Source organism: Procambarus clarkii, chromosome 74, assembly GCF_040958095.1.
Source record: "Procambarus clarkii isolate CNS0578487 chromosome 74, FALCON_Pclarkii_2.0, whole genome shotgun sequence".
Lineage (NCBI taxonomy): Eukaryota > Metazoa > Arthropoda > Malacostraca > Decapoda > Cambaridae > Procambarus > Procambarus clarkii.
Window position 1 is genome coordinate 24,919,152 of NC_091223.1, and position 72,089 is coordinate 24,991,240.

The following is a 72,089-nucleotide window of genomic DNA, read 5'->3' on the forward strand; positions in this document are numbered from 1 at the left end:
GAGCACACACACACAGGTCCTCTCAGCCTAGTGGACAGCGCTCTGGGGTCTGAGTCCTAAGGGACCGGGTTCGATTTCTGGTCGAGGCAGAAACAAAGGGTAGAATTTCTATCACTTGATACTGCTGTTCACCTAGTAATAAACAGGTGACTGAGAACTAGACAGCTGCTACGGGTTGCATGAGGTGTATGTGTGTATTTTCCTAATCAAGTTCAAGTTCAAGTATGTTTATTGAGACAAGAAAAAAATACATCTCAAAGAGATAGAGTAGCATTTACCTAATTGTGCTTGCAGGGGTTGAACTCTGCTCTTTCGGCCCGCCTCTCAACTGTCAATCAACTAATGTACAGGTTCCTGAGCCTACTGGGCTCTATCATATCTACACTTGAAACTGTGTATGGAGTCAGCCTCCACCACATCACTTCCTAATGCATTCCATTTGTCAACCACTCTGACACTAACCCATTTGTACTTTTTCTAAATAAAGAAGAAACAGTTTTTTGTTCAAAATGCGCGTAAAAATATTTACGCGTCAATAGGTTTGTCCATTTTATCAGTACGATTTCCTATTAAATTTTCTACAAATCTTGATGACTTCAGTCAACTGTAACATTTAAAGAAACAAAGGTTGTGTGAGATCAGGTAAACTTTCAACCAAGCCAAGAGTGAGTTACTCCTCCAGATAATGTCAACGGTTCCTTCTCTCAGTCATTATTAATGACACGACGGATATGAAAATACTATAAGCAAGCTGTGGAAAATATTGACAGCATAATATTTTGACAATATAAGTTTACCAAGTGAGTTCACCAATAGTAAACTCACGACCACTAGGCGCCGCTTCAAGGCGGCATCATAACACTAGGTATTCCAAATGATACCTGATCAACCAGGCTGTGATTCACTCGTCAGGTTGCGAGTAGCCGCGTCCAACTGGCCGGTTGACCAGTCTAGCAACGAGGAGGCCTGGTCGAGGACCGGGCCGCTGGGACGCTAAGCCCCGGAAGCACCTCAAGGTAACCTCAAGGTAAAGTAGAGCCGCACAGAAAACGGGGGTCACAACGACCAAAATAACAACACATTTGATTTTATCTCATTAGTATAGATTAATACTTATAAATTACGCTTTAGCAGTGTTAATGTGTACATCAGAATAAATGAATATTTTTACAATTTAACAATTAAAATAATTTATGCAACGACTCAAACTTCTCTAAGGAGAAGGTTAGAGACGTCATCATCTCTACACAGCCACTGTGGTGGAAGTGTCTCCAGGCCTTGGCTCCACATTTATGAACCCCCATAAGGTTTCTCTGGTCGTATGGCCAATAGGTTCTGTTGTAAGGACGTGTATATCTGCACAGTTTAAGAAATGTCTAACAGTTCAAATAGACATGATTAATGAATCAACAAACTCAAGTGAAATTAAAGATTCAAGCATTAACAGGTAACAACGTCGCATGTTTCTCCCGGTTGATGAAGTGAAAATATTGTGACGAGCTCTGCACGCAGTTGACAGAGTCGACTAGAAGTTGACTTGGTCACTCGGTCTCAAATATATTATCCTCGGACGGTTTGTGGCTGTTTATCATTTATGGCGCCAAATTACATTAATATGCCGCTAACCATTCATCCCACTGGAGCACTGGTTGTGGCGTGGCTTAACCCCCGACCCGACGTATATGATGAACTTAGTATCGTATAATTGAATGTACTATAAAATCCTGATGAGCATTATTTTAATATTCTTTAATTCAGTTTGTCACCTAAAATCTGTATGGTACAAGACAAGACGTTTATAGTACCTCCGCACTGCTCGTGGCTGGTAAATATTACGCGACAATCACGGAAGCTTCGCTGCATATTATAGAACTTTAAATCATCATACGGACGTGGAACTCTCCGACAGTATGGTGTAAGCAGCGTCTCCATTCCTGCATTATAGCATCACTTAACTGCAGAGTTTGACTCGATAACGTACATTTCACCTCGGTATTTCCGCTACGGTGGAATCTTTTATTTATTCATTTATTATTGTTCAGTATAATTATCAGATAATAATCTATGAATAATTAATGTAAACTCGATGCCTACAAATGCTCTAGTCCTTCAAAATAACCTCAAATTACAAGTACATATTGGGACAATAATTATGAGTAAGAGAATTTATATAAGGGTTTGGAGTTTGGATAAGAGAGTTGATAGGCTACAAATTCCACAGGAGTAATGCTTTGTTCATTTTTAGCAGTGTTGATCCAGCTATTATCGCAACACCATTGTAACACAATTATCACAACATTAATAGTATTAAACCTCAGAATATCACCACGAGAATTAAGAAACACCAGACTGACCGCCATGGTGACTGTCCTGGGACTGACAGTCATCAGTCACACCAGACTGACCGCCATGGTGACTGTCCTGGGACTGACATTCATCAGTCACACCAGACTGACCGCCATGGTGACTGTCCTGGGACTGACATTCATCAGTCACACCAGACTGACCGCCATGGTGACTGTCCTGGGACTGACATTCATCAGTCACACCAGACTGACCGCCATGGTGACTGTCCTGGGACTGACATTCATCAGTCTCACCAGACTGACCGCCATGGTGACTGTCCTGGGACTGACAGCCATCAGTCTCACCAGACTGACCGCCATGGTGACTGTCCTGGGACTGACAGCCATCAGTCTCACCAGACTGACCGCCATGGTGACTGTCCTGGGACTGACATTCATCAGTCACACCAGACTGACCGCCATGGTGACTGTCCTGGGACTGACATTCATCAGTCTCACCAGACTGACCGCCATGGTGACTGTCCTGGGACTGACATTCATCAGTCACACCAGACTGACCGCCATGGTGACTGTCCTGGGACTGACATTCATCAGTCACACCAGACTGACCGCCATGGTGACTGTCCTGGGACTGACATTCATCAGTCACACCAGACTGACGCCTGGCGTCATCTACACAACGGGTTTACAACATGTTTCGGTCAACCTGAAGAAAGAACACGAACTTGGAATAAACAGATATGTTAAATGCAAATCTGCATATTCTAATTAAGGAGAAAATTAGCCCCCAGCCTGCTGCTGTGTTTGCTGCCTCTCCATCAGTCTACATTATTGCCGCTCTTTGTTACAGAATTATCCGAATTTGTCCCTTTGGCTAAAATAACATAACATAACACAACCTTTTCCTAGAGTTATGTGTCTCTAAGACAAAAATGAACGTTACTTTACACTTAGAAGTTTATAACAAAATTACTTGTTTGCCGCTAATACAGGTACCTGACAGACCAAACAAATTAACATGTGGTCATCAGGGGTATACCTGATGCTCTGTGCTGCTGCTCCCTTCACCAGACCTGTCAACAATGACCTCCTGGTCAATCCTCCACCAGAACTTACTCCTCCGGCCAGCTTACTTCTGGTTAGCTAGGCAGCTTGACACCGCTTGCTGGACGTATTTAAGCCGGCAAGTACGCCTCCACACTTCAACAAGCGCGGCCGGAAAAATTAGACTAAGTCGAAGGGGGGAAACCTGAACTGTTTCAGCACCCAATGGCAGTCTCCACTGCAAGCAGGAAGACACAAGCCGTCGGGGAATCAGCACATTAGAAACCACCATGGACTCAATGGTTTCAACTCCAACAGCATAATAGACAATAACAACAATCTTAAGATTATGCGATGAGTATACACTTTATATATTATATATAATTATTCAAGATTATACGAAGTGTTAACAAGGATTAAAAAACAAAGCACAAACACTTAGAGCAGTGTTTTTCCGGGACAATATTGATATTGTTTTACTTAAAGAAACACTTACCATGACAGAAATAAGCATCAATACCCCAGGATATCAAGGTTACCACTGCCCAATTGCACAAGGTGGTACCAGAAGCATTTCAATACTAGTAATAAATCATGTCAATGCCTCGACAATCACAGACCTGCCTAACTGTATTAAGGACGTCGAAAGTTTGGGAGTTAATCACACTATGAGGAACGCAATGCTGTCCATCTTCAATGTATACAGGAGTTATAGAGAACACGACATGGATCTCTCAACAATCTTTGAAATAGCAGTCACTAACCAACTATCATCTCTGGCGACTTCAACGTTTATAGTGAATTAATACTTGATTCACCAAGAACCGACGCCAACGGAAGACATATTGAACACCTTTTGAATGAAGTGCCTGAAATCAGTCATCTTAACTCGACGTAACCAACCCACATTGGTGAGGGAGGGGGAAGGAGTTGAAGTTGGACCTCACGTTTGTCTCCACCAGTATATATGAGTTGTGTCATTGGTCAGTTGACTATGTACTGACCAGTGACCACTGTGCTACAAGACCAGTTATTACTATAGCACAACCTCCCAGACCTACAGCTCCCGAGCCCGGATGGGATTTTATCAAAGCAGATTAGATAAAATTTCAGAAATCTCTTGAAATTTGGCACCAAAACTACACTTCTCCTGACAACACTGCAGAGATGGAAAAATATTTAGTTCGTGCAATACATAGCGCAGCAAATCACTCCATCCCTAAGAAGAAAACAATTACTCAACATCATAAAAAAACATTGTTATGACTGTGATAGGACCAAAGAACTACATAACAGACTATATTGTACACGAAAGAATTTTAGAAAAAAAACAGAACCCAAGCTAATCAGGAACTTGTTAGAGCTGTTCGAGATCATGTGCATGACGACACAGCAAAAATCAGAGAAGGAAAATGGCTCGAGAAGTGGGCCAAGCTAAATTAGCATACATCTTTGAGAGAAATCTGGAGGCAGATCAACAGGGCCATTTGAAAATCGCCTCCTGCTTCGCCTCATCATGTTCATCCAGAGCAAGACGCAGAAAGGTTAGCAAATCTATTTGCTTCAAAATCCAGTTCCACTCAATTTCCTCAAGCAACTCTGACTCACCAACAAAGACTTCAAGCAGCAAAATGAAAAAAAATAGACGATGCTTTAGCCTTAGCTGACGAACTAGACCAACCTTCGAACCTAAAAAAAAACCTCAAGAAACTACAAAGACATTACAAAGATTCAAGAGCTACAAAGACAACTAAAAACACAGCTCCAGGTGAGGACAAAATCACTTATAACTTGCTGGCCAAGCTAAGACAAAAGGGTGAAAAACCTTTTTGAATCTCACCAACAGAGTATCGGTGACAAGAACTCGACCACTCTCTTGCAATTATAGTTCCCATTCCAAAACCCAAAGCCCGAGGAAATCCAAGACCCATCTTATTAAGAAGCTGTCTGGACAAAACTGCGGAGAGAATGGCTCTTAATTGAATTGAATGAAAAGCCAATCCACTGCATCAATATATGTTTGCTTACAGAAAAGGTGTTGGAACCACAGAATGCCTTACCTCTCTCCTAGATCAAATAAATGACAAACCTGGAATCCTTATTTTTCTGGACATAGAAAAAGTCCTCAAGCTAACCAATACTCCAGCTACACTGTGCTGCCTTGTGGATAAGGAAACCAAAGGACACGCTCTTGCCTTTGTCAAAGGAAGCCTGCTTAACCGAGAAGCTAAAGTCAAATTCCAAGGAAAAGCATACTTCTCAAAGACGCTGGAAAATGGGATTCCGCAGGGAGGAATACTAAGCCCCTTCATCTTCAAAAATTCATGAAGCTAAAGTTACCAAAGACAAACTGCTTAACTATGCAGATGACTTTGAGGTCATTATCAATAGTAAAGGCGCCAGGAACCATGCACAAAAATGGCTAGACATCATCAGCAGACGACCGGAAATCATAGCAGTGAAAATAAAGAGCAATAAAACCAAAAGCTATGGTCGTTAAAATGAGAACTCAAGACATCAGACTAGCAAAAACAAGGACAAGAAATTGAGTGAGTTACCTCCTTTCAATACCTTCGAGTCATAATAGACAGCCAGTTGAAATTCACTAAAGAAATTGAACATCTTCGGCAACGTTGAAAAGCCAGAAACTCAGCTTTGCGCTCTCTGACAAGTCTTAGAGAGGGTGCATCTCTACCAGTACTCAAAATGTACTACGTTCAAGCAGTTAGGTCACTCATCGACTATGCTGCCCCTGCTCTTACATTCCTCAGTGATAACCAATGGGAGAAACTGGAAGTGACTCAAAATGATGCCCTCAGAACAATGCTGGGAGCACCTATATGGACGCGTCGAGATAATCTAAGAATGGAAACTAACTTACCAGCCTTAGAAAACAGGATCAAACAAAGGATAGCCGCCATAACAACAAAACTTGTTGGAACCACCGCCAGACTGTCAGTGAAAGATAGCATACTGAGATCGCTTCACAGAAACCTTATATATAGAACAAGTGCATGGACGGATAATCTGGTCAAGATTCTAGAGAACGTGGACGTGAACCATTAGAAACAAAGGAGAAAATAGCCCATATCAACACTTTCGGCAGCCTCCTCCATGGGAAGAATCGAATCTAAAGATAATCATTGAAGGGTTATCCGGTTAAGAAATCAGCATGTGACTCACAGAGACTTAAAGTAAGCATTGAACAACAAATGGAAACCATCTCAAGACCTACAACGACTCACATCTTCACAGATGGATCAGTTGATCAAGAAAGAGGTTCTGCTGGGGCAGCAGTTTACACTACCAACCATGAAGCTTACTGGAACATGAATAATGGGTGCTCAACATTGCAAACAGAATTATATACCCTGAAAGTGAACATAAATTATGCAATTGAGCATAATTTACGTGATGTCATAATTTATACAGACTCTAAATCTTCGCTCCAGGCATTGTTATCCAGCCAGCAGAAAGATAATATTCAATTCTTCATAGAAATCCAACATTTAGGAAAACAAGCACACAATTTAGGGCTGTTATTCACCCAAAATTGTATTCCAATTCACATTGGCATAGATGGTAATGAAAAGGCAGACTCACTAGCAAAAACTGCCACTACTGTACCTATTGTACAGGTTAAATTACTTCCAAGTTTTTCACAGATTAAGGAGCAAATCAAAAAGAAAATACTCCCAACAATCAAAAGTCGCGACAGAGCCAAAGTAGCGGAAGGAAGATCCACTGCGATGTGGAACGAACAAGCCACTGGGTACTACTCTTTCAAGCCTGGTAAAAAGATATCCAGAGACATTGCAGTAGCCATACACAAACTCAGACTTGGTTACAAGTGCTGCTGGGAGATAATAAACCCAATACTTAAAGAGTAATAGCTGTGGAACAGAAGTAGAAGCGCCATTAATGCCTTACATACTGGAATGTGAAGCAACTGAAGCCCTGTGCATCAATCTCAACATTGATCCAACAGGATCAGCTGCATTAGATGTAAAATCCAAAGCAACTACAATGGTTAGAAAATCAGTTGAAGAATTAAATACACTAGTGTGGACTGTGCATCTATATCCGCTACCAAGATAAAGTTATTAAAACAAGAGTAAAACCAGTGTGCTAAAACAGAAGCGGAAAAATAACAGGGAAAAAGGAGGAAACCCCACCTCCACTTAAAACTCTGACCCAAATATCACAGTAACAAGGTTATCACAAATAACTGACCTCTTTTACGGGCTCATTATAGCCCGAGCTATATAGACATTTTGTTCTGTGTAGCTAAATCTAGAACAGCCACAACACCAGCCTCCACACACCCAGGACACCGGACTGTACCCCTGGAACTGTTCCCTCAAGGCCCACCTTCACCAGTACAACTACGATTCCTGGGATTTAACGCTTGGCGATCCGCCAGTCCCCTGATATACCCAGCATACACTAGTGACCAGAGACATTGTGTCCCAGCTGACGGTGTCCCCCGGACGGTCCTCCTCCGGACTTTTTTATCCAAGATTTCTTAAGTTCTGATTAATTACCAGACATCATAATATGGTAACAAATGGAAACAGAAGGAAATTGTTACGTACCTTAAAGATTGGTGGAGTTGTGTCACGTGATGAGCTGTTTATGTTGACTTACCTGAAAAAGGCAAGAAAACTATTTATATGATTTTTTTAACGTTTTTATACTTAAATATTTTCATATACCATATGAATGATAATTCTTTAATCCACATATATATAAGCAATGTAGGTAACGATAATGCTTGACCGTCGGTGTTACTTACCTTAGCTTGGAGGACGAGGGGGCTGGAGTACTCGTCATGAAGGACGAGGGGGGCTTCATGACGAGTACTCCAGCCCCCCTCGTCCTTCATGACGAGTACTCCAGCCCCCCTCGTCCTTCATGACGAGTACTCCAGCCCCCTTCGTCCTTCATGACGAGTACTCCAGCCCCCTTCGTCCTTCATGACGAATACTCCAGCCCCCTCGTCCTTCATAACGAGTACTCCAGCCCCCTCGTCCTTCATGACGAGTACTCCAGCCCCCCTCGTCCTTCATGACGAGTACTCCAGCCCCCTCGTCCTTCATGACGAGTACTCCAGCCCCCCTCGTCCTTCATGACGAGTACTCCAGCCCCCTCGTCCTTCATGACGAGTGCTCCAGCCCCCCTCGTCCTTCATGACGAGTACTTCAGCCCCCCTCGTCCTTCATGACGAGTACTGCAGCCCCCTCGTCCTTCATGACGAGTACTGCAGCCCCCCTCGTCCTTCATGACGAGTACTCCAGCCCCCCTCGTCCTTCATGACGAGTACATCAGCCCCTCGTCCTTCATGACGAGTACTCCAGCCCCTTCGTCCTTCATGACGAGTACTCCAGCCCCTTCGTCCTTCATGACGAGTACATCAGCCCCTCGTCCTTCATGACGAGTACTCCAGCCCCTTCGTCCTTCATGACGAGTACTCCAGCCCCTTCGTCCTTCATGACGAGTACATCAGCCCCTCGTCCTTCATGACGAGTACTCCAGCCCCTTCGTCCTTCATGACGAGTACATCAGCCCCTCGTCCTTCATGACGAGTACTCCAGCCCCCCTCGTCCTTCATGACGAGTACTGCAGCCCCCTCGTCCTTCATGACCAATACTCCAGCCCCCTCGTCCTTCATGACGAGTACTCCAGCCCCCTCGTCCTTCATGACGAGTACTCCAGCCCCCTCGTCCTTCATGACGAGTACTCCAGCCCCCCTCGTCCTTCATGACGAGTACTCCAGCCCCCCTCGTCCTTCATGACGAGTACTCCAGCCCCCTCGTCCTTCATGACGAGTACTCCAGCCCCCTCGTCCTTCATGACGAGTACTCCAGCCCCCCTCGTCCTTCATGACGAGTACTCCAGCCCCCTCGTCCTTCATGACGAGTACTCCAGCCCCCCTCGTCCTTCATGACGAGTACTCCAGCCCCCCTCGTCCTTCATGACGAGTACTCCAGCCCCCTCGTCCTTCATGACGAGTACTGCAGCCCCCTCGTCCTTCATGACGAATACTCCAGCCCCCTCGTCCTTCATGACGAGTACTCCAGCCCCCCTCGTCCTTCATGACGAGTACTCCAGCCCCCTCGTCCTTCATGACGAGTACTCCAGCCCCCTCGTCCTTCATGACGAGTACTCCAGCCCCCTCGTCCTTCATGACGAGTACTCCAGCCCCCCTCGTCCTTCATGACGAGTACTCCAGCCCCCCTCGTCCTTCATGACGAGTACTCCAGCCCCCCTCGTCCTTCATGACGAGTACTCCAGCCCCCTCCTCCTTCATGACGAGTACTTCAGCCTCCTCGTCCTTCATGACGAGTACTCCATGACGAGTACTCCAGCCCCCTCGTCCTTTATGACGAGTACTCCAGCCCCCTCGTCCTTCATGCCGAGTACTCCAGCCCCCTCGTCCTTCATGACGAGTACTTCAGCCCCCTCGTCCTTCATGACGAGTACTCCAGCCCCCTCGTCCTTCATGACGAGTACTTCAGCCCCCTCGTCCTTCATGACGAGTACTCCAGCCCCCCTCGTCCTTCATGACGAGTACATCAGCCCCCTCGTCCTTCATGACAAGTACTCCAGCCCCCTCGTCCTTCATGCCGAGTACTCCAGCCCCCTCGTCCTTCATGACGAGTACTTCAGCCCCTCGTCCTTCATGACGAGTACTCCATGACAAGTACTCCAGCCCCCTCGTCCTTCATGACGAGTACTTCAGCCCCCTCGTCCTTCATGACGAGTACTCCAGCCCCCTCGTCCTTCATGACGAGTACTTCAGTCCCCTCGTCCTTCATGACGAGTACCCCATGACGAGTACTCCAGCCCCCTCATCCTTCATGACGAATACTCCATGACGAGTACTCCAGTTCCCTCGCCCTTCATGACGAGTACTTCAGCCCCCTCGTCCTTCATGACGAGTACTCCATGACGAGTACTCCAGCCCCCTCGTCCTTCATGACGAGTACTCCATGACGAGTATTCCAGCCCCCTCGTCCTTCATGACGAGTACTTCAGCCCCCTCGTCCTTCATGACGACTACTCCAGCCCCCTCGTCCTTCATGACGAGTACTCCATGACGAGTACTCCAGCCCCCTCGTCCTTCATGACGAGTACTCCATGACGAGTACTCCAGCCCCTTCGTCCTTCATGACGAGTACATCAGCCCCCTCGTCCTTCATGACGAGTACTCCAGCCCCCTCGTCCTTCATGACGAGTACACCAGCCCCCCTCGTCCTTCATGACGAGTACTCCAGCCCCCCTCGTCCTTCATGACGAGTACATCAGCCCCTTCGTCCTTCATGACGAGTACTCCAGCCCCCTCGTCCTTCATGACGAGTACTCCAGCCCCCTCGTCCTTCATGACGAGTACTCCATGACGAGTACTCCAGCCCCTTCGTCCTTCATGACGAGTACATCAGCCCCTCGTCCTTCATGACGAGTACTCCAGCCCCCCTCGTCCTTCATGACGAGTACTACAGCCCCCCTCGTCCTTCATGACGAGTACTCCAGCCCCCTCGTCCTTCATGACGAGTACTCCATGACGAGTACTCCAGCCCCTTCGTCCTTCATGACGAGTACATCAGCCCCTCGTCCTTCATGACGAGTACTACAGCCCCCTCGTCCTTCATGACGAGTACTACAGCCCCCTCGTCCTTCATGACGAGTACATCAGCCCCCTCGTCCTTCATGACGAGTACTCCAGCCCCCTCGTCCTTCATGACCAGTACTCCAGCCCCCCTCGTCCTTCATGACGAGTACTCCATCCCCCTCGTCCTTCATGACGAGTACTCCAGCCCCCTCGTCCTTCATGACGAGTACTACAGCCCCCTCGTCCTTCATGACGAGTACATCAGCCCCCTCGTCCTTCATGACGAGTACTCCAGCCCCCTCGTCCTTCATGACGAGTACTCCAGCCCTCCTCGTCCTTCATGACGAGTACATCAGCCTCCCTCGTCTTTCATGACGAGTACTCCAGCCCCCCTCGTCCTTCATGACGAGTACTTCAGCCCCCTCGTCCTTCATGACGAGTACTCCAGCCCCCTCGTCCTCCAAGCTAAGGTAAGTAACACCGACGGTCAAGCATTATCGTTACCTACATTGCTTATATATATGTGGATTAAAGTATTATCATTCATATGGTATATGAAAATATTTAAGTATAAAAACGTTAAAAAATCATATAAATAATTTTCTTGCCTTTTTCACGTAAGTCAACTGTTACGAACCTGGATCCAGCGTCCGAGCACGGAGCAGTAACGACCACGCCATCTGTGGGTCAGCTCCCGAAACCCCCGCCAAACGGACGACGACACCTGGTGAGGACGGCGAATACCGGCCACAAGGGCCAGTTTCCAGTCCTGTTCAGCGCTCAACACAGCCGCAGCTGACCTCTGGTGAGGTGGTGCTCAGACACCAGCGCCATCTATGGAGTGGATAGGTGGGCGTTTGTGTCTGAGCCTGTAAGTGAGGTGCCTTAGTGTGTCCGAGTTATTGATGACGTGTCTGCTTACAGAGTCGACCTGGGACTGCTGTGATGGGAGATGAGTCAGTCTACCTGAGGCAGCCAGTCTCCATACCTTGTACTTTGCTGCAGCTGTTGTGAAGTCGTCCCCCCGGAAGAACACTGTAGTGTGTTAGCCTGCCAGTGGAGTGGCAGTGAAAGGATTACCCGGGACCGACTGTTGGAGACGATCATCTACTGGGGTATCGAGGACAGGAGAGTGATTTGTGGTGTCACACGAGGCTCCTGTCCAGGGCGTTCCCCTTATATCGTTCGTGGAGTGGCCTGACCAGCGTTGTGGGTCCGGAACCTGCCAGCAGACCGGCTGGATTTGTGGTTGGTGGCCTCCACGGCGGTGCCCCCAGTGGACTTGTGTTTTGGCTGACCTGTGGCCAGGGTAGGCTCGACGTCCCAGAAGAATTCGTTGTGAGGCCATGAAGAAGCACCGAGGAGTCAGCACCAAGATCGAGGATCCATAGTCTTCAGCAGAAGACTACAGTGTCAATCCCCTTGTATAGTGTTAATACCCCTCCCCCTGTGTACTCTTTTTATATCTTATTTATATTGGGTGACGGTGAATTACAATCTTAAGTTCTTAGCTTTCTTTCCCTTCCCCCTTTAAGTTACTTGCGTCACGGATCACATCCCTTGATAGCCACTACTGGCTTGGGAACGGATATATATCTGCCTCTAACAACATCAGAGTGAGAACCCCGTTGCGTCCCGAGAGGGCCGTAACATCAACATAAACAGCTCATCACGTGACACAACTCCACCAATCTTTAAGGTACGTAACAATTTCCTTCTGTTTCCATTTGTTACCATATTATGATGTCTGGTAATTAATCACATCTTTATAAAACACGAATGACAAAGTCACTTCATAGACAAAAGCAGGAGCTGTGACGTGGAGGAGGACCGTCCGGGGGACAACGTCAGCAGGGACACAGTGTCTCTGGTCACTTGTGTAAGCCGGGTTTGTCTGGGGACAGGCCAGGAATCGTAGCTGTAGGGGGAAAAGGATCCCCTGAGTGAACGATTCCCGGTCTGCTGTCCTGTGTACTGGGTGTGTGGAGGCGCAATTGTGGGCTGAAACACGTCCAGCAAGTGGTGTCACGCTGCCTAGCGAACCAGAAGTGAGCTGGCAGGTCAGTTCTTTTGGAGGACAGACCAGGTCATTGTTGACAGGTCTGGTGAAGGGAGCACATGAATTAGCGGCAAACAAGTCACTTTGCTATACACTTCTAAGTGTAGAGTAAGCCGCTGTTAACATGTTCCCAGAGACACATAATAAGGCACAATGGACACATTCAGACAATTCTGTAACACCAAATGGGCGGCAGTTATGTACACTGGTGGAGATGGGGCAAACAGCAAAGTAATTTGGGGTTACAGTATCAGCGAGGGTCGAACATATGGCAAGCGTCACACTTTTGATTTGATTGTTGCTGCCGGAAGCGGCTAGTTTATAGTGCACCCCATACCCATCCTGTGAGCGGTAACGCAAAAAGCATTACAGAGGGCACAAAAAGTCTTTAGTAGACCTCATCTTAGATTATTACATAAACAATTTCATCTAAGCTTCACACCTTATAGTTACAATGTCAGCTAGTTACAGAGAAAGTGCTATTTCAAGAGCTATACATGTACAGTAAATCATTATACATTAATGGTAGGTCTTATCGCTAATACATAATAGTTTGACCAGGAGTTCTCGTCTAATGACACTTTTAAGGGACCTATTTGATAACTCAAGATGCCGTTCAATACTGTCTTTATTTACTACAGCCTTAGCAAGGGCGTCAACTTTGTTATGTTCCTGCATACCAATGTGAGAAGGAATCCACAACATTTTTATATTTACCCTCTTGCTAAGTATTCTTATATATCTACGTCTAGCTTCTGAGACAAGCACGTTATTACTTGATTGCAAACTGTTTATTGCTCGTAGTGAGGAAAGGGAGTCGGAAATAATTAAGCTGTCTACTTCAGTGTTGTCAATAATTTCGAGTGCTACCAGTATTGCTACCAACTCGGCTTGCATTGTGGACGCCCAGTTACTAATTCGGATATTTCTTTGAATTGTGCTGCCATCAGGCTGATGAGCAATAACAGCACTTCCTGCCCTCCCTGTAGCTGTATTGAGTGATCCGTCAGTGTATATGGTCTGTGCTATATTGTTTTCAGATTGTATATTGTGAATGTGTTCTATGGTGCTTAATTTAGCAGCAAGCTGAGCATGAGGGTTGTTTGTGATTAGTTTCTTGGTGGGGTATGCAGGGGTCAGGATGTCAAAAGGTACTATCTGCCAGGGTGGAAGGAAGTGCTGTACTCTTTCATCTGTATATACATCGTGCAGTCCCATCATTTTAATACGAGTGAGTGGCTGTTTTTTGAATCCCTTTAGACTCGCTGGTTCCATTTCGTATGTGTTCTAACAGTTCAACAGACACAAAGTTGTTTTTGTTGTCATGCAGAAGCTTTAGTCCCATCATAAGACTAATTTCAAATATTCTGTCTCGAATGCTAAGTATATTTAATTCTTTCCGCATGTTGAGAAGTTTAGTAGTTATAGGACAGCCAAATATAATTCTGAGTGCTTCATTTTGCATTTTTTCCAGTCTATCAATACGTTTGCCATTTTGCAGAACCAAAGCTGGGGCATGATAGTCTATCAGAGACCTTATTTATGCTTAATACATCATTTTTGTTATTCTAATATTAACACCGTACTTAGGGCTGTACCCCACTACAGTTCTGAGAGCCCTGAGTCTGTCTCTACACTGTTGATGTAACTTATTGACTGCAGTTGAGGTACAAGGGACAGAGACACCAAGGTATTTGGAAGAAGAGACATAGTCTATTGGTATGTTATCTATCTTAAGTTTTCGTGGTCCACTTTTGAGATTGCCAATTTGTCTGTTAAATACCTTAGTTTTAGCAGCGTTGATTACAAGACCAAGGCTCTCACAAGCTGTATGTATGCAATTTAAGACTGTTTGCATTTCGCGGTGGGTTTTAGTATGCACAAGGATGTCATCTGCATAGCTGATAGTGATGTTTGCCGGACTAGTTGGGATTGATTTTAGTAAGGCATTAATTAGAACATTAAACAAGGTAGGACTGAGTACTCCCCCTTGTGCGGTGCCTAGTTGCATTAATTTAGTTTCACTCCTGTAGCCTTGGAACAGTGCAGAGGACTTCCGGTTGGTAAGATAGCCCCGTATCCATTGTAATAAATGTCCCCCTATATCCATTCTCGCTAATTCATACATAATCACTTCCCTATTAGCAATATCAAAGGCATTTTTTAAATCAAGAAATGTTGTGTACTTGTGCCTTTTATCTCCATGAACAGTAAGAAAGGTTGTGATACAGTTGTGTACACTTTACCATGTGTGAAACCATTGATATCAGGTGACATGTGCTCTTTAACTCTATACAATAATCTATTAAGCACCATTATCTCAAAGGTTTTGCACATGCAACTGGTCAGTGAGATGGGACGGAAAGCATCAGGTTGACCAGGCTATGGTATAGGTACCGTAAGACTGGTGGTCCATGATACAGGCAACTGCCCAGTGACATAGCTGGCATTAAACAATTCTAATAATGGGTTACCGGGTACACGATGTAGGAGTCTTAGAATATCATAGGTGATACCGTCCTCACCAGGAGCAGTGCTACTGCCCCTGGAGACGGTTGCATCCAATTCATAATCTGAATATGGAACATCACATTCATCATGTTGCTTGCTCAACATGATATCTATGAGAGCATTTCTGTCTGTGGACCTCGCCTGCAATTTCTCCCTAGTGCTAGCTGGTAACATTCCAAAGCGGGAAACCTGAGCCCATTTTGCAATCAACTGATTGGCTTTCTGTAGCGGGTTTGGGTGTGAAACTTGTCTACTATTTTTACCAATAATTTTGTTTATGCCTTTCCAGGCTTTGCCCAGGGGAGTATGCAGGTTAAGTCCACTAACAAAACCCTCCCATTCAGTTTGTCTCAGTTCAGTCATTCTCTCCCTTGCCGCTGCAAGCGCGGCCTGAAACAGTTTTAGCATTTGAGGAGTTCTAAGGCTCTTATATGCTTTACCCGTCTGTCAAGCAATTGATTTAAGCTCTTTCAGTTTAGCATCATCATAGTACTGGTTGTGTCTGACCTGCTTACCGGTACGTCTGTTTGGTGTGACTCACTATTGTTGATGGCCTCATAGGTATTATTTATGAGGTCATCATAAAACTGTTGTACAGTCTCAGGCTCATAATTGTTATACCAATGTTCTATGCTGTCTATAAAGATTTTTTCTTGTTCTTTCCTTACTGTTAGCCTGCGTCTACGCTGCTTAGTGCCAGATAGGTCAACATTAGCCACGTGTATGTTACCTGTTATGGCTAAATGGTCAGACATTAAGTCATCCATAATATCAGTCTCATGAGTTGTGTATGACAGGTTAAAGCCAATGCACCTATCTAGGACTCCTCCATATATTTGCGTTGGTTGATTCTTACTGATAATTTGAACATCATCCTATGCATCGAGAAGTGCCAACAATCTTCTCCCGTTGGTGTTTGTAAGTTGATCCCCTAATTGTTTGTGTTTAGCATTTAAATCCCCAATTAAGATTGTAGGGTCACTTTGTGCAAAACTAGGTAGGTCAGTATACTGGAGGAAGCCAGTAGGTGCATAGGCATTCAAAACATTAAGTGTAGAGTTACCAACGTGTACCCGGATACCAGGATACTGAAACCCCTCTCGTTGTTGGGCGGGAAGTGGCTCGTGTGGCAGGGATTTTTTAATATACATGAGACACGTATTCTTTGATCTGCACACTGTGAGGCATATTGTGGTGAGTATCTGAGAGTAACGGCAGTGACGAGACCAGAGGTGACTGGTGCTGCTGATGGGTGTAGTGACTGTCACTGCTGGTGAGTGTAGTGACTGTCACTGCTGGTGGGTGTAGTGACTGTCACTGTTGGTGGGTGTAGTGACTGTCACTGCTGGTGAGTGTAGTGACTGTCACTGCTGGTGGGTGTAGTGACTGTCACTGCTGGTGGGTGTAGTGACTGTCACTGCTGGTGGGTGTAGTGACTGTCACTGCTGGTGGGTGTAGTGACTGTCACTGCTGGTGGGTGTAGTGACTGTCACTGCTGGTGGGTGTAGTGACTGGTGAGGGTGTAGGCGACATGTATACGTCAGTGACCAATGGGGAAGCGCTTGATAAAGACTGGGCCTCGTTTCAGAGTTCCTTAAGGAACCTCAACCAGTAGGACTGGCAGGTAGCGTGGATTTGACTGTAGGTAAAACATGGTAGGAGAAGCTGCATATATTAAGCTTTTAGACAGCATCGTGAGAAAGTAGTCCTGCGGGTAGAAGGATATGTTCAATTACAAACTTTAAGGTTAGTACACGAGAGGGCAGATAAAGCTATCGAGATACAGCATATAATTTAAAATCAGAAGATTCTAAGATAGTTGATGGTAGATTAATGTTTAAATGAAGACTCATGAGAGCCTAAGGTAAGGGTTGGGAATGCTGGGCACGCGTGCCAAATGTGGCACGCCAGTTACATCTGGTCGGCACTCTAAACGTTAAGAAAATAAATAAGTAACAAACTTTTTCGCTGAGTTGTATATATAGCTTAATATAATGCAATATTATCAGTAGAGCGATACAAAAGCAGTAAACAAACACTGATAACGATTACTCATAACATGCAATAAGAAAATGAAGCATCTAATTTACAAAGCATCACCGAAATATACTGACGTACATTATCATTATATATATATACATACATACATATATATATGTCGTACCTATTAGCCAGAACGCACTTCTCAGCCTACTATGCAAGGCCCGATTTGCCTAATAAGCCAAGTTTTCATGAATTGTTTTTCGACTACCTAACCTACCTAACCTAACCTAACTTTTTCAGCTACCTAACCTAACCTAACCTATAAAGATAGGTTAGGTTGGTTAGGTAGGGTTGGTTAGGTTCGGTTATATATCTACGTTAATTTTAACTCCAATAAAAAAAAATTGACCTCATACATAATGAAATGGGTAGCTTTAGCATTTCATACGAAAAAAATTAGAGAAAATATATTAATTCAGGAAAACTTGGCTTATTAGGCAAATCGGGCCTTGCATAGTAGGCTGAGAAGTGCATTCTGGCTACTAGGTACGACATATATATATATATATATATATATATATATATATATATATATATATATATATATATATATATATATATATATATATATATATATAAATATATAAATATATATATATATATATATATATATATAAATATATAAATATATAAATATATATATATATATATATATATATATATATATATATATATATATATATATATATATATATATATATATATATATATATATATATATATATATATTGTGACGGAGTTCCCCCCCTTATAATTCTCCCACGCCTGCAGTAAGAGTCATGTCTACTTTTCCCAAGCGTTCTCTACGTTGCAGGCTACAATTTGATATATGGGAGAGAGTGAAGTGTTCTCGGAGAGCCGAGAAATTTGTGAAATAGTGATATTTTGGCCTGTGGTTTAGGCCCTTTAGGGAGCCAAGATGGCGCTTACCTCTCTGATCTCCCGCCAAAACCGTGTGACGTCAGTGGCACCGGATTGGTCACCGACAGCAGTGTGGCACCGGGAGCCAATGAAAACCTCCCGTGGCAAAAGTGACGTCACGAAGGAAGGGGGTCCGGCCAGCGCGCCGGGCTGGCGCCAGCAGTCAGACACGACACGTCATAGAGGTCGGACGTGCGACGAGTGGTCCTGTCTGTCGGACAGCTGTTTCCCACTACCGTGGATTTACGCGTCACCTGAAGTCCGCCAGTACTCTGAGAAGTCTTCCCTAGTTCATGTGTTGAACCAGAAGAGGGAATTGACGGTTATTTGAGCAACAAGTGCTCCAGTCAGGTACTGTGCCAGTAGCAGTGAAGCCGTGCAGTGACGTATGTTGACGTCTGTGGCAATTCACCAGTTCGTGACAGCGTAGTGGCAGACAGAGCCACTGGGTAGCTGAGGAAGAGAGGACTATTTGGGGGAAACCGAACGACTGTAGCTGAGACGTAGGCGACAGCCGTTGCTGGGAGAAGACGACGGCCAGGAGACCGACTCCAACCTTCAAGAAGTCAAGGAGGAGGACGGACCTGCAGTGAGGAGGCACGGAGACGACGCGCTAAACGGTGGGACGACGAGAGGCTCTGGTAGGACACGACGACGTGTAGTGTGGGGGCGTTCCCGACACGAGGACCAGGAGCTACATCTCGACTCTCATCGGAGGATAGGGTGAAGTAGGTGGTTCTAGTTCCCTCCCCATTCCCCTTTAGTTAGCTATATTATTTGGCTATATTATCTAGCCCGAAGATTTTATATGTCGTGAGCAAGTCTCACCTATGTCACGGTAAAGCACCAGTGTGCTAGACAGTACTATCAAGAGTACTTGTAATATTCATGTTGATTATTGGTGTGTACAGGCACCAGGAACCAGTGATAAATTTACTGTGTTGTGTATATCTTTCTATAGATTTTTGATATGAACATATAGTGGTAAATTATATATAATATTATGCCAGTATTTGGAGGTTAGGCTATGTGCCCAGAAACTATTTATTTTCCATGTATTGATGATTGATTTATATACCATATATATGTCTATGTTCATTCAGTGAATAATCATTTGTGAGTACAGTGAATTATTGCGTTATCGCCCACGAGAGAAAGTACTGAAAGCTCCAGGGTTAATATTTCATAATATATGGTTGAGTGAAGAACAATGTAAAGCCATTACAGTGAATCATTATAGCATTGATTGTAGAAAAGACTGTTTGAGCCTGAGTACAGTGTAACTGAGTAATACGGTTTATTTGTGCCAATATCGAGTGTGCGAGTTTCTAGTAATATTGGAAAATTTAAAGGAACAGCGCGCGTGAATCTAGAAAACAAGCAAAGTTCGCGCGGAGAGGCCATTGCGATCAGCTGTTCTTGACACTTGATGAGGAGGGGGAGAGTGTTGCCCTCTAGCGGTCGCATAATATCCGTGGGATTACCGGCCGAGTCAGGATCAGTTGATTTATGATTATTGTGTGGCCTTGTGACATCTTTCATACATTTTAAGTAAAATACAAAACTCTCTTTGTGTTTTTATCATCCCCTCCATTGATCTTGTGGCTATACTAAACCTGTAAGCATAGAGTGATAACAACAAGTACCTGCCTGATTCCTGATCTTTGAGTATGACCTTGCCAAGGCTACCACTGAATACACCAGTCCACTGATGGTGTTATTGGCCACCTTAAACACCAATTGGCGACCTTGTGATTAACCGTAGAGCCCTATTGTTGGGGAGGGCACACGACAGTCGATGTGATCGAGTCGTGTTCTCACTCTTTCTTAATAAGAGGCCGTTAAGATTGACTGGGAGACTCTCCTGGCGTGCAGTGGCGCCGTGAGGATCGAGGGAAGACCCGCAGGGCTACGGTGAGTTACCTTGAGCATAACTATTGCTCACCCCAGAGTAAGGGTAGAGAATAATAGAGAGGTGGAAACCCCAACATTGGCGACCTTGCCAGGATCTCGATCGGAGTAAAGGTTGCAGTGGTGGTACTTGGCAGTGGTGTTAGAGATCAGGTGCAGGTTAACACTCGTAGCACAAGATGGAGGATGGTAAAGTAACCAGGTTTATTGACTCTAGAGACGAACAGGTGCTGGAAGAGTGCACCAAGGCACAGTTACAGGCTATAGCGGATCATTTTGGAATAAAGCTGAAATCTGCCCGAGTTGGTGAAAGAAGACTAGAGATAATGGCTCAGCTCAAGGCTCGAGACGAAGCTTTGGGGGAGGAACGGCCCCAAACACCTGCCAGTGAGGGTGAACACCTGAGTATTGGTGGAAGCAGCAGGGGATCCAGCGGCAGCAGGCACAGCATTAAGCTGGAAATAATGAAGCTGCAGCTAGAAGCGCAGCAGCGCAAGGAAGAGCGAGAAGCAGAAGCGCAGCTGAGGAGAGAAGAGGCACAGCAGCGCAAAGAGGAGCGAGAAGCAGAAGCACAGATGAAGCGTGAGGAGCGAGAAGCACAGCTGCGCCGGGAAGAGCAAGAGCGAGAAGCACAGCTGCGCCGGGAAGAGCAAGAGCGAGAAGCACAGCTGCGCCGGGAAGAACAGGAGCGAAAAGCACAGACGAAGCGTGAGGAACGGGAAGCACAGCTACGCCGGGAAGAACGCGAGCGAGAGTTTAGGCTGAGACAATCGGAAATACAATCCAAAAAGGAAGTAGAGCTGAAGCGAGCTGAACTGGGACTAGGTGCCCCTGCCCCGCCACAGGAAGACCGACGAGTGAGGGAACGAGACCTGCCGGTCTTTGTGCCTAGTGAAGCCGAAAGTTTCTTCGATCACTTTGAGAGAGTTGCTGCTATGAAGAGGTGGCCGAGGGCGGAGTGGGTGGAGTTGGTCCAAGGAAGGCTCACAGGGGAAGCTCGCCAAGCCTTCACCATGCTCGACTTCCAAGAATGCACTAACTACGATGCGGTAAAACGAGCTGTGCTCCGTTCCTTTAAACTCACGCCAGAGTGTTACCGGAAGAGGTTTAGAGAATGTACCCGGTTGCCAGGAAAATCGTATGCGGAGACGGCGAGGGACATAGAAAGAAAGCTCCTTAAGTGGCTGGACTCTGAAGAAGCAAGGTCGGTCGAAGAGGTCAAGGAACTAATGGCCATGGAAAAGTTTATGTCCGTGCTCTCTCCTGAGATCAGGATGAGGATAAAGGAGGCGGACATAAAGGACCTGAGGGCCGCAGCCGACCGGGCCGACATGCTAGAAGAAGCCCTACGCCCACGCCGAGAGGGACAGAACCGACCACCCGCATACGTCGGAAACGATCGGAGTTATAGAAGGACGGATGGATGGAGGGCAGGAACGAGTTCTCCCAAGTCCCATTTCTCAAGTTGGAACACCCGAGGAACAAAAGGTGCTGTAGAACCGATCAAGAAGAACCATGCGGAGAGCTCGGGAGCTGTTGTTGCGACCAAGGAGTCAACAAGCGGTTCGGGAAAGACACAGGGTGCGACGGCCTCTGGAGGCAGTGCTAAGGCGAGCGGTGGCGGATGGTCTCCGCCGAGGGGCCGCTGCTACAACTGCGGAATACCCGGACACGTCGCGCGGGAATGCAGACGCCCTAAGCAGCGGGGACACGTTGCTTTAGTGATGTTCGAGGACCAGAGGGCCGAGAGAGTGCGGGATGAACCCGCGCTGAGTGGGGAGAAGCAAGTTCACCCATTCGTGTGTCAAGGAACCGTAAGGATGGGGGACGCAGACCCCATCCCTGTGAAGATCTTAAGAGACACTGGGGCCGATTTTACCCTGGTGAGTGAGACCCTGTTCCCCGAGGGTTACGAAAGTACCAGTGTGGGGGTAGCAAGTGTGACCACTGTGGGAGGCCCAGTGAGGATGCCCCTACACCAGGTAACTTTAGATTCCGACTATGGCTGCCAGACCCTAGTGGTGGGAGTCTGTACATCAATGCCCAAGATGGAGGCGCAGGTCATCTTGGGGAATGACGCATGTGGAGGATACGTCCTCCCACATCTCGTGAAAGGCGAAGAGTACATAGAACAATACAGGAAGACAGGCGGAGAGTTGAACGTCTGTGGGGATGAGAAGGGAATCGCACCGGTGGCGTTCCCAGTTTGTGCTGTGATGCCAAGACGACGCGAAGAACAAGGAGGTTGTGGATCTGATGGGGCTGAGGAGACAACTGACAGCCTGAGAATAGATCGCCTCTTCGTGGAACCCGGAGAACGAGAGGAGGGCGAAGATAGCCCGAATGGTAAGTTGCAGGTGACACTCACCGGTTCTCCAGGGGTAAACCGCACTCGTCTCGGAGAGTTACAACAGGGGGAGGTCCCCGAATTGGTTAGTAAGGCCGAAGGAGGACGTGTGGGTCCTGAGAAGGCTTACTTTCCATTTATATATATTATATATGCCATGCTATTCATGATGAAGGAACGATGGACGCCAGGAGCAACCGTGGGAACGGTGAATAAATATGTCCAGAAGTTCAAAGAACGTCTCACTAGAGCGAAGGGACTGGCTAGGAAACTCCTGAAGAAGGCGCAACGTAAGATGTCGGAGTGGTACGACAAGAGAGCTACACAGAGGGATTTCCAGGTCGGGTCCCAAGTAATGGTCTTGCTTCCAGGCAAAGGTAGGGTGACCGAGTCACGGTTCGAGGGACCATACCAAGTGCTGCGACGGTTGGGTCCGGTGTCGTACGAAATTGGGAAGTCGAACAGATCCCGAAAGAAACAGGTGTGTCACGTGGACCGCCTGAAGCCCTTCTTCACTGTGGAAGGAGGAACCGCCAGGCAGGAAGGAACGATGACCCGGGAACCCCAGCAAAAGACAGTTCTGTGCGTACAGGTGGACCAAGAACTCCCGGAGGAGGAAGGAAAGTGGTCCAGGGCGGATGGCACCCGTCTCACCAACACTGAGGGTCTGGCAAACATCAAGGACAAGCTGTCGCATCTGGAAGGGCAACAGAGAGCGGACCTGACGGACCTACTGAGAAAGAATGCCTCCCTCTTCACCGACGTGCCCCGACGACACCGGAGTGTGACGCACGAGGTGGAGGTGAGGGACGCCAGGCCCGTCAAACAGAGCGCGTACAGGGTGAGCCCAGAGAAGCGAGAGCTGATGAGAAAGGAGGTGGAATACCTCCTTGAGAACGACCTTGCGGAGCCCAGCAAAAGTGAGTGGAGTTCCCCGTGCCTGTTGGTGAGGAAAAGCGACGGAACATACCGCTTTTGTACAGATTACAGGAGGGTGAACTCCATCACGGTGGCGGATTCTCACCCCATGCCAAGAGTGAGTGACTGCATTGACCAGGTGGGCAGTGCACGGTATGTATCCAAGGTCGATCTTCTCAAGGGGTACTACCAGATCTCCCTGACTCCTGAGGCCAGGAAGATATCAGCTTTCGCGACTCCTGATGGGCTGTACCATTACAAGGTGTTGCCCTTCGGCATGAAAAATAGCGGCAGCTGCTTCCAGCGAATGATGAACGAGCTGTTAAGGGGTGCAGTAGGATGCACGGTTTACATCGATGACATCGTCGTGTACGCCGACGATTGGGGGACGCATCTGGAGAGACTTGGGGAATTATTCAAAAGGTTAGAGGAGGCTAACCTGACTGTAAATTTGGCCAAGAGTGAGTTCGGGAAAGCTCACTTAGAGTACCTCGGTTTTGTCATCGGCCAAGGTGAAGTCACTCCAGTTGATAACAAAGTTGCGGCCATAAAGGAATACCCCGTGCCCAAGACGCGCAAGGAGTTGCTCAGGTACCTCGGAATGATAGGGTACTATCGTGGGTTCTGTCGGAATTTCTCCACGGTAGCGCATCCCCTAACCGAGCTACTCTCCAAGAATGTAAGATGGAGATGGGGAGAGGCCTGCCAAGAGTCTTTTGAAAAGACCAAGAAATTGTTGACGGAGGCCCCAGTATTGATATCTCCAGATTTTTCAGCCGGTTTTATTCTGTACGTGGACGCCAGCGACGTTGGAATAGGGGCCATGTTGGCTCAAGAACGGAGTGAAGTGCATAGGCCAGTTGCCTTCTACTCGAAGAAGTTCGTAAAATACCAGCGGGCCTACAGCACCGTTGAGAAGGAGGCATTGGCGCTAGTTATGGCCCTGAAGCACTTTGATGTATACGTGGGAGGAGGGGCGAGACCTGTCCTAGTATTCACCGATCACAACCCTCTCACATTTTTATACAAGATGAAGAATTCCAACCAACGTCTAACGAGGTGGGCGTTGTTACTGCAAGAATACCGGCTGGAGATCAAACACATCAAGGGGAAGGACAACGTAGTAGCGGACGCCCTATCCCGCATACACTAACGAGACATGACTCTTATTTTAAGGGGAGGGGTATGTGACGGAGTTCCCCCCCTTATAATTCTCCCACGCCTGCAGTAAGAGTCATGTCTACTTTTCCCAAGCGTTCTCTACGTTGCAGGCTACAATTTGATATATGGGAGAGAGTGAAGTGTTCTCGGAGAGCCGAGAAATTTGTGAAATAGTGATATTTTGGCCTGTGGTTTAGGCCCTTTAGGGAGCCAAGATGGCGCTTACCTCTCTGATCTCCCGCCAAAACCGTGTGACGTCAGTGGCACCGGATTGGTCACCGACAGCAGTGTGGCACCGGGAGCCAATGAAAACCTCCCGTGGCAAAAGTGACGTCACGAAGGAAGGGGGTCCGGCCAGCGCGCCGGGCTGGCGCCAGCAGTCAGACACGACACGTCATAGAGGTCGGACGTGCGACGAGTGGTCCTGTCTGTCGGACAGCTGTTTCCCACTACCGTGGATTTACGCGTCACCTGAAGTCCGCCAGTACTCTGAGAAGTCTTCCCTAGTTCATGTGTTGAACCAGAAGAGGGAATTGACGGTTATTTGAGCAACAAGTGCTCCAGTCAGGTACTGTGCCAGTAGCAGTGAAGCCGTGCAGTGACGTATGTTGACGTCTGTGGCAATTCACCAGTTCGTGACAGCGTAGTGGCAGACAGAGCCACTGGGTAGCTGAGGAAGAGAGGACTATTTGGGGGAAACCGAACGACTGTAGCTGAGACGTAGGCGACAGCCGTTGCTGGGAGAAGACGACGGCCAGGAGACCGACTCCAACCTTCAAGAAGTCAAGGAGGAGGACGGACCTGCAGTGAGGAGGCACGGAGACGACGCGCTAAACGGTGGGACGACGAGAGGCTCTGGTAGGACACGACGACGTGTAGTGTGGGGGCGTTCCCGACACGAGGACCAGGAGCTACATCTCGACTCTCATCGGAGGATAGGGTGAAGTAGGTGGTTCTAGTTCCCTCCCCATTCCCCTTTAGTTAGCTATATTATTTGGCTATATTATCTAGCCCGAAGATTTTATATGTCGTGAGCAAGTCTCACCTATGTCACGGTAAAGCACCAGTGTGCTAGACAGTACTATCAAGAGTACTTGTAATATTCATGTTGATTATTGGTGTGTACAGGCACCAGGAACCAGTGATAAATTTACTGTGTTGTGTATATCTTTCTATAGATTTTTGATATGAACATATAGTGGTAAATTATATATAATATTATGCCAGTATTTGGAGGTTAGGCTATGTGCCCAGAAACTATTTATTTTCCATGTATTGATGATTGATTTATATACCATATATATGTCTATGTTCATTCAGTGAATAATCATTTGTGAGTACAGTGAATTATTGCGTTATCGCCCACGAGAGAAAGTACTGAAAGCTCCAGGGTTAATATTTCATAATATATGGTTGAGTGAAGAACAATGTAAAGCCATTACAGTGAATCATTATAGCATTGATTGTAGAAAAGACTGTTTGAGCCTGAGTACAGTGTAACTGAGTAATACGGTTTATTTGTGCCAATATCGAGTGTGCGAGTTTCTAGTAATATTGGAAAATTTAAAGGAACAGCGCGCGTGAATCTAGAAAACAAGCAAAGTTCGCGCGGAGAGGCCATTGCGATCAGCTGTTCTTGACACTTGATGAGGAGGGGGAGAGTGTTGCCCTCTAGCGGTCGCATAATATCCGTGGGATTACCGGCCGAGTCAGGATCAGTTGATTTATGATTATTGTGTGGCCTTGTGACATCTTTCATACATTTTAAGTAAAATACAAAACTCTCTTTGTGTTTTTATCATCCCCTCCATTGATCTTGTGGCTATACTAAACCTGTAAGCATAGAGTGATAACAACAAGTACCTGCCTGATTCCTGATCTTTGAGTATGACCTTGCCAAGGCTACCACTGAATACACCAGTCCACTGATGGTGTTATTGGCCACCTTAAACACCAATTGGCGACCTTGTGATTAACCGTAGAGCCCTATTGTTGGGGAGGGCACACGACAGTCGATGTGATCGAGTCGTGTTCTCACTCTTTCTTAATAAGAGGCCGTTAAGATTGACTGGGAGACTCTCCTGGCGTGCAGTGGCGCCGTGAGGATCGAGGGAAGACCCGCAGGGCTACGGTGAGTTACCTTGAGCATAACTATTGCTCACCCCAGAGTAAGGGTAGAGAATAATAGAGAGGTGGAAACCCCAACAATATATATATACATATAAATATATATATATATATATATATATATATATATATATATATATATATATATATATATATATATATATATATATATATATATATATAAATATATATATATATATATATATATATATATATATAAATATATATATATATATATATATATATATATAAATATATATATATATATATATATATATAAATATATATATATATATATATATATATATATAAATATATATATATATATATATATATATATATATATATATATATAAATATATATATATATATATATATATATATATATATATATATATATATATATATATATATATATATATATATATATATATATGGGATGGCCCCATTGTAGACCAAGTTGCTGCAGAGTGCCTGGGTGCTGCAACAACACAACACGACATTGCTCGCCTCACAGCAGTAGCAGCACCACATGCAGGGGATTTCCTGTTAGCAACCCCAATGTCGGCAACTGGCACGCGTCTCACACCACACGCCCTCCGAATTGCTGTGGCCCTCCGCCTTGCTGCCCCAATCCACACCAGATATAGGTGTATTTGCGGCGAGGTGGTGGCTGACAGGTACGGCCACCATGGCCTACTCTGCCAAAGCACAGGGGGATGGCACTCGAGGCACAGTGAAGTTAACGACATCATCAAGAGGAGCCTCACCACAGCTGGATGCCCAGCTGAAAGAGAGCCCCGTTACCTAACGCCCCGTAACTCTGATGCTCCTATTGGTCGCCCGGATGGTATCACAGTGAACCCCTGGAAGAATGGCAAGCAGTTGGTATGGTACTACACGTGCGTATCAACCCTGGCTAACACCTACATTAACCTCAGTGTTGCACAACCAGGTGGCACTGCCACCCACAGGGAAGCAGCCAAATCCCGTAAGTATAGAGAACTGGATCACCACTACAATTTTGTCCCCATTGCTTCTGAGACACTCGGCGCCTGGGGTAAAAGTGCTACCAGTTTTTTGAAGGAACTGGGTTCTAGGCTCATTGAAACAACAAGGGACCCAAGAGCTTCAAGCTTTCTTTTCCAGCGCCTCAGTGTGGCGATACAGAGGGGAAATGCGCACTGCATCCAGGGTTCCTGCCCGCCATCTGAGGAGCTGGAGGAACTCAACAACCTATGATAACCATCTTTGTAACCCATATGTAACTCCTTTTTTGTAACAAAGTTCAAATAAAGTAAATATATATGTGTACATACAAAAGAATGGGGGTGGTAGGAGAAGATAATATTAGTGTTCAGTGAGAAACCACAAGGTCTCCTCTGAATACTTTTTATTTTCTTCTCCGAGGCTATGGGTCCTCACATTGGCACCAGAGGTGGTACCCTCACAAACTTTAAAAAAAGAAAAATATATATATATATATATATATATATATATATATATATATATATATATATATATATATGTATATATATAATATATATATATATATATATATATATATATATATATATATATATATATATATATATATATATATATATATATATATATATATAATGTTGTACCTAGTAGCCAGAACGTCGTACTCGGCCTGCTATGCAAGGCCCGATTTGCCTAATAAGCCAAGTTTTCCTGAATTAATATATTTTCTCTAATTTTTTTCTTATGAAATGACAAAGCTACCCATTTCTTTATGTATGAGGTCATTTTTTTTTTATTGGAGTTAAAATTAACGTAGATATATGACCGAACCTAACCAAACCTACCTAACCTAACCTAACCTATCTTTATAGGTTAGGTTAGGTAGCCGAAAAAGTTAGGCTAGGTTAGGTTTGGTAGGTTAGGTAGTCGAAAAAAACTATTAATTCATGAAAACTTGGCTTATTGGGCAAATCGGGCCATGCATAGTAGGCTGAGAAGTGCGTTCTGGCTACTAGGTACGACATATATATATATATATATATATATATATATATATATATATATATATATATATATATATATATATATATATATATATATATATATATATATATATATATATATATATATATATATATATTTATTGTGACGATAATCTCTTTCAAGAAAGATTGAGCCTGCTCTTCCCTACATAAAGTTACTTATATATAGACAACAATAAGATGCTACCTTCAAGATACGTCTACCAGTAGCACAAAACGTTTGGACCAGGAGGCAAACGTCCCCTAAACTCCCCCCTACTCCACACTCCCTCCATGCTGGCTCGCCACCGTCATCAACCAGCAAACTACCATTCCCAGCCTGCCTGCTTCTGATTGGTGACCCGCCGACTGCACACTTGCACCTCTGCACCTCAGCGCCTTCTACTTAGTCGATGTCTGGGCTTGAACCAGTCATTGAAGTTAGAATATCTTGTGCTCTCAAGCTGTGAACAACTAACTGATATTCTCTGTCTATCAGGTGGATGTTTCTCAGCTAGCGCTTTATTCTCAGCACCTGCTTATTTCATATTGTCTTTATATTATAGAGTAACGTCACCCTTGTTCTTAATTTTTATGTTATATTTTTTTACTTGTTTGTTTGCGCTGTACATAGCCAAGGAATTGTCTTTGTTTTTAATTTGCTTTCAATTTAATTAAAGTTTCATTGTTCATACTATGTGTTTTGCGTGTCTTCCCTTACTTTACCACAGACAACAGCCAAGCAGTCGATCTTTTATTCTTTAATGTGATAGGCATTGACACCAGCCATTAGGAGGACTGCCGAACATCTACACTCCTTCATTTTCCCGTCATATTAAATGGGGGCCCTGTCCTAGGAGCCTCACTCAGGTACTTGTACCAGAACATCAATTTGTGGTAAGCGTACTTGGCTTTGATACAGTTGCTATTCAATATGGTCATTAATTTTTATATTTATATGGTGCTGTGTGTATTGTGCATTCCGAGAGTAGCATATTGTGAGTGTGGGATAACTTTGGATTACGTGGTGACTGAAGGCCTCAGTCATTCTATTAATTGGTGATCCCTCCCTCCGTGTTATTACTCGGGTTTTCCCCCTTTTGTCTTTAGGATATTTCTCAATCTCAGACAGATCATCATTTTGGTACCCTGGTACTTTGGTTTGTCTTCGGGTCAAAGCACCCTAGTTCCATAGGCCATAGTTCCTCTAGCACGGACTACGTTGCTGAGTTGGGACCTCAACAGCAGTTCTCGTCACCAGTTGACACTCGCACCCCTACACGTCGGTCAGAGATGATGATATTTACTTAGGTAGAGAATTAGCTTTCTTTTTTCAGAGTACAAAGTTCGCTAATTCTGTAAGTATCATATTTCATTTAGTGGGAAAACCCTTGCTTCTGTCCTATAGAGACTCGGCAAGGTATGCCTACACTCTTGGACTACCTTATTCACTTTTGAAACAATTAAATGTTTCATTTGTTTTAGAAACTATCGGTTTCATTTATTTAGTAGGATTTTCTTGCCCTTATTCTCTTACATTGAGTACCGGGTACAAGATTTCCTGCGCTTTTGATTGACTAATCATTTACCCTACTAAAATTAACGTTAATTGTTAACGTTTAAAATTCCACAGGATAGTTACCAGTTGCCACGTTATCCTGTTACTGACACTTCCATATCACAAGTATATTTGTTGTACATTTATTTGCTATTCTTCAACATATCTCCAAGCTTTTCGTAACGATCCAGCAGGTGAAATAGGGAACTTAATTCATGCCAAGAAGACCGAATTACAAACTCTTGCACACGAGTATCAACTAGATGTTCCCCATGGAGCCAACAAAAATGACTTGCACAATTTAATAATGGATCACCTCTTATATGAAGGGAAGATTGACTCTGAAACTCACGAAAATTATTCTATTGCAGATAGACATGCTCTGACAGCTATGAAACTAAAGCTCGAACTTGCCAAGATCGAGCGGGAACAACAAAAAGAAGCTCTACAAATGAGGGAAAGAGAGGCGGCCCTAAGGAAAGAACAACAAGAACGCGAGGTGGCCCTAAAGGAACACGATATGGCCCTAAAGAAAGAAGAGACGGCCCTACTCCAAGAGCGTGAGCGAGTACAGCTTGAAGCAAGACAACGTCACCTGGAGATGCAACGCGAGCATGATAAGAATAAAGCAGATATGGCTTTAGCATGTCGTCAACAAGAACTCGCGTTGGAAACTACACACCACACTCAGTGCCAACAAGGTACTGCTAAACTTCCCGTAAGTTTCAATGTCTCCCATGCAAGTAAGTTAATGCCACCATTCGTTGAGACAGAGATCGATGTATTTTTCACCACTTTTGAGACCCTAGCTAAAAAACTTAGTTGGCCTGCAGATCAATGTTCTACCCTTCTCAGAGTGCGTCTCACAGGTAGAGCTGCAGTTACTCTCAGTGCCTTAGCGTCTGAGAATGACTACCAAACCCTGAACCAAGCAGTTTTAGACGCCTACCTTCTCTCCACCGAAAGCTATAGACGAAAATTCCGTGACCATCTTAAGGCAAGTACCACCACCTTTCTAGAATTTGCCAATACAAAGAAAAGATATTTCATGAAATGGCTGGAAGCAGCACATGTCTCTACATTTTCAGAACTCGTCAACCTCATGCTAGTTAAGGAATTCTTGAGACGTGTTCCCCCTTCCGTCCGTTTATATTTAACAGACAAAGAAGAAACCGACTACATCAGATGTGCGAAGTCGGCTGACACCTACAGTCTTATACACCGGCTAACACCAGAACCACCTTCCAGTAAGAAGTCTTGGTATAGTTATGACAAAGTGAGTGCCGATCAAGCGAGCTCTCAATTGTATAGTAAGTATTGCAAACTCTATGGACATACCATAGATAAATGTGGAAAAGCTCAATACAAAGGCAATGAAACTCCTAAACCCAAACCGACTCCTCCTAAGTCCGGTAAGCCTGTGATGAATGTTGGTGTTCCTGTTAATGATCTTTCTCTCTTCAGCAAACACCTGTATCCTGGAACTGTCTCTACCAACGGGACAGATTCGGAGGGACGTTTCAAATTGAAGATCTTGAGGGACACAGCGGCTCTTCAATCAATAATATTGAAATCGGCTGTGCCTAACATCACCTACACCGGGGAAACCGTCCTTATCACTGACCTCACTGCTACCACTCCGTATCCACTCGCCAGAGTCCACCTAGATTGTCCTTTTGTGACCGGTGAAGTCCAAGTCGCCATCAGGGAAAAGCCTTTTCCCTTGTCTGGAGTGCAACTTCTCCTGAGCAACGACTTGGCAGAAGATCTGCAACCGTCCAACCTGATCGTCATGGACAAACCCCAGGTGTGTAACTCTGTAGTGGACAATCCCATCTTTGAGTATGTTTCAGCAGAGGTCCAAGAAAGTGATGAAGTTTCTCCTCCGGTTTTGGTGACCACCCGTGCACAAGCTGCACGCCCGCAACCAGCTGAATCTACTGCAACCATTGTCCCTCAAGACCATCAGAATCTACCACCGAATCTTACTAGGTTGGAGTTCCGTAAGTTACAGAGGGAGGATCCATCATTAACACAATTATTCTTCCAGGCTGAGACTCAACCTGACAGTATCCCTGGGTTCTTCCTAGAGAATCAGTTGCTCTACCGCAGGTACAGACCCATTAAGCTGAAGGAGGACGACGATTGGGCAAATGTCGAACAACTAGTGGTTCCCACCAGCCTACGGCCCGATATTCTACACCTGGCCCACGGAGCACTTTCTCACTATGGTTTTAACAAAACCTATCACGGAATCAGACAAGACTACTACTGGCCAGGTATAGTTAAAGACGTCAAAAGGTACGTGCAACAGTGTCATACATGTCAGATGGCAGGTAAACCTAACATCTCTATTCCCAAGACTCCATTGACTCCAATCCAGGTGCCTGCGGAACCTTTCCACAGACTCATCATAGACTGTGTTGGTCCTTTACCCCGGACCAGTTCTGGCAACGCCTAAATACTAACTATCCTGTGTCCTACCACCAGATTCCCCATAGCAGTTCCAGTAAAGAACATTACGGCTGCTACTGTGGTGAAACAACTATTGAAGATCTTCACCCAGTATGGATTTCCAAGAGAGGTTCAAAGTGACTGTGGCACCAACTTCACCAGTGATCTCTTCAAGAAGACTCTGGAAGAGTTCAACATCATACAGGTATTGTCCAGCCTCTATCATCCTGCTTCTCCTGCTTGAGCGTAGTCATCAGACTATTAAAGCACTCCTAAAGAAATTTTGCAATGAAACCTTGAAGGACTGGGATAAACAACTTGACCTCATTATGTGCATTTTCAGAAGTCTCCCCAATGAGTCTCTAGGAGTATCTCCTTATGAGATGCTCTACGGACGTAAGTGCCGTACTCCTCTTAAAGCTTTTAAAGACTCTCTACGTAATGCCACCTTCAGTGACCCTCAGAATGTTCCCCAGTTTCTTCAAAACTTAAAACACATTCTAGAGAGAGTACGTAAATTTGCTAATGACAATCTATTGAAAGCTCAGGAGAGGATGAAGACTCATTTTGACCAAAGCAGCAAACTAAGGAAATTTAAACCAGGAGACTTCGTGTTGGCATATTTTCCTATCCCAGGTTCTCCATTGCAAAACAAGTTTTCAGGACCCTACCGCATCAAGGAGTGCAGGAACAATCACAACTACGTTCTTGAGACTCCAGATAGGCGGCGGAAGACCCAGTTGTGCCACGTCAACCTCCTGAAGCAGTATCAAGGTACTCCCCCCCAGTGTGTTGGTATCATTATCCTCATTTAAAGGTCCATACCTCCACAGTGAGACCTTCCCTGCTTCTCCTCCCGAAAGCACTAATACTGAGTCAGTGCTTTCCAACTCGGAAATCCTAACTGATCTTCATACCTATTTGAAGGGCAGTACTCCTCTCATCAGAATCTTCAAGGAACATCAGAAGTTGTTCAGCGATGATCCACAGGAGTGTAATGTGGTTCAGCACGACATCCAGCTACTTCCCGACACACGGCCGATTCGTCAACCTTTCTTCCCAATCAGCCCGAGCAAAAAGGAAGTTATGCGTGCTGAAGTACAGTACCTCCTGGATCATGGGCATGTCGTACCTCCTGGATCATGGGCATGTCGTACCTCCTGGATCATGGGCATGTCGTACCTCCATGTCGACGCCAGTGGTACCGGCATCGGGAGCGTCCAGATGCAACAACGAGGCGAAAAGGTTCTACCTGTTAGCTACTACAGCTACAAGTTAAAACCTCACTAGAAGAATTACAGCACTATCGAAAAGGAACTCCTCTCCATCGTCCTGAACTTACAGCACTTTGCATCGTACCAACAAGGTGCTCGGTCTACCACCATCTACTCGGACCACAATCCCCTACGCTTCTTGCAGCAAGCCCAATTCAACAATCAACGACTTCTACGATGGGCTTTGTATCTGCAGAATTTCAACCTGGAGATCCAGAGTCTATGAGGTAGAGGTAGCTCCACCTACCACTCTACCACCTGAAGACGTAACTTCACCCATTAGAGCAGGCTTCGGGGTGAGTTGTGACGATAATCTCTTTCAAGAGAGAGATTGAGCCTGCTCTTCCCTACATAAAGTTACTTATATATAGACAACAATAAGATGCTACCTTCAAAATACCTCTACCAGTAGCACAAAACGTTTTGACCAGGAGGCAAACGTACCCTAAACTCCCCCCTACTCCACACTCCCTCCATGCTGGCTCGCCACCGTCATCAACCAGCAAACTACCATTCCCAGCCTGCCTGGTTCTGATTGGTGACCCGCCGACTGCACACCTGCACCTCAGCGCCCTCTACTTAGTCGATGTCTGGGCTTGAACCAGTCATTGAAGTTAGAATATCTTGTGCTCTCAAGCTGTGAACAACTAACTGATATTCTCTCTGTCTATCAGGTGGATGTTTCTCAGCTAGCGCTTTATTCTCAGCACCTGCTTATTTCATTTTGTCTTTATATTATAGAGTAACGTCACCCTTGTTCTTAATTTTTATGATATATTTTTTGACTTGTTTGTTTGCACTGTACATAGCCAAGGAATTGTGTATGTTTTTAATTTGCTCTCAGTTTAATTAAAGTTTCATTGTTCATACTATGTGTTTTGCGTGTCTTCCCTTACTCTACCACAGACAACAGCCAAGCAGTCGATCTTTTTTTCTTTAATGTGATAGGCATTGACACCAGCCATTAGGAGGACTACCTAGTATATATATATAACATATATATAATATATAATATATATATATATATATATATATATATATATATATATATATATATATATATATATATATATATATATATATATATATATATATATATATATATATGTTAGTATATTTTGGTAGCAGTCTTTCCTGTAGACATATATTATTAAATATGACCGAAAAAGTAAGATTAATAATTCTAACACGAATTTTCTCAATCTTTCGTACATTTCTCTTCACTGTTGGTGGCAATTCAAAAATCAATTCTCCAAAATTCATTTTTATTTCTAGTCTGACGCGACACTTGAGCGCGTTTCGTAAAACTTATTACATTTTCAAAGACTTTAGTTTAAACATACACAACTGAATAGAACTTACACATCTCCGATTTGTTTATATCGACATTTGAGTGAGGTGGATGGGGTGAGGTGGTATTTAATAAGGTATTAATTTCATCAACACAAGACAGAACATGAAACAATGGGTATTGAATAGAAGTGATTGTAGAAAGCCTATTGGTCCAAATTTCTTGATGCTTCTATATTGGAGCGGAGTCTTGAGGTGGGTAGAATATAGTTGTGCATTAATTGGCTGTTGATTGCTGGTGTTGACTTCTTGATGTGTAGTGCCTCGCAAACGTCAAGCCGCCTGCTATCGCTGTATCTATCGATGATTTCTGTGTTGTTTACTAGGATTTCTCTGGCGATGGTTTGGTTGTGGGAAGAGATTATATGTTCCTTAATGGAGCCCTGTTGCTTATGCATCGTTAAACGCCTAGAAAGAGATGCTGTTGTCTTGCCTATATACTGGGTTTTTTGGAGCTTACAGTCCCCAAGAGGGCATTTGAAGGCATAGACGACGTTGGTATCTTTTAAAGCGTTCTGTTTTGTGTCTGGAGAGTTTCTCATGAGTAGGCTGGCCGTTTTTTGGGTTTTATAGTAAATCGTCAGTTGTATCCTCTGATTTTTGTCTGTAGGGATAACGTTTCTATTAACAATATCTTTCAGGACCCTTTCCTCCGTTTTATGAGCTGTGGAAAAGAAGTTCCTGTAAAATAGTCTAATAGGGGGTATAGGTGTTGTGTTGGTTGTCTCTTCAGAGGTTGCATGGCGTTTCACTTTCCTTCTTATGATGTCTTCGACGAAACCATTGGAGAAGCCGTTGTTGACTAGGACCTTCCTTACCCTACAGAGTTCTTCGTCGACTTGCTTCCATTCTGAGCTGTGGCTGAGAGCACGGTCGACATATGCGTTAGAGGAGTGTTGTTAACGCATATGGCGACCGTGCTCTCAGCCACAGCTCAGAATGGAAGCAAGTCGATGAAGAACTCTGTAGGGTAAGGCACGAACGTCCCCTGACGGCCAGACGTCGCCTGACGGCTAGACGTCGCCTGACGGCCAGACGTCCCCTGACGGCCAGACGTCACCTGACGGCCAGACGTCCCCTGACGGCCAGACGTCCCCTGACGGCCAGACGTCACCTGACGGCCAGACGTCCCCTGACGGCCAGACGTCCCCTGACGGCCAGACGTCCCCTGACGGCCAGACGTCACCTGACGGCCAGATGTCACCTGAAGGCCAGACGTCCCCTGACGGCCAGACCTTCCCTGACGGCCAGACGTCGCCTGACGGCTAGACGTCCCCTGACGGCCAGACGTCACCTGACGGCTAGACGTCCCCTGACGGCCAGACGTCACCTGACGGCCAGACGTCGCCTGACGGCCAGACGTCGCCTGACGGCTAGACGTCCCCTGACGGCCAAACGTCACCTGACGGCCAGACGTCGCCTGACGGCCAGACGTCGCCTGACGGCCAGACGTCACCTGACGGCCAGACGTCCCCTGACGGCCAGACGTCGCCTGACGGCTAGACGTCCCCTGACGGCCAGACGTCCCCTGACGGCCAGACGTCACCTGACGGCCAGACGTCGCCTGACGGCCAGACGTCACCTGACGGCCAGACGTCCCCTGACGGCCAGACGTCACCTGACGGCAAGACGTCCCCTGACGGCCAGACGTTCCCTGACGGCCAGACGTCGCCTAACGGCCAGACGTCGCCTGACGGCCAGACGTCACCTGACGGCCAGACGTCACCTGACGGCCAGACGTCCCCTGACGGCCAGACGTCCCCTGACGGCCAGACGTCCCCTGACGGCCAGACGTCACCTGACGGCCAGACGTCCCCTGACGGCCAGACGTCACCTGACGGCCAGACATCGCCTGACGGTTAGACGTCCCCTGACGGCCAGACGTCGCCTGACGGCCAGACGTCGCCTGACGGCTAGACGTCCCCTGACGGCCAGACGTCACCTGACGGCCAGACGTCGCCTGACGGCCAGACGTCCCCTGACGGCCAGACGTCACCTGACGGCCAGACGTCCCCTGACGGCCAGACGTCACCTGACGGCCAGACGTCACCTGACGGCCAGACGTCCCCTGACGGCCAGACCTTCCCTGACGGCCAGACGTCGCCTGACGGCTAGACGCCCCCTGACGGCCAGACGTTACCTGACGGCCAGACGTCCCCTGACGGCCAGACGTCACCTGACGGCCAGACGTCGCCTGACGGCCAGACGTCGCCTGACGGCTAGACGTCCCCTGACGGCCAGACGTCACCTGACGCCAGACGTCGCCTGACGGCCAGACGTCGCCTGACGGCTAGACGTCACCTGACGGCCAGACGTCCCCTGACGGCCAGACGTCACCTGACGGCCAGACGTCCCCTGACGGCTAGACGTCCCCTGACGGCCAGACGTCGCCTGACGGCTAGACGTACCCTGACGGCCAGACGTCACCTGACGGCCAGACGTCGCCTGACGGCCAGACGTCACCTGACGGCCAGACGTCCCCTGACGGCCAAACGTCACCTGACGGCAAGACGTCCCCTGACGGCCAGACCTTCCCTGACGGCCAGACGTCGCCTAACGGCCAGACGTCGTCTGACGGCCAGACGTCACCTGACGGCCAGACGTCCCCTGACGGCCAGACGTCGCCTGACGGCTAGGCGTCGCCTGACGGCCAGACGTCGCCTGACGGCCAGACGTCGCCTGACGGCCAGACTTCGCCTGACGGCCAGACGTTGCCTGACGGCCAGACGACGCCTGACGACTAGACGTCGCCTGACGGCCAGACGTCGCCTGACGGCCAGACGTCGCCTGACGGCCAGACGTCGCCTGACGGCCAGACGTCGCCTTACGGCCAGACTTCGCCTGACGGCCAGACGTCGCCTGACGGCCAGACGACGCCTGACGACTAGACGTCGCCTGACGGCCAGACGTCGCCTGACGGCCAGACGTCGCCTGACGGCCAGACGTCGCCTGACGGCCAGACGTCGCCTGACGGCCAGACGTCGCCTGACGGCCAGACGTCGCCTGACGGCCAGACGTCCCCTGACGGCCACACGTCGCCTGACGGCCAGACGTCCCCTGACGGCCAGACGTCGCCTGACGGCCAGACGTCGCCTGACGTCCAGACGTCGCCTGACGTCCAGACGTCGCCTGACGGCCAGGCGTCGCCTGACGGCTAGACGTCCCCTGACGGCCAGACGTCGCCTGACGGCCAGACGTTGCCTGACGGCTAGACGTCCCCTGACGGCCAGACGTCGCCTGACGGCCAGACGTCTTCTGACGGCCAGACGTCGCCTGACGGCTAGACGTCGCCTGACGGCTAGACGTCCCCTGACGGCCAGACGTCGCCTGACGGCCAGACGTCGCCTGACGGCTAGACGTCGCCTGACGGCCAGACGTCACCTGACGGCTAGACGTCCCCTGACGGCCAGACGTCGCCTGACGGCCAGACGTCCCCTGACGGCTAGACGTCGCCTGACGGCCAGACGTCGCCTGACGGCCAGACGTCGCCTGACGGCTAGACGTCCCCTGACGGCCAGACGTCGCCTGACGGCCAGACGTCGCCTGACGGCCAGACGTCGCCTGACGGCCAGACGTCGCCTGACGGCTAGACGTCGCCTGACGGCTAGACGTCGCCTGGCTTTTAATTGTGCAAGTCTTCAGTTTGTTTACCTACCAACCGACTGTCATGAAACTTTGCAGGTGTATACTGAGTCATTATTATTATGAGATGTTATGAGCTTAATAATTCTTAAGTTGTACTCATAAGGGATTAACAATTAATTAAACAACACTTAAAATTCTTCTTGCATGGCATTTTAGCCAATAAAACGATTACGAGATTGGACACTGAAATGTATTGGCTCAACTTTATTAATCTTATAGGTGATGGATCTGATTTAGGAAAGAAAAAAAATCCCAGTTATTGTTTACTCATTTGCTAATGTTAAAAATTGCGAATTTAAATTGTCTGGCTGTAAATGACAGCTAGAATTATACCTAAAGACTGATACAAAACTGTCCACGGTGTCATCTAGTGAGGATAGATGACTAGCGGGGATAGTGAAGGAGGAAGTGAGGGACCAGGATAGTGGGGGAGGGGGGAGGGTGTAGGGTGGGAATGTAGCGAAGGAGGCTGAAAGGGTGTAGGACGAAAAGTGCAAAAAGAGACGCAGTTGTTTCTGTTCTTGTCAATAATACATTTTCTGATAGAAGAGAGAGAGAGGGGAACTAACAGAGAGGAGGACCAAGGGGAAGGAAGAGAGAAGGAAATGGGGCTATAGGGAGGAAAGGGGGAAGAGAATGGGGATATAGGAGGATGAAGATTGGATATAGAGACCTTTACAGCTGTTTCAATCCTTCTTAATAATACATTTTCTGAGAGAAGAGGGAAAAGGGTAAGAAGTGGATAAGTCCGAGGGGATGGGGACGATGAGGGAAAGCACGATGGAGAGGAATGGGGAAAGAGGGAAGATGGAAGGGAGGACGAAGGTGAGGCGGAACCAAGGGAATGAGGTTCGTGGAGGTTCAGGAGTAAATTGGAGAAAATGGGTGGAATGGGAGGGGGAGGGAGGGGTTAGGAGGACACTCAGACTACCTCAGCACTGCCTGGTACCCCCCCCCCCCTCTTAGAATCTATGCCTATATGATAGCAAGTCTGGTTTGTATGTTTGTCCAAAGCTGGAGGCCAGATGCTTAGGCCTATACACCATTATTAACTGTTTTGGGGAAAAAAATTCCTGCTATCTGTAATTTGCCCATAGTCGCATAAAACCTCCCACATCATCAAAGGTTTCTGAAGCCTCGTCCCGTTATCTGAGTAAAGGGGCAACTATTATATTTAGTAGTTCACACCGCTGCGGTCCCCAATAGAGAACATCAACACACCAGTGATAAAAACTTATATTACATATAAGATGGAAGAGACAGAGAGGCAGTGTTAGAGACAGAGAATGAGAGACAGAGATAGAGACAAAGACACACAGGCAGATCACACATCCATCCAAAGATGGATGGATAAATGATGGAGAGATGGATAAATGTGTACGTTGATGGATCGATAGATGGATACTGGATGGATAGTTAGATAGATGAATAAATCGATAGGTGGATAATTGGATGGATAGTTAGATAAATAGATGGATAGGAAAGATGTATAGATAGATACATACATGGATAGTAAGGTAAATGGATAGATAGACGAGTAGAGGGATGGATAGATGAGTGGATGGATAAATAGATTATTTGACAGATGGACAAATATGGATGAATTGATGCATAGAGGGACTGATAGATAGATATATTAATGGATGCACAGATAGATGGATAAAAAGACGGATGGACAGCTGTATAGATATGTAAATACATTGCCAGATAGAAAGACAAATAGATAATAGCCTAAGCTAATCTATCCCTTTGAGATGTATTTCTTTCTTGTCTCAATAAGCATACTTGAACTTGAACATGATAGGAAATAAGTAAAATGATTACTGGATAGAATGATGGATAGAAAGACAGATGGATGAGGGGAGAAGTTGGGGGCCAACATGTAGTAGGGTTAAATTAGTCAGATTCTCTCTCAAATTACAAGGGTCGAGGGCCGTGCTGGCAGAGGAGAGCTGTAGGGAGACTGCAGTTCACCCGAGGGACCAGGCAACGAAGGGAGCGCCGGAACAGGAAGTAGCTAAACGAATTTGATTGTGGAAGATTCCCAGGTGAAGTATTTGGATAGAGGTTTTTGTGCCATAAGTAAAGGTTAAAGGAACAGGTAAAAGGTTTGATATTCTGGAGCAGGAATTGGTGAAATTATTAATTTTAACAACATGAATAAATACTATAAATAAAATAAAATAGGCTGGCTGGAAATGGGAACAAAGCCCATTATTTGTATCAGTGCTGGTGGAAATGATGTTAGACGAGTTAGGAGTGAGGCACTGATACAGAGGTTTAAGATAGCCATTGAATTAGTTATGAGCAAGGGAGGAATCCCGATCACATGAAGCATTCTTCCAAGACAGGGAGTTGGACATGAATGGTTGTCGAGGGCACTTCGTGTCAAGTGCTGACTGAACAAGTATTGCAAATCAAATGCAATATCATTCATTAAGAACTGGGATCAATTCCATGGAAGGAATGACATGTATGCTTGAGATGGGGTCCATTTATCCAGGGTTGAGGTTGATGCTGTTGCTCGTTGGAATCTGTGATTGGAGGGATTTGCTTGGGTTTAAACTGTAAAATTTTTAGTAATTTATAGACAGACAACAACCCATTGTGCAGCTCACCAAAGACCGCTTCCACTGTCGCTTTCGGTCACCACCGGAGACGGAAGAGTTGCCTCCAGGCTGTACATAACTTGGCGGCACTCCTTGAAGACTCTGGCACTCCCAGAAGACTCTGGCACTCTCAGAAGACTCTGGCACTCCCTGAAGACTGTGGTACTCCCTGAAGACTTTGGCACTCCCAGAAGACTGTGGCACTCCCAGAAGTTTCTGGCACTCCCAGAAGACTCTGGCACTCCCTGAAGACTGTGGTACTCCCTGAAGACTTTGGCACTCCCAGAAGACTGTGGCACTCCCAGAAGACTGTGGCACTCCCAGAAGACTGTGGCACTCCCAGAAGACTCTGGCACTCTCAGAAGACTCTGGCACTCCCAGAAGACTCTGGCACTCTCAGAAGACTCTGGCACTCCCTGAAGACTGTGGTACTCCCTGAAGACTTTGGCACTCCCAGAAGACTGTGGCACTCCCAGAAGACTCTGGCACTCCCAGAAGACTGTGGCACTCCCAGAAGACTCTGGCACTCTCAGAAGACTCTGGCACTCCCAGAAGACTCTGGCACTCCCAGAAGACTTTGGCACTCCCAGAAGACTCTGGCACTCCCAGAAGACTCTGGCACTCCCAGAAGACTCTGGCACTCCCAGAAGACTCTGGCACTCCCAGAAGACTCTGGCACTCCCAGAAGACTCTGGCACTCCCAGAAGACTCTGGCACTCCCAGAAGACTCTGGCACTCCCAGAAGACTCTGGCACTCCCTCATATCTCAACAACAACCATTCACACTCATGAACACTTTCGTTGCCCCATATAATTTAAGAGAGATTCTATCTCATTAATTCCTCATTTGGGTCACAACAGAGGACGAAAGGATGGACTAAGCTTGGGAAACAAGGGAAGGGAGGAAGTGAGAGATTGGGGGAAGTGAGAGATTGGGGGAAGTGAGAGATTGGGGGAAGTGAGAGATTGGGGGAAGTGAGAGATTGGGGGAAGTGAGAGATTGGGGGAAGTGAGAGATGGGGGGAAGAAGAGGGAAGGAAGAGGTGGAGAGGGTGAAGGGGGGAAGAGGGAGAAATTCATTCGGGTTATTTTCATGACAATGGGAAGGAAAGATGGTTTCAGCAGTGAAGATAGTGAGTAGTGCAGATGTAAGATAAGTTAATAGATTGATGGATAGAAAGATAACTAGATTGATATATGTATACATGGGCAGATAGATGGATAAATAGTTTGAAGAATTTATGGACAGATAGATGTATAACTGGATGTACAGATTGATAGATGTATAGGTAGATTAATAGTTGAATGAAAATATGGATGCAAAGATGGATAGAGGGAGGGATGGAAACGTAGATGAAAAGATAGACAGATATATAGATTAGTAGATGTATGGATAGGTAGGTTGATGGATGGATAGAAGGATAGATGAATAAACAAATAGATGAATAGAGAATTGGATAGAGTGAGAGATACGTGGATGGATTCATAGATGGTAGGATAGATTCATAGATAAACAAATCCCCAAATCTTGATGAGGGTTCGAACCTATGCACGGGATGTTCCCAGACGTGCCGATATATGAGACGCGTGATATATCAAATTAGTTCATTTGATATATCACGCTATTGTGATTTATGTGTGTATGCATAGATAGATAGGTCGATGGATAGATAGATGGATCAAGAGATGGACGACAGATTGACAGATCCAGGCAATGCTGGGTTTCCCCTTCCCTTAGTATATATATATGAGCATAAATATTCTTCTCTCTGTCCAAGGATAGAGGGCAGAGGTCTAGGGCTAGCCTCACTCAACACAGCAGGGACAAGAGGGGGATAAGCTGGTCGAGGTTGGCTGAAGTTAAATTCTTAAAAGACATATAAGTATTTATAGAAATCTCCAGCGCGGTTCTTAGCGAGTTATGCGTGGAATATTTGGTGTGATTCCCCAAGAGTTTTTGTGCACTGTAATAATTGTCTGAGAGACTTATGCAGACTTGATGCTTATGCAGACTTATGCTTATGACTTATGCTTGATGCTTATGCAGACTTGATGCTTATGCAGACTTGATGCTTCTTAATGATAAATTATCTGTGAGAAGGGGGGAAGGAGGAAGGAAGGGAAGAATAAATGAGGGGAGATGAGGGGAGGGAGGACAAAATGAGACTATGTTTGGGAACCAAGGGTAGAGGGGAAGGGGAAGATTGGGTGATGAGGTGGACAGAAGAGATTGGAGCTCATTTGGGTGTTTTGACAACAATGAGTAGGGAAGATGGCTACAGTGATGAAGATAGTGAGTAGTGAAGATGGTTATAATGATGAAGATAATATGTACAGTGAGCATAGTTCATAGAGAAGATGTAAGGTAAATAATATAAATAAATGTTTATTCAGGTAAAGTACATACATACAAGAGGTTTTACAAAAATTTATAGATTTATAGATAGAGCTAGTGCATACAATGCCTAAAGCCACTATTACGCAAAGCGTTTCGGGCAGGAAAAACATTAAAGACTAAAACTTAATACTAATATGTATTATAGATAGGTGATGGGAGAGAGGCCAGAGGAGGAAATTGATGGAAGACAGAAGATAGTGTGTGGAAAGAGGGTGATGTGGGGGGGGGGGTGTCAAGGGGGTGAAATGGGGAAAGAAGGGTGTGATGAGAGAGGAGAGGAGAGAAGTGAAGATGTAAGAATAAGGAAGACGGGTGACGATGAAATGGGGAAAGAGGAGGGGAAAGGAACGGAAGGGAAGAGTTGGGGTGGGAGAAAGGGGAGGGTGAAAAAGAGACAGACAGAATATCTGGGCACCGCCGGGCATCCCTTTAGTACCATACGAGATCTGACAGTTATAAACAACCACATGACCTCAAGTACAATACCTTAAAATACAACCAGCAGTACAAACAATTGCCCAAACACTCCCCATATATTTATTCCCCAACACAAACCTCTAAATAATGTTTAGTGGGGACAAACAGACTCAACTCCACACAATAAAAAAAGGTCTGGGAAGCACAATAATATTGATCGTTTATCACTGAACACCATTTCACAGTTACTAAAAGTTTTTTTTACGTTCGAAATAATATTATCTTGGTTTGAACATTTTAACATCACAAATATCTCCAAGACCCATATACTGAGGATGAAGGAGCCTCTCATGCCGTCTGGGGTCGAGAAATGATCTGTCTTCTGGAGGAGTTTTGGTAATTGTTGTAAACATCATTAGCAACATGACCAGACTCATCTCTGTAATCCATCCACTTTCACTTTTCTTAGTGTTGGAAGAGGAAAGTGAAGGAGAGAGAGACGATATTTACTCTCTCATTTCTTTTATTCTTTCTACTCTCTCTCTCTCTCTCTCTCTCTCTCTCTCTCTCTCTCTCTCTCTCTCTCTCTCTCTCTCTCTCTCTCTCTCTCTCTCTCTCTCTCTCTCTCTCTAGCTCTAGCTCTTGTGTTAACGGAGTACAACGACAACTTAAATTAAGGTGTTTCCAATTCAAGAGAAGTGTAAGGAGGTATATAGAAATAGGGAGAACGAATTACGAAATGGTGATCACAAGGAAACCAAATTTAACACAACCTGAGGACATATTATGTGGGACTGACTCGTGTCTCTGGTCTCTCAATAAAGAATGAAGTAATGACTAATGGATGATGTCTCTATGAACTTGTAACACCATAAAGGTGTTTAGTTAATATTTCACATAGAACATGAGTCAGTCAGACAGGATATTGAAAGGCGCCATGTTGTCTGGCCATAGCAATTAAGGAACTACACCTATAGACGTTATTGAACTCGAGTTGACCAGGGGTCAGGTCGTGTGTAGCTACCTCGCTTTCTACTAAGCCGATAATTGCAGACGGTTGGTGGTGTCTTTCCATCACACAAGCCGCTGTTTGGGTAGATTTCCTGAGACTATCTACTTAGTAGGCAGAGCCTAGCTCCCAGTTCCCCATATATACCCAGGGACTGTACATTCAGGAATAAATTAACAGAGGCCATGATGAGGGTTTGAACCTATGTCCGAGACAATTCAAACCCTCATCACGGCCCTTTTGGATTTATTTATTTAATGTATCACATTATGGTGATTTCTGTGTGCACGTTCAGGAGACCACACTGTCGGAAAACCCGACACCATTTAATAATATTACATACAATATGCAGATAATATTGCTGCTGTGTTGTATAAACAAGTTAACCCATAGAAAATGTAGCTTGTAGTGGAATTTTCCGTCAATAGAAAACAGGATATCATTGCCACATAATACTATAAATTCTCCAGCTATTCTGTTGGGAATTATTCTTAAATACATAAGTCTTTGGACTTATTACATCATTGAAAACATCTCATTTGAATTAACTTAATTATCAGTATCAAAATAAAGTAAATGTGATCCTTCTATCACTTATTGACATTGGACAAGGAGAGCCAAGGCGTCAGTGGGAAGAGGTCAGCCATTGTTTGTTAAGACCAGAGTCGTTGGAGCGAGTTCCGCTCCTATAATTCTCTTGGACGAAGTGTTATGGAGATCAACTTAAGTGTTCTACCATCATCAACACGCTGTCAACAACCACAAGGGAAGTGTCTTTCCAAAATCTTATCTAAGTCATTATTGGCCAGTAATGTTAGGTAGATATGATTAATTCCAGTTAGAACACGAATGATCGACTCAACACAGGTAATTAAGCCTTGGTCCTTATATAATATACAGTGTTTTCTCTGATATAGCTGTCATATATTAGGATTCTGGCTTTACAGCTAGTGCCCTTTGACAGGAACAAGAAGAGGAAGCAAGAATTAATCTTGGTACACCAGTTACTTGGGTGATGGAAGCTAGCCTCACACGAGGATAATTTGGTGTCTACATCCTAGTTATACCTGGTGGACTAAGCCTGCCATACAATAAGATAAGGAACCTCCAATTTTATACTAATATATGTAGTTTAATACTGTAGTTTGATTGGCTGCATATATATAAATTTAATATAAACCCCCTAATGTGTAATGATCGATTTGTGAGATTATTGCCGAAATACAGTCCACTTAACATCATACTATCGAAATATATAAATTGCTATCGAAATATATAAATTAACGTAAATACAAATTCAATAGAAATTCATATAAATTAAATAAATATAAATCTCACAGGTCGGTTCCCACACACACACAGAGGATTGAAGATTGAGCAGCAGTGAGAGAGAGTTCCCTGGTCACGAGGCCTCAGCCAGACCAGGCTGTCAGCCGTACTCTGTCTGTCATATCTCCATACATCTTAGATTCAGAGACTTTGGTGAGTTGAACTGTTAAGGTGACAAATTTGGTGTGTTTCCAACTGAAGGTGTGGTGTGCTTTGAAGGGGCAGTCAGCTGTAGTATTGTCAATGTCTTGTGTGGTGACGCACATTGTGTATTATTGTTGGCAATTAGCATCCGTAGGTATGATTTAAAAGATATCCTTATGAATGAAGATCTAATGTTAAATATATAATTAATTAACTTGTTTTTTAAATTGTTTTTAATTTTGTTCCCTAGATCTTTGTCAGTTGAGGCTAGAGGAGAGAGCCCTCTGAGAATACTGGGTTTCAAAGTTTTAATATACGAGTACATGCTCACAGTGGATACATAAACACCTTACAGCAGGGGTGGGCAACCTTTGGCACGCGTGCCAAACTTGGCACGCCGATGACTTGTCTCTGGCACGCAAGAGCATAGGTTACCCTAAGCACAGATGCAAGCACATGTTACCCTAAGCACAGACAAAAAAAAAACTACTTTCCTTGGGGTATAAGCTTACATGCCATGACAGTATATGTACGTCCTGGCGGTGAAGAGGTTTAAGCTCTACGAAGCTAAAGAGGTCTCAAGAAAAAGTTGAACTTGTTGCCATAGTTACCTTCTTTTTTTACGTCATCGATCATGCCGATGTATGATGATTCCCCTCTATTTACTTTGGCTCATATTTTATGTAATAAGCCTTTCTAACCTAAAGGCTGCCCCCATAACCATAGTGTACACTGACAATCATATCTGTGAAGGCAAAATACGCCATGCCTGCCCACCTTTAAAATTTAATTTCGTAAACTTTGAATTTAAACCCCCACAACATCTCCCCCCCCCCCTAAACCTCATGTGTATGAATGCCGCCCGACTTCAGTTTGACGCATATTAATTAAACTCACTTTACTATCTAAATCTAAAGCATCTTCACCTTCGAAAGCTAAAGAAAGATAAGAATTCTTATGCTCTCCCCTTCTCTCCATTGACGGCCGTGATATAACCAGTGAAATCAACAGTCCCCCACCCCCATGAAGTCCCCGTAATGAACACATGTTCAGACGATCTCAGACTCGTAACTCTCTCTCGCAGTCTTGCTTCGTAGTGTTTCTCACAGTTGCTCACTTGCCTCCTCCCCGAGAAGAAGGTCAGTACTTCATCTCCAGGTGAAAATTATTCCCCTTATAAATCAATAACTTTGTGAAACTCAATATCATTGTAAGAATAGTCTTAATCCTTAAATTCACACGTACTCGCTCGCCTGCTCCCTAAGAACAGAGCTGACATAAGCAAGATGTCACCGACTCAACGATGTTTCGCCACAACACACCACACAAACACACAAAAACGGGTTTTGTCTATGGAACCAAGTGAAGTCTTATAAACTCTTGGCATAAGTACTCAATGCCTAGGAAGTAGTGTCTTTGTGACAAGCGGCTGCTGGTGGTGTTTCTGGAATTATGTAAAATAAAGAAAACCCTCGAATTTTCATAGAAGAAAAAAAAATCCTCTGAAGATTTTTATTTTGTTCATTGTCTCGTCACGCTTACTTCAAACATTGGCTTATTAAACTTATTGATTGGTATTACAATAAACGTACGTATACTTTACTACAAAGTTTGTAAGTTTAAAGGTCGGCCTTTAAATAAAAGACAATTTCAAACTCTACTGGATGAGGTAGAATCTGTGTATAAAGGACTGAAAATGTACAACCATGTTCGTTGGCTTAGCAGAGGCTTGGTTCTGAAACGATTTATTGAATGCTTAGATGAGATAAAGCTCTATTTGAACGACCAACAAGTGTCATACCAGGAATTTTCTGACGTCGTGTGGGTTTGTAAACTGATGTTTTTTGCAGATTTTTGTGAACATTTAAATGAATTGAATATTAAGTTACAGGGCTCTGGTAAGACACTTGATGTTATGTTTGGTTACATAAAAGCTTTTGAAATGAAGCTTAAAGTTTTTAAGAGGGATGTAGATAATGAGAGATTTAGATTCTTTCCAAACCTATAGAGGTACATCAGTGATCTAAAAGATGACAGAACAGACCACAAATGTCTTCAAAAGCTGTTTGTAAACATTATCGAGTCAACAGTTTGGCAGTTCTCTACAAGATTTGACAAATTCAGAGAACTGGAAGACACAGTAAAGTTCATCAAGTTTCCAGACATCATCAAAATGGATGAACTAAACTTGCAAATGTTTTCATGGATAGACATGGATGATTTTGAGACGCAGTTGATTGAATTTCAGAGTAGCTCAATTTGGAAGCAGAAATTTGTTGACCTTAGAGTTGACTTGGAAAACATTGAAAGAGAGAGATTAAAGATGAAAGTAACAAAGAGAAATGCGGAAAACGAAGTATTAAGGACTTGGAATACTGTTCCAGAAAATTATGTCTGTCTAAAAAACCTTGCAACAGCATTGCTAACCATGTTTTCGTCTACATATGCTTGCGAATCTTTGTTCTCAATTATGAACTTTGTTGAGTCTCGTAACAGGAGTAGCATGACAGATGAAACTAGCGCTGCATGCATATCTCTCAATGTTACTAAATATAAACCGATGTAAAATCTCTGTCATCAGTTATGCAGCAGCAGAAGTCTCACTGACAGTATATAAAAGGAGTCAACAAGTTTTTTATCTGTTGTATTCTATTAAAGTCACAAAAGCTTAAAGGCTGTTGAAATGTACTTCTGAAGGTTAAATAATTTTTTTTTCATTTTTTTTATACTATGTTTTACTGCACTGAGGTAATTTATTATTTTTTTGTTTAAAAAGTTCTTAAGAGATACCAAATATGTTCTAAAAAAAAAGGGTTGGCACGTGGAAAAAGTTTGTGTCAGAGACTTGGCTGATTTTGGCAGGCACTCTCAAAAAGGTTGCCCACCCCTGCCTTAGAGCATTGTGTGGTACAGACAAGTTCCATTCCTTGTCTTGTTTGTACTTGTATGGATGGTGGTCTTGTTTGTACTTGTATGGATGGTGGTCTTGTTTGTACTTGTATGGATGGTGGTCTTGTTTGTACTTGTATGGATGGTGGCAGTGAACAGCATTAGAGTTCTCTAGTGTTGCTGGCAGCTGATCAGGTATCTTGTTTTGTAGTAGCTAGGTCTTCAAATACCGAAGTTTCCAGGTGTTGAACTGGTGAGGTTGCAGTAGTAACTATAGGGAAACTCTAGAATAGTTCCTAACGGCCGGGCTGATGGGCAGAAGAGTCATTAGATCCCGACCCCCGTTACAAGCCTGGGCGTCCTCCTCTCTACACGTTCGAGTGAGTTAATGTCCACTATTCAATTCGGTGCCCGAAACTGAAGTGCATAATGCAAATGTGCCTCACAAGGGCAAGGTAATGCAGAAGAATAACAACAGGTTACCAAGTCCCATGACCGAAGAGGTACAACAGGAGGGACCGGATTGTTATGTTACTGGTCGTGGTTCGGTGTAAACCGGAGCTTCCCCGCAGAGGCGACAATGTTTTGTCAGTCTCACTTTCTTGTGTTCTTTTTGTTCTCTTGTTCTTGTATTCGTGTGGGTTGTTCCACATGCTTGCCCTCTCATTAAGGAAGTATTTATCTTAATAAGAGTGGATTCGTTTTCTTGTAATTTTAGAAGCCATTGTTGGACGTTTTGTCTGTTAATACAAGTTATGGTTCAGACTGACGTTGTCATCTACACTGATGAAGGTAAACACTTGTCTTAGATCACCTTCAGTTCCTCTTTCGAAACATTTACATAAATTAGTTTTAGACCGTTATCTCGCAATTAATTTCAGTGTATTGGTCTCGTTATCGTTGCTGGTGACGGTGTTATAGACCTGACACTTGCTGTTGGCGATCTTCACTCTCAAGACAAAAGGAATGGTGTCACTCTGTACTCGACAGACAGACAAATATATATATATATATATATATATATATATATATATATATATATATATATATATATATATATATATAATATATACAAAGGGAATATAATCAGTGTTCTGAAACCGGTGAAACGGGTCGGGACCTGTAACAATGGGTACAGGCTGTTATTTTTTTTAGGAAATAGAGAAGTACAGGTTTCGAAGTAGAGTTGCAGATAATAACTGTCAGCCAATATTTTTATAAACCGCGTAACATGTTTCAAAAATGGTTTAGATTGGCACATGCATGACACTGCAGAACTTGAAACAAACCTGTTGAGAAGGGGCCAACAGCAGCGATGTTTGGCGTACAATCCAGTATCCAATTTCTTAATTTTAGAACATTGTTACATTGAGTTTTCGCTTAAGATTTCAATTAGTCATGACTAATATTTTCCCCCAGACGGATTTTCACGATATGAGGATTATTCCCGGCAACTCTATTAACATCAGCGAGGCTCACAGTCCTTCACTTGTCAGAGATAAATTGCAACTGTCAATCCTTCGTCAATATCTGTTAGCAGTCATCTCCTCCTACAGACTGACGAGGGTGCAAATGGCGCAGGCTGCAGTTGTAACGCCGCCCATGTCTGTGTCAGATTGGTAAGTCATTACCAGTGTATAAGATCACTGACAACCTTTCAGGAGAAGGCCAGGTATTGCAGGAGAATCTTGTATACAACACAGGAACTCACACCATGTATACCAAACAGCTTTTGTCAGCAGGTCCTGGTAAGCTCTCGTCAGCTGGTCGTAGACCTCCGCAAGCTGGTAGCACACCCTCGCCAGCTGGTAGCACACCCTCGCCAGCTGGTAGCACACCCTCGCCAGCTGGTAGCACACCTGGAAATTGGGAACATCATTGTCCGATGCATTCCTAAATGATCTGATGTTCCCATCACAGAAATATAAGAAAAACAGTTAAAAAATGAAATGAAAATATGAAAAAAAACTATTCCCAAGAAATGAACGATATGGTAAATAACACCGCTCATTTCCAATGCAATTCGCAAAAAATAATTAAATCAAAATGAAAATAAATCAAAATTTATGAAAATTCAATTTATCATTGCAATCAAAAACATTAAAATGGAATTGTAACATATTTAGTACAGCATGTGTGTTGCTCCTACATGCAACAGATGGCGCTGTTTTTCAAGGATAGCATAGTTTTACCTGTCACAGGTGTGGCATCTATTCTTATACTTACGAAATGAACGATATGGTAAACAACACAGCTCAATTCCAACAAAATGTCACACAAAATAATTCAATCTATATAAATAAAAATGGAAATGTTCGTTTATGCATAATCGCTAATCTCCGAAAGTTCTTCACCGATTGCTTTGAAATTTTCAGACAAATTACCATTCGCATCCGAGCAGGTTTTTCTGTTCATATTATATAGATGTTACGTCTGTTACGGTAAAAAAAAAACTGTTTTTTCTGAAAAACTGTGTTTTTCATGTGAGGGAAATCTTCGAAACCTCTTTACTGATTGCTTATAAATTTTGACAAAACAATGCATTCGAATAGGCGCATCTTATTTTATATCTACTATATACATGCCTCACCTTTGACAGGAAAAAACATGATTTTTTTTATAACAGCGCCATCTGTTGGACGTAAGAGCAACACACGCTGTAATTTCCGAAAGTTCTTCACCGATTGCTTTGAAATTTTCACACAACGTTGCATTCGAATAGGCGCGTCTTTTTATATACCTACTATATAGATGCCACCCCTGTGACAGGTAAAAACATGCATTTTTTAAAAATAGCACCATATGTTGCACATAATGGCAACATGCCTGCAATACTATAAAAAAATATATTACTAAGTGTAATAAGTACAATTCCTGACTGCTAGGAATAGTACATAATTACACTTACTTGTGCCGTTATATTTACCTTCCCATATTCGAAGGATGGGCTTACATGTCCAACCCACGCTTGAAACAATCAAGAAACCCCACCTCCACCACGTCACGTGGCAACTGATTCCCCAAATCAACAACCCTGTTACCGATCCTGTATTTACTAAAGTCTTTCCGAAATCTAAACTTATCCAGTTTATACCCATCGTTTCGTGTTCTGTCTTGTGTTGATACTTTTAATACAGTATTAATATCCCCTTTGTTATGTCCATTCATCCACTTGTAAACCTCCATCATGTCACCCCTAACTCTTCGCCTTTGCAGTTAATGCAATTTAGGCTTTGATAATCTTCCTTCATATAACAGGTTTCTAATTTGGGAATTAACTTTGTCATCCAACGCTGGACACGTTCAATTGAATTTATATACATTCTATTGTACGGCGACCAAAATTGAACTGCATAATCTAAATGGGGCCTAACCAGAACAAGATATAGCTGAAGAACAACACCAGGTGTCTAGTTACTAACGCTTCGATTAATATATCCCAGTGTCCTATTTGCCTTATTACGAACATTTATGCATTGATTTTTTTGTTTTAAATTCTTATTAATCATAACTCTCAGATCCCTTTCGCAATCCAACTTCGCAATCTCAACACCATCTAGCTCGTATCTTGTAACTCAATCATCATTAACTAACCTCAAAGCCTTACATTTGTCATCATTGACCTCTGCCAATCTTTTGACCATTTTCAATTCCTATTTAGACCGACTTGAAGTGATAGTGAGTCTTTTTCCGTGTTTATTTCCCCAACCGATTTTTGAATCATCGGCAAATTTACAAATGTTGCTGCTCAAACCTCAATCTAAATCATTTATATATATATATATATATATATATATATATATATATATATATATATATATATATATATATATATATATATATATATATATATATATATATATATATATATATATATATTATAATGTATAACAGAGGTCCCAGGACTGTGCCTTGAGGCACTGTTGAGGCACAACATTTTCCCAGTCTGAATTAGCCCAATATATATTAACTCTGTTTCCTTTGGTATAGCCATTCCCTAATCCAACTTAATATAGCACCTCCAATACCATGAGCCTCTATCTTTTTAATCAGTCTTTCATGTGGTACTGTATTAAAAGATTTGCTAACATCAAGTTACACAACATCACAAGCCCTACCACTATCAACTACCTTAACTATGCTGGAATAAAATGATGGCAAATTTGTTATACATGAACGGCCATTTGTAAAACCATATTGTGACTCATTTATTAAATTATGTTTTTCAAGATGAAGACGAATGGTATTTGCAATTATCGAGTGAAGTAACTTTACCACAATAGACGTTAGGCTAATTGGCCGATAGTTTGACGCAAGTGATCTATCTCCTTTCTTAATAATTGGTACCACATTAGCTACCTTCCACGACTCTGGCACTCTGTCTGACTCTAATGATGTATTAAATATGGTAGACAATGGGTCACAAAGCTCCTCTTTGCATTCTTTAAGCACCCTGGCAAACACTTCATCCGACCCTGGGGATTTGTTTGGTTTGAGTTTCACTATTAGATTAACAACGTCCTCACTGGTAACTGTTAGACTAGACAACCTGTCCTCATCCCCACCTACATAGACTTGTTCGGTTGAAGGCATAGAGTTAAGTTCTTCTTTTGTAAATACAGAAATAAAATATTTATTAAAAATACTACTCATTTCTTCGTCATTATCCGTTATCTTACCTGTCTCGGTTTTTAATGGACCTATCCTTTCCCTAACCTTTGTTCGATATTACTGAAAACCTAAACTAGCTTGTATAGACGCGCGTGTGCAGGCCATATAACTAGTAGCTGCAAGAGTGACCTCTTGATCTGGTAAACTATTTTGAGATGATCTTGAGATGATTTCGGGGCTTTTTTTAGTGTCCCCCGCGGCTCGGTCCTCGACCAGGCCTCCACCCCCAGGAAGCAGCCCGTGACAGCTGACTAACACCCAGGTACCTATTTTACTGCTAGGTAACAGGGGCATAGGGTGAAAGAAACTCTGCCCAATGTTTCTCGCCGGCGCCTGGGATCGAAGCCAAGACCACAGGATCACAAGTCCAGCGTGCTGTCCACTCGGCCAACCGGCTCCCTGTTGTAAGCTATGAAAGGTTATTTCCCCCCCCCCCCCCCAGGGGCCCAGGGATTAGTGAGAGAGATTAAACAAGATGGCCAGCATCCCCTTTGGGTTTAAATTCATCAATTTAGAGGAGTTCACTTATTAAAGTAATAGGAATTAATAACATCTTTTGATAAGGAAGCTTATCTATGCTTCCGCGGTGTTGTTGTCAGTCTTTTCCCGGGTTTGATTTGTACACCTGCCCCAGTTGTTCCAGTCACACGTGAACCATGATCGAGAACAGCGGTATTGGGATGACCTTCCTGTCTGTGATGATCGGGGGGGAAAAAGGAGGGTGTCTCATCTCCCGGCCGACACCTCACGTCAATTAATTGACGACTGCTTTCTTACGCAACACATTAAGGAACCAACGCGGGAAAAATAATATTTTAGATTTAGTGTTAACTAACAGGGAAACACAAATTAATGACATTGTAACACGGGTTAGGGTTTCCTCTCTCTTTACTTCCTTCTTTCTACTCCCTCTACCCGTATTCTTACTTTTATTTCTAAACCAAGGGACTCCAAAACTTTTACCAAAGCCAACTCCACGCCACGTGGTCCTAAGACGATTGACCGACTTAGGATTCTACACCCAGTATGACGTGACCTAAGCTCTGAACAAAACCCTAGAGTCACCTCTGCTGCCACCACCAGACCAGTAATACAAGAGCAATGATCGAGGTCTGGATCGATCACGCTAATTAATCAACCTAGGGGCTTGATCCCCACTATAAACGATGACCTTGAGTGTGGAATAAATTACACGGTAATGATAATTCCGATTCGATGTTAGAATCGGCGCCCAATGCAACTCTGCCTCGTGTGGACCACGTGACCAGGACAAGTATACACATAAAACACATGGAAACAATAAAATGCAAATTAATAACAAATTTAATTTATTAAACGAAAACTAAAACAAAATCTAAATAGGTTCACTCCCTATCACTTTAACACTCCCTACTTGACCTGAGTGGCAAATGAGACTATTTCTATACTTAACAATAGCAACTATACCTTGGGCTACCAGCTAGATGTCTTGGCTGGTCTAGGGGAGAGGTAAGATGTTTGACCTCTCCTAGCTGCTTCCGTGACCACACTGATTTTTTTCCTTGTCTGGACTACCCCAGACAGAGTATTGTATCCTTCCGCATCGCTTACCCAGTTACTTTAGCAAGGTTAAGTTATAACAATTAAACTCTGTTGTACTTAATTGATCCAGACTGGTTGAATTATTTTACTTTAATTAGATTACACAAACATCTAACGGCAAAGCTGTTCCCGATCACAAAAATGGTTATTAAAACTTTGAGAAATATTAGACATGTCAACCCTGCTGACCTATGACCGCCGGTCACTCCGCTTTAAAAGTTAGATCCGATTCGTGACGTCACTGATGGTGACTTAAACTCAATAATTAGAATACTCTTGATATTGTATCCAGTACTATTATACAATACAATTTTAATGCAAAATGAATAAAGGCTAATTTTCTCTAAATTACTGAATACTATAGGATGATTCATTATACACAGTTATGAACAAAGCGTCGGTTATTTCCACCGCGAATTCCCCTGGGGGTCAGGTCACCATGCGGCTCAGCTTCCCATTCTCTTTTGTCGATAAACCACTCTGGATAATTCTTACAACAGCCTAGTCTGTTACAAAAGTCTGTTTTGCCTTTCTTTTGACAAAAGTCTTTTGACAAAAGTCAGCCTAGTCTGTTTTTCTACCTGTTCTGCAAACAAGCAACCCGCCTCTACGACCTTCTAACATCACTCCTGCTAAGAGACACCGTTGGTACATCCAGTTCTGCTCTGCTGTGGTCATCTGCGACGACAAGTTTAACATCAAGACTGCCGTGTGAACTGTGATTGATACGAAGGCGTGTGGACTGTCGAGAGCAAGATTAATGGCCGAAGTAACAGTATTCTACAGCTGTCACTTGGCACTCCGCTCTACTACACTCTGTCGTCATTCAGGAGTACCGGATGGGAGTACAAGAGGACCAGGTATTGATGTCTACACATGAGAAGAAGCAAGATCGACACCGTCATCGTCAGCGACTACATTCAGCATCCAGCAGCATCGATTTTTTTTTTCTCGATTACTCAATATGAACAATTGATACAAACAACAAAGTGGCTCTGAACATCTGTGTAAAGAACATCTGGACACTTTTGTTTAAATGTTGAAAAACAGATTTAGAATCAATATTTTATAAATGTTGAAAAACAGATTTAAACTAATTCTGGTATAATATATGAAAATTTTACTCTATAAATTGGTCAGTAATCAAAATCGAAGCCCCTGTGTAATTGTCTCAGCCCAGAACAAACGGTTATGGAAAATTATGTTGTGCTATTTTTTTCAGAATGTTTGAACACAGGAGAGGCGGACCAATATAAACATTGACACTTCTAGTGAGTGAGAACACTTGGCTGTACAGTCAGCTGAAACCTGTGATATAGTATAGGAATTTTTTTTTATATTTTTAGATACATGAAATAAACGTTAGGTGTGTTCCTTAACATGTCAAGGTTGACATTGATGGGGGAGTGGGTAGTACACGGATGTGAACTTGATAGTTCCGTAGTACGCTCCCGGATGACTGAAAGTTCAGTCTGATGATATAACTTTAATGTTTGCTTGAGCACGGTGTGGCCGGCTCTTAGAGGACACATGGACTTGGCTAGTGAAGAGCCAAGAGAGTTTAATAGCTAGTTTTTTGATGGTAGAGTAGGGACATGTTATTTAGCTATGTCAGTAAGGATAGGATGTATGTTTCTTGATGTCAGAGGATTGCTGTCAGTTGACAGCTGAGAAATTTATGAAATATGAACATGTTCATTATGATGTTGGACTATTATTTGTCAAATTTTATTAGTTAGGTTAGCTTTTGTTTGTGGCATGAGTTGAATTGTGGGTTTGGATACTAAACCTCGTGAATTTTTAACAAATTAACAAGGTTTACTAAGTGCTTGTGCGGGGGGGTTGTAACAGACTAGGCTGTTGTAAGAATTATCCAGAGTGGTTTATCGACAAAAGAGAATGGGAAGCTGAGCCGCATGGTGACCTGACCCCCAGGGGAATTCGCGGTGGAAATAACCGACGCTTTGTTCATAACTGTGTATAATGAATCATCCTATAGTATTCAGTAATTTAGAGAAAATTAGCCTTTATTCATTTTGCATTAAAATTGTATTGTATAATAGTACTGGATACAATATCAAGAGTATTCTAATTATTGAGTTTAAGTCACCATCAGTGACGTCACGAATCGGATCTAACTTTTAAAGCGGAGTGACCGGCGGTCATAGGTCAGCAGGGTTGACATGTCTAATATTTCTCAAAGTTTTAATAACCATTTTTGTGATCGGGAACAGCTTTGCCGTTAGATGTTTGTGTAATCTAATTAAAGTAAAATAATTCAACCAGTCTGGATCAATTAAGTACAACAGAGTTTAATTGTTATAACTTAACCTTGCTAAAGTAACTGGGTAAGCGATGCGGAAGGATACAATACTCTGTCTGGGGTAGTCCAGACAAGGAAAAAAATCAGTGTGGTCACGGAAGCAGCTAGGAGAGGTCAAACATCTTACCTCTCCCCTAGACCAGCCAAGACATCTAGCTGGTAGCCCAAGGTATAGTTGCTATTGTTAAGTATAGAAATAGTCTCATTTGCCACTCAGGTCAAGTAGGGAGTGTTAAAGTGATAGGGAGTGAACCTATTTAGATTTTGTTTTAGTTTTCGTTTAATAAATTAAATTTGTTATTAATTTGCATTTTATTGTTTCCATGTGTTTTATGTGTATACTTGTCCTGGTCACGTGGTCCACACGAGGCAGAGTTGCATTGGGCGCCGATTCTAACATCGAATCGGAATTATCATTACCGTGTAATTTATTCCACACTCAAGGTCATCGTTTATAGTGGGGATCAAGCCCCTAGGTTGATTAATTAGCGTGATCGATCCAGACCTCGATCATTGCTCTTGTATTACTGGTCTGGTGGTGGCAGCAGAGGTGACTCTAGGGTTTTGTTCAGAGCTTAGGTCACGTCATACTGGGTGTAGAATCCTAAGTCGGTCAATCGTCTTAGGACCACGTGGCGTGGAGTTGGCTTTGGTAAAAGTTTTGGAGTCCCTTGGTTTAGAAATAAAAGTAAGAATACGGGTAGAGGGAGTAGAAAGAAGGAAGTAAAGAGAGAGGAAACCCTAACCCGTGTTACAACATCGAAATAGGGAGTGAGCTAGGGAACAGTGATCACAAAGAAATCAGATTTAGCATAGAATGAAGTAGATCTGTAGGAAAAAATTCTGTTAAAGTGCCAGATTTTCGAAAAGCTGATTTCAATAGCCTAAGAAATTTTTTGGGTCAAATAGATTGGAAAGTCTTGGGCATAGGGTGTGGGCCGGTCTTGGAAAAAGATGTGAACGCAGCGATGGGTGATGTAAAAAAAGGATTTGGATTTGGATTCAAAATATAACTTACTTACAAATATCCTAAGCAAAGCACAGGAAAGTAGTATACCTTGCAAACTGAATAGATGAAATACAAATGACCCGAAATGGATAACAAAGTAACTGAAAAACCTTATAGGTTGAAAGAGAGCTTGGTACAAAGGAATTAAGAATGGGGAAGTTAGTTTAGAACAGGAATTCGTACAACTGGTTAGAAATGTTAAAGAAGAGATAAGGAAACCAAAAAGAAACTATGAAGTTCGCATAGCAGGGAAGCTATGCGAACTTGCGCATAGCAGGGAAGCTATGAGAGACAGCTTCCCACATCGTGGGAAGCTGTCTCGATGTTCCCATCACCCACCAGCTGCGTCGTCAAGACTGCAGGTAGGAAGAAGTGAAGGAAGAAGAGACCCGATAGGGAGTCAGCAGGTAGCAACGCTCATTAGTCGCTTCTCAAGATCTGAGGTTCCGTCGTCTGGCAGCGAAAAAAAGTGCAACGAAGGCGGTCACCAAGATGAAAGACCCGGGCTCCCTACAGAGTACAGATGACTCCCCATAGAAGGGTACAAACTTGCCCTTCGGCCCAAGGTATATTGTACAAGGGTATACACGAATGGTGTTTACGGTCTAGTAGTTGGTGACATGAAGAAACGCCTCAGATGACAGGGACCGTGGTGACTGAAGTTGGGATCCGCTAGTTTTACAAACACGCCAACAACTTAACGCCCTGTGAAGCCACTTCCGTCACCAGACACCGGTGTACGTCTAAGCCCTGCCTTACTGTGGTTCAGCTGCTGTTTCAATCTCTTCCATCAAGAGTGTTTTATGGGCTACGAGATAAGTAATGAATCGCGTCTCTATAGCGAGGTTCACCCGACAGCCGGCACCCAATCACGGGCTGTCACTTGTCGCTCAACACTCAATTCTCGGACAGTCCTTCAGCGGTAACTGGAATGGTGTACAAGAGGACCAGGATTTTCTAGAGCCAACAATTGGTAGAAGGAGGAACGACATTCCACTACACTTTAGTCATCTAAGCAGAGGCTTAGTGCACACGCAGGAATATCCCTGAAAAAACTAACATCATCGATTTTGTTGTTAAAGAACATTTGTGGGAAATTAAATTCAAATATTATGTTTGTAAAATCATATTAAAGTAATGCTTCTGAATACTTAGGAACCAAAATCTGGAAACTTCTTTTAAATGTTGGAATGTTGGAAAATAGAAATAATGTAGTGACATTCTAGAAAAGATTTTGTGTCATTTCTTGTTCAATGTTTTGAGAGCAGGAGGGGCGGACCAAGTAAACATTGACACACTTAGTTGGTAGAGTGTACACGTGTTATTGCTGTACACTCAGCTGAGAACTGTCATATTACACGTACTGTTGATAAATAAATGAAATATTGTGTTTTCAAGGTTTAAGTTGAGAGAATGTCAGGTGGACATCGAATTTTAATGAAGGTGTGAGAGAAACACATGGATGAACTTCGAAGAGTTCAGTATTCGTCTCCTGAAACACTGAAATTTCAGTCTCCTGAAAAACTGAAAGACTGAAGAACTAAAATTTCAGTTTATGTATTTGAATGTGTTGTGTTTCATGTTCCAGAAGGCAGCATGTGGTTGGCAGAAGAAGAGTCAATGATTTTTGTTAGCTAGATTTTGTTAAATGACCAGAAATATTGCATTTAGTTATATTAAATCAGGGTATTGGATGCTTTGTTTCCAGACGCATTGGGTATTTGCTGGACTGTCAGCCTGATAGTCGGGATTCAAATGCGGGGATCTGCAATTTTTTTAATGTTTATTGTGATGCAATTTGCTGATTGGAGTGATTTTTAGATCGGGTAGATTTTGTTTAGGCATGGGCTTAATTTTTATATAAAGTGTTATTCATATATATATATATATATATATATATATATATAAAGCATTTTTTATATATTACATAGCTTGTACAAGCTTGTAATTTGGATAAGAAACATCGTGTTTAATGGGTTTAAAAACAATGTTTCTTATATACTGGAGCGAGGGAGTTGTAACAGCAGAACTGTTCAGGGGGATTCATTAATAATCTGGCTTGTATAGACGCGCGTGTGCGCGCCCGTACAACTAGTAGCTACAGTTGTAAACGTTTGTCCTAGTAAGCTAGGAAGGGTTGCCCCCCACCCCCCGGGGTCCCAGGGATTAGTGGGAGAGGTTAAACAAGATTGCCTAAGGTACTCTGTCCCTTTGAGATGTATTTCTTTCTGGTCTCAATAAACATACCTGAACTTGAAGATGACCAGCATCCCCCTTGTGTTTAAATCAATTTAAAGGGATTCAGTTATTAAATAATTGGAATTAATAACGTCTTTTGATAAGTAATTATATTAAATTGACGTCATTTAAAGTGAAGAGTCAACCCCTCATAGTCGGCTAGTGCAGATGAATCAGTTAGGATGGGGACTACACACTGAAATCACAACAGCGTGATGCATCAAATGAACAAATCCACAAGGGCCGTGACGAGGATTCGAACCTGCGCCCGAGAGCATCCCAGATACTGTCTTAATCGACTGAGCTACGACATGGTAAAAAAAGTTGAAACTGAAGTTCTACTGTAAAACCCTGGTTTGTGTCTCGGAGAGGCGTCAGGATCCAGTAAGTTCAATAGAACTTCAGTTTCAACTCTTTTGACCATGTCGTAGCTCAGTCGATTAAGGCAGCGTCTGGCATGCTCTCGGACGCAGGTTCAAATCCTCGTCACGGCCCTTGTGGATTTGTTCAGGATGGGGACTAGTTTCTGGCTCATCTGGCCTCTGACTCACCATGGTCAAAGGTGATCATGTGGCCGTGGAAGCGCTACTGACCACTTTGTTAATTCATTAAAAATTATAAATTCAGGTACTATTCAATATGGTATTTTAAGATAATCTTGATTAGTGACTATTTAATTAATTTAGTACCTATTTAACTAATAATTAGTTAGTGACTAAATAATTGTGAATTATTTAATTATTGGTTTGTAATTAATTAATAAAATAATTAATAATTTTTTAAGTTAGTAATTATTTAATAAATTTGAATAGGATTTCAGTCACCATAGTGACCAGAGAATATAACTAGCTGTGTCAATTAACCAGGATAATTAGTCTGGTAAGTCGGTGCACGAGGCCTACCTTGAGGTGATTCCGGGGCTCAGCGACTCCGCGGCCCGGTCGTCGACCCAGGCCTCCTCGTTGCTGGACTGGTCAACCAGGCTGTGGAACTCGGCTGCTCGCAGTCTGGCGTATGAGTCACAGCCTGGTTGACCAGCATGATCAACCAGGCCTGGGGAGTAATCTTGATCAGCTGCTTGAAGCTGGGTCAAGGAGAGGACAGATAGTGAGAGTTGAGACACCCTTGGGAGCAAGAACCTTCCTCCAGAAGCGGGTCACTCAACACGTGGCTTAACTTGTGTTTAAGGTAAAGTGTTTGTTACTTGAACTGAGATACAGCTGTAGTTATCCATTGCCTCTAGGAATAGATTGTCGACAACAATAGACTTGAGAATGGTCCAGGACGGACCGAAACGTCGTCGTCCCTTCACCTTCTAGTGTGTGGTCTGATCAACATACTTTAGCCACGTTAGTGTGACTCATCGCCTGCTAATTAGGAATAGAGTTCAGTTTTAGGGAATATTCATTAATTGTAAAATAATTAAAATAATAAATAATTCTATAGTAAATCACTTCTTTTCTTCACCTTAAAAGTACGAAAATGAGTTTTGGAGAACTCCTATTTCAACTAAGCCCTGATGCTAAGAAAATAGTTAGAGGGATAGAAGCCCTAAACCAGAAAATAATAAATACAGAATATGCGGTCATATTCAATGAAACATGTTTGGAAGAAAACCTGCTGCCAGTATACACTAATTGTAAATTCTATATCTTTTATCTTTAATTAAACTTGTGAGTGATTTATGGTGTTCAGGAATTTCCCTCCATTTTATATTCTTGTGTTGTGTTCAAGACCTCCATGTATCGTGCTAGGCGCTCCATACGCTCCTGTAGGTGACCTCTATTATCTAATACCTCATATAATCCCTTTTGTTGAGTTAATCCACACGTTAAAGTGTATCTCATCCCTCCTTTAGAATAATTGGGGATTTACATTTAGGGATTATATCTAATTGACTGTTTCCTGTTTCACAATCAATTGGGGGGAATTAATTCAGGTAAGATTTCAACTTAGATTCAACAGAGCAGAAGAAGTTGTTAAACATGTGGGACAACATCTTACTGAAGCGACCATACGAGTCATAAATACTCATACTCCGCCCAAGTAAAACAGCAACAAGCATCACTAAGTGGGCCAGCCAGAGGCTTAGGGCCCGCCCAGTGGGCCAGCCAGAGGCTTAGGGCCCGTGCAGTGGGCCAGCCAGAGGCTTAGGGCCCGTGCAGTGGGCCAGCCAGAGGCTTAGGGCCCGCGCAGTGGGCCAGCCAGAGGCTTAGGGCCCGCGCAGGAATATCCCTGCAAAAAAAATCAGGAAAAGAAAGTTTTGTTGTTGTTGTTATAGATTTAGCTACTTGGAACAAGTTCCAAGTAGCACGGGCTATGGTGAGCCCGTGGTGGACTTACCTGGCACAGGAGCGGGGCAAGTAGCACGGGCTATGGTGAGCCCGTGGTGGACTTACCTGGCACAGGAGCGGGGCAAGTAGCACGGGCTATGGTGAGCCCGTGGTGGACTTACCTGACACAGGAGCGGGGCAAGTAGCACGGGCTATGGTGAGCCCGTGGTGGACTTACCTGGCACAGGAGCGGGGCAAGTAGCACGGGCTATGGTGAGCCCGTAGTGGACTTACCTGGCACAGGAGCGGGGCAAGTAGCACGGGCTATGGTGAGCCCGTAGTGGACTTACCTGGCACAGGAGCGGGGCAAGTAGCACGGGCTATGGTGAGCCCGTAGTGGACTTACCTGGCACAGGAGCGGGGCAAGTAGCACGGGCTATGGTGAGCCCGTAGTGGACTTACCTGGCACAGGAGCGGGGCAAGTAGCACGGGCTATGGTGAGCCCGTAGTGGACTTACCTGGCACAGGAGCGGGGCAAGTAGCACGGGCTATGGTGAGCCCGTAGTGGACTTACCTGGCACAGGAGTGGGGCAAGTAGCACGGGCTATGGTGAGCCCGTAGTGGACTTACCTGGCAAAGGAGCGGGGCAAGTAGCACGGGCTATGGTGAGCCCGTAGTGGACTTACCTGGCAAAGGAGCGGGGCAAGTAGCACGGGCTATGGTGAGCCCGTAGTGGACTTACCTGGCAAAGGAGCGGGGCAAGTAGCACGGGCTATGGTGAGCCCGTGGTGGACTTACCTGGCAAAGGAGCGGGGCAAGTAGCACGGGCTATGGTGAGCCCGTAGTGGACTTACCTGGCACAGGAGTGGGGCAAGTAGCACGGGCTATGGTGAGCCCGTAGTGGACTTACCTGGCACAGGAGCGGGGCAAGTAGCACGGGCTATGGTGAGCCCGTAGTGGACTTACCTGGCACAGGAGCGGGGCAAGTAGCACGGGCTATGGTGAGCCCGTAGTGGACTTACCTGGCACAGGAGCGGGGCAAGTAGCACGGGCTATGGTGAGCCCGTAGTGGACTTACCTGGCACAGGAGCGGGGCAAGTAGCACGGGCTATGGTGAGCCCGTAGTGGACTTACCTGGCACAGGAGCGGGGCAAGTAGCACGGGCTATGGTGAGCCCGTAGTGGACTTACCTGGCACAGGAGCGGGGCAAGTAGCACGGGCTATGGTGAGCCCGTAGTGGACTTACCTGGCACAGGAGCGGGGCAAGTAGCACGGGCTATGGTGAGCCCGTAGTGGACTTACCTGGCACAGGAGCGGGGCAAGTAGCACGGGCTATGGTGAGCCCGTAGTGGACTTACCTGGCACAGGAGCGGGGCAAGTAGCACGGGCTATGGTGAGCCCGTAGTGGACTTACCTGGCACAGGAGCGGGGCAAGTAGCACGGGCTATGGTGAGCCCGTAGTGGACTTACCTGGCACAGGAGTGGGGCAAGTAGCACGGGCTATGGTGAGCCCGTAGTGGACTTACCTGGCACAGGAGTGGGGCAAGTAGCACGGGCTATGGTGAGCCCGTGGTGGACTTACCTGACACAGGAGCGGGGCAAGTAGCACGGGCTATGGTGAGCCCATGGTGGACTTACCTGGCACAGGAGCGGGGCAAGTAGCACGGGCTATGGTGAGCCCGTAGTGGACTTACCTGGCACAGGAGTGGGGCAAGTAGCACGGGCTATGGTGAGCCCGTGGTGGACTTACCTGACACAGGAGCGGGGCAAGTAGCACGGGCTATGGTGAGCCCATGGTGGACTTACCTGGCACAGGAGCGGGGCAAGTAGCACGGGCTATGGTGAGCCCGTGGTGGACTTACCTGGCACAAGAGCGGGGCAAGTAGCACGGGCTATGGTGAGCCCGTGGTGGACTTACCTGGCACAGGAGCGGGGCAAGTAGCACGGGCTATGGTGAGCCCGTAGTGGACTTACCTGGCACAGGAGCGGGGCAAGTAGCACGGGCTATGGTGAGCCCGTAGTGGACTTACCTGGCACAGGAGCGGGGCAAGTAGCACGGGCTATGGTGAGCCCGTAGTGGACTTACCTGGCACAGGAGCGGGGCAAGTAGCACGGGCTATGGTGAGCCCGTAGTGGACTTACACGGCACAGGAGCGGGGCAAGTAGCACGGGCTATGGTGAGCCCGTAGTGGACTTACCCGGCACAGGAGCGGGGCAAGTAGCACGGGCAATGGTGAGCCCGTAGTGGACTTACCTGGCACAGGAGCGGGGCAAGTAGCACGGGCTATGGTGAGCCCGTAGTGGACTTACCTGGCACAGGAGCGGGGCAAGTAGCACGGGCTATGGTGAGCCCGTAGTGGACTTACCTGGCACAGGAGCGGGGCAAGTAGCACGGGCTATGGTGAGCCTGTAGTGGACTTACCTGGCACAGGAGCGGGGCAAGTAGCACGGGCTATGGTGAGCCCGTAGTGGGCTTACCTGGCACAGGAGCGGGGCAAGTAGCACGGGCTATGGTGAGCCTGTAGTGGACTTACCTGGCACAGGAGCGGGGCAAGTAGCACGGCCTATGGTGAGCCCGTAGTGGACTTACCTGGCACAGGAGCGGGGCAAGTAGCACGGGCTATGGTGAGCCCGTAGTGGACTTACCTGGCACAGGAGCAGGGCAAGTAGCACGGGCTATGGTGAGCCCGTAGTGGACTTACCTGGCACAGGAGCGGGGCAAGTAGCACGGGCTATGGTGAGCCCGCAGTGGACTTACCTGGCACAGGAGCGGGGCAAGTAGCACGGGCTATGGTGAGCCCGTAGTGGACTTACCTGGCACAGGAGTGGTGTCTGTGACAAAAGAAAGTACTCGGGGGGGGGGGGGTTGGCGTCAGTCTCTCAGAGCTGCAGTGTAGCTGAGAAGGTTCAGTGTCAGCGTGTTTGTGTTACCAAGGCGATCAAACGCTGCAGGTTCCCAGGAGGTGGACTGAAGGGTACACTAAGAACTTTGATATACAATAAGAACAACAATTAACAATTAGCATTTAACCAGGTTAAGTGAGGTTAAGGCTTGGCCCCGTAACCATCGTCAGACAATATGGGGTTCATAACAGTAGACAGCTTCCTTTCCAAACGAGATTACATAACCAGAAACATTTAATTGATCTTTGGAAGTAACGAAAATTCCTATTTCATTCCCTGTGTGAGAGCTGTTTCTAATATTAATCACTCACAGAATGTTCAATATTTCTCACTTGTTAAGAGGTAAACTGCTCCAGACAGGTCGCTCTGTAAAACGCTCACCAGATATTGCTAAGGCACACAGATGCTTATTCATTTAACAATCTCAAACACACACACACACATGACCTCCCGGAGGGTATCGATTCATTTCTGTCAATGTTTGAGGACGATGCCAAAATTATGAGAAGGATTAAGACAGAAGAGGACTGTTTGAGGCTTCAAGAAGACCTAGACAAGCTGAAGGAATGGTCGAACAAATGGTTGTTAGAGTTTAACCCAACCAAATGCAATGTAATGAAGATAGGTGTAGGGAGCAGGAGGCCAGATACAAGGTATCACCTGGGAGAGGAAATTCTTCAAGAGTCAGAGAAAGAAAAAGACTTGGGGGTTGATATCACGCCAGACCTGTCTCCTACAGCCCATATCAAGAGGATAACATCAGCGGCATATGCCAGGCTGGTCAACATACGAACGGCATTCAGAAACTTGTGTAAAGAATCATTCAGAACTTTGTATACCACATATGTCAGGCCAATCCTGGTGTATGCAGCCCCAGCATGGAGTCCATATCTAGTCAAGGATAAGACTAAACTGGAAAAGGCTCAAAGATTTGCCACCAGACTAGTACCCGAGCTGAGAGGTATGAGCTACGAGGAGAGACTACGGGAATTAAACCTCGCGTCACTGGGAGACAGAAGAGTTAGAGGGGACATGATCACCACATTCAAGATTCTCAGAGGAACTGATAGTTCTGATAGAAACTGATAGATGATTGACGGTTGAGAGGCGGGACCAAAGAGCCAGAGCTCAACCCCCGCAAACACAACTAGGTGAGTACACATCACGTCATTAGGAAGTGATGTGGTGGAGGCTGACTCCATACACAGTTTCAAATGTAGATATGATAGATCCCAGTAGGCTCAGGAATCTGTACACCTGTTGATTGACGGTTGAGAGGCGGGACCAAAGAGCCAGAGCTCAACCCCCGCATGCACAATTAGGTGAGTACAACTAGGTGAGTACACACACACACACACACACACACACACACACACACACACACACACACACACACACACACACACACATTCATTTCTTAGACTCACATGCAATTTCTTTTTCACTCATCCTCATAGTGACATTATGTAACGCATCCGTGCTGGCATGGACCACCTCATCCGTGCTGGCATGGGCCACCTCATCCGTGCTGGCATGGACCACCTCATCCGTGCTGGCATGGACCACCCCATCCGTGCTGGCATGGACCACCTCATCACTGCATCATAACAATGGTGCACCAAGGCCCTCATCGCGTCCAGCAAGCACCACTGCATCCGACCTCCACCTGATCTTACTCAGGAAGATGAGGTGGACAGTTTAGGGGCGCCAGTAGGATAGGTTCAGGCGCTCGCGCGTCACTATCCCATTCATCGTCCCATTACTCTCTGATCCATTTTCGCCGTTGCCAGTCGGTTTAACAGACGTAACTACAATATATTACAATATAGTCTGAAATTATATTTGATCTTCCCTAAGATCGTCCATTATATGTGCTAGTTCTCTGATCACACAATGTTCCTCCAGTTGTCCTTCATTAACATGTTCATCAATCAGTCAGGTATTGTTCAAATAAATCTCAGTTCTGGTGACCATTTACTCTGAATCAACATAAATAACTGGTGGTTTTGAGAGATCTCCCGCCACAAATGTTCTAACCAGTTTCAAACTGTCGCAAGTTCTCAGCATACATCCACATTGGTTCAATTCTTCCCCGTGTAGTTCAATAGAGTTCACTAACAAAGTCATCAATACAGATACTAATAAAGTCAATATGCAATTAAACCTGCGGAACAACGGGCAGTTTGTCCCGTTGTTCCAGATAAACTTGGCCTCACTCACCCTTGCAATATTGCACGCAGCCTTCGCTTCATTGCTACAAGGGCTAGGGGCCCAGGTAGCAATCATTCTCCATACTCCTCTACCCTTCTCCACCACTACCACTCCTATTACCCCCACCTCTTACTCCCTCTCAACTACCTCTACCTCTCCCACTGACTCCCCTGCCACCACCACTGCTACTGGTTCCCATCACCACCACCTCCACCACCATCTCCACCTCCTCCTTCACCACCATCTCCACCACAATGCGAGAGAGGAAAGTGGACATCCCGTTCTCGCACTTGCTTATAGGCAATATCTTGCTTATGAATAAGTGCATATGTGACATACTAATTTATTGTGAATATTTGAGTTTACTTGAAATGCTGAATAGAAAACCACAACCTAACGTAATCTTCATAGTATGTTAAGATATTAAAATTAGTACTGAACCTATACCTATATTGATATTATAGTTTTATAAAAATATTAAAACAAAACTAAAATATTTAAATAAATTGTAAAGAAACTCAGGATATTGTCAAATTGTGTATAAAATCTCTATTGTTTAATAAAACTGAGAGGAAAAGTTTGTGCTTTAAAAGAAATATGGCTTGGAATATGTCACATATGTACTTATCTATAAGTGAAATAGTGACTATAAGCAGTAAGTCCTATATGTGCTGTCTTGTGCGAGAGCGGGTTGCAGGGGAAGATACAGACACATGCTTAAAATTAGGTGTTACATAACCACCATTTGTCATGTTACTATAAAATAATTATACTAGTATGGCCACTTTCCTATCCAATACAGCCATAAATAACCTAACGGTGCTGGAATGTTCCATAACGTCTGGAACAACGGAGCTGGAATGTTCCATTATGTCTGGAACAACGGTGCTGGAATGTTCCATTATGTCTGGAACAACGGTGCTGGAATGTTCCATTACGTCTGGAACAACGGTGCTGGAATGTTCCATTATGTCTGGAACAACGGTGCTGGAATGTTCCATTATGTCTGGAACAACGGTGCTGGAATGTTCCATTACGTCTGGAACAACGGTGCTGGAATGTTCCATTATATTAGGAACAATGGTGCTGGAATGTTCCATTATGTTAGGAACAACGGTGCTAGAATGTTCCATTACGTCTGGAACAACTGTGCTGGAATGTTCCATTATGTCTGGAACAACGGTGCTGGAATGTTCCATTATGTCTAGAACAACGGTGCTGGAATGTTCCATTATGTCTAGAACAACGGTGCTGGAATGTTCCATTATGTCTGGAACAACGGTGCTGGAATGTTCCATTATGTCTGGAACAACGGTGCTGGAATGTTCCATTATGTCTGGAACAACGGTGCTGGAATGTTCCATTATGTCTGGAACAACGGTGCTGGAATGTTCCATTATGTCTGGAACAACGGTGCTGGAATGTTCCATTATGTCTGGAACAACAGTGCTGGAATGTTCCATTATGTCTGGAACAACGGTGCTGGAATGTTCCATTACGTCTGGAACAACGGTGCTGGAATGTTCCATTATGTCTGGAACAACGGTGCTAGAATGTTCCATTATGTCTGGAACAACGGTGCTGGAATGTTCCATTATGTCTGGAACAACGGTGCTGGAATGTTCCATTATGTCTGGAACAACGGTGCTGGAATGTTCCATTATGTCTGGAACAACGGTGCTGGAATGTTCCATTATGTCTGGAACAACAGTGCTGGAATGTTCCATTATGTCTGGAACAACGGTGCTGGAATGTTCCATTACGTCTGGAACAACGGTGCTGGAATGTTCCATTATGTCTGGAACAACGGTGCTAGAATGTTCCATTATGTCTGGAACAACGGTGCTGGAATGTTCCATTATGTCTGGAACAACGGTGCTGGAATGTTCCATTATGTCTGGAACAACGGTGCTGGAATGTTCCATTATGTCTGGAACAACGGTGCTGGTATGTTCCATTATGTCTGGAACAACAGTGCTGGAATGTTCCATTATGTCTGGAACAACGGTGCTGGAATGTTCCATTACGTCTGGAACAACGGTGCTGGAATGTTCCATTATGTCTGGAACAACGGTGCTGGAATGTTCCATTATGTCTGGAACAACGGTGCAAGAATGTTCCATTATGTCTGGAACAACGGTGCTGGAATGTTCCATTATGTCTGGAACAACGGTGCTGGAATGTTCCATTATGTCTGGAACAACGGTGCTGGAATGTTCCATTATGTCTGGAGCAACGGTGCTGGAATGTTCCATTATGTCTGGAACAACGGTGCTGGAATGTTCCATTACGTATGGAACAACGGTGCTGGAATGTTCCATTATGTCTGGAACAACGGTGCTGGAATGTTCCATTATGTCTGGAACAACGGTGCAAGAATGTTCCATTATGTCTGGAACAACGGTGCTGGAATGTTCCATTATGTCTGGAACAACGGTGCTGGAATGTTCCATTATGTCTGGAACAACGGTGCAAGAATGTTCCATTATGTCTGGAACAACGGTGCTGGAATATTCCATTACGTCTGGAACAACGGTGCTGGAATGTTTCATAATGTCTGGAACAATTAACGGTGTTGGAATGTTCAATAATGTCTGGAACAACGGTACTGGAATGTTCCATAATGTCTGGAACAACGGTGCTGGAATGTTCCATAATGTCTGGAACAACGGTGCTGGAATGTTCCATAATGTCAGGAACAACGGTACTGGAATGTTCCATTATGTCAGGAACTACGGTTCTGGAAGGTTAAGGGTGCAGATTCTGTCCCATTGTTAATATACACTTTCCTTGGCGCTCAAGCCCATCCTCGCACTCTAAGATCGGAGACCAAA

The 72,089-nt window shown here is 44.8% G+C and overlaps 1 protein-coding gene across 1 annotated transcript; it reads left to right on the forward strand.

Moving 5' to 3' along the window:
* Nucleotides 1–22,623: 22,623 nt before the first annotated feature.
* On the forward strand, nt 22,624–37,874 carry LOC138356860 (serine/arginine repetitive matrix protein 2-like). The gene is made up of 5 exons (XM_069313206.1): nt 22,624–22,753; nt 30,899–31,270; nt 31,397–31,524; nt 33,909–34,084; nt 36,533–37,874. Exons 1-5 carry the CDS (start codon nt 22,624–22,626, stop codon nt 37,872–37,874), a joined length of 2,148 nt encoding a protein of 715 aa, XP_069169307.1.
* The last annotated feature ends 34,215 nt before the right edge of the window (nt 37,875–72,089 follow it).

Bases quoted from the DNA above. Each gene is read 5' to 3' on its own strand.
- LOC138356860 (XM_069313206.1), top strand. From the start codon at position 22,624: ATGCCAAGACGACGCGAAGAACAAGGAGGTTGTGGATCTGATGGGGCT. The intron at 22,754-30,898 runs GTAAGTTGCAGG...ATTCTATTGCAG, and splicing joins GGGCGAAGATAGCCCGAATG to ATAGACATGCTCTGACAGCT. The intron at 31,271-31,396 runs GTAAGTTAATGC...TGCGTCTCACAG, and splicing joins TTTCAATGTCTCCCATGCAA to GTAGAGCTGCAGTTACTCTC.